This window comes from Lathyrus oleraceus, chromosome 3 (genome assembly GCF_024323335.1).
Source record: "Lathyrus oleraceus cultivar Zhongwan6 chromosome 3, CAAS_Psat_ZW6_1.0, whole genome shotgun sequence".
Classification (NCBI taxonomy): Eukaryota; Viridiplantae; Streptophyta; class Magnoliopsida; order Fabales; family Fabaceae; genus Lathyrus; species Lathyrus oleraceus.
The window spans coordinates 407,502,750-407,574,838 of record NC_066581.1 but is presented as its reverse complement, the minus strand read 5'-3'; the positions used below and the strand labels follow the sequence as shown (position 1 = coordinate 407,574,838).

Genomic DNA, 72,089 nt, shown 5'->3' with positions numbered 1-72,089 from the left:
GTGTGGGGTGATATGTTTCGTATATGTTGACCATGAAACTACAATTTGTAAACTATATAAGATTCTTTTTTAGGATTGAATGTAAATTTTGACAGGTTACTGCAGGAGGGACAAAATGCAAGAAGGTTCAAAAAATTGTATGCCGACAGACCAGATATTTGTGTTCCTGATATTTTCTGGGATTATACAAGTGCTAAAGTACTGGCGATGGATTGGGTTGAAGGAGTCAAACTAAGTGAGCAAGAAGCTATTGAGAGACAAGGATTGAATGTCTTGGATCTTGTGAACACAGGCATACAATGCAGCCTCAGACAACTACTTGAGTATGGATATTTCCATGCAGATCCACATCCTGGGAACCTTTTAGCAACGCCTGATGGGAGACTTGCTTTTCTCGACTTCGGAATGATGAGTGAGACACCGGAAGACGCACGATCTGCTATAATTGGTCATGTTGTTCACTTGGTTAACCGAGATTACGAAGCTATGGCTCGTGACTACTATGCTCTTGATTTCCTTTCACCGGATGTCGATGTTTCTCCAATTGTGCCAGCACTTAGAGACTTTTTTGATGACGCACTTAATTATACCGTGAGTGAACTTAACTTCAAGACATTAGTGGATGGTCTTGGGAATGTTCTGTATCAATTTCCGTTTAATGGTGAGATTATACCATGCTATATACTTTCTAACTGTTCCTACTCTCTGCTATAGGTTGCATAGTCTGATGTTTAAATTTCTTTTTTGTCCTCTTCCGTTGGCAGTCCCAGCTTACTATGCTTTGATATTGAGGTCTCTCACTGTTTTAGAAGGTTTAGCACTTAATGCCGATCCCAACTTCAAGGTGCTTGCAGCTTCATACCCGTATTTTGCTAAGCGGCTTTTAACAGATCCAAATCCATATCTGAGAGATGCTCTTATTGAGTTGCTTTTCAAAGATGAGAAGTTTAGGTATGTATTTCACTGGTATCTTAAATCCATACTAGATAACCCTGTTTCTGTTTGGTTAAACAACTTAACTAAGTGCTTATAACATAAATGCTAATTATCTATGCGCTTATGTATACTCTATTTCTTCAACAAAAGATGAAAAAAAAATAGAACTGTTTTCATAAGCTATCTTAAGGAGTTTCTATAATCGTTCCCAAATAGTTTCACACGTGTTTATGCCAGTAGATAAGCTCAAATAATTCATTCCGAACAGTCATGTATATATTTTGAATTCGTGATACAAAATAATTTTGAGAAAGTGTACTTGAACATTCATTGATGTGTTCCAGTGCAGGTGGAGTAGACTCGAAGACTTGCTAATCCAAGGCAGAATGGACAGTGATTTCTCTGCTAAAGAGGCCCTACAACCTGTTGTAAAGGTACTATTGAGTCCCGACGGTGAAGTTATCAGGACTCTTGTTATCAAAGAGGCTGTTCGCGTATCAGAAGCTTTTACTCTCAGTTCAATTTCTGATACATACAAGTCAGTTCCCGATTTTATGAGGACTCTAGTTTTCAATGGCAATGCAAATAGTCCCCTTATGATGTCAGAATCCGAAATGCAAAGCATGATAGAACTCAGGAATCAAGTAGTCAGGATTTGGGGACTTCTTCAATCCTCTAATGATTTCGATCCAGCTCTTTTGTTGCCTATATTCCAGGTAAGATCCACTGTTTTATACATTAATGATCTCATATTTATTTCGATGCTTGATATAAGATTAATGACCTTTGCTTCAAACATTTTTCTTCTAAATTTCATACTTGTCCTCGATTGAAATACTATAAAGTGGATGTTTGTACGTGGTAACAGATCCTTCAGCAACCTGAGGTACGCAGACTCGGGGGAGGTGTTATGGATGGAATCACGCAACGTTTCCTAGCACGCTTTCTGCAGCAAGTACTTCGAGTTCCAGCAACAGCTTCTGCATAGAATTTGTGTCTTTCTCAACAGACAATAGGTGTCTAGCTAAGGTAAGCATATTATTGTTTGATTAAGTTGCTTTCTTTGGATGGTGTAATGGACTGTATATATGACATGCATCAACAGATAATAATATAATGTAAAGGCAATTCTCTTGCACACTCTGATGTTTCTTCTTTCTTATTATGCATTCTGTTTCTGTTATTTGGGATATAACTTCAGATATTGGATGTTTTTGTTAGGAGGGAAGGGTAACAAGTAACCAATTATAGCTTAAATTACATAAATACTACACAACCCATATGGTATTATTTTTCTCTGTTTTTATATGATTAGAGTTGCGTAAATGGACCGGATATCGGCCCAGCTCGTTTAACTCGTAGTCCGAATGGGTTTTGGATATTTTTCTATTTAAATTTGATCATTGCTAGTAAACATTTATTCGGATTTTAAAATCTTGACACACTTTAAGACAATTGAAAATCAGGTAGACTCTTCAGAATTCAAACAGTAATGATTTATGCATAACCTGTGTTAAATCCATACACTCATATTTATTGATGATTTTTATTTATATTAAAAAAAAGTTTTGTTGCTTATATAAACTGGAGAGAGTATATATATCTAAAACCTTACTACCGTTATATATAGAGCAGTCAATTTAGGGGGCTGGGGTCTAACTTTTAAGGCCCCTAAAATATAGGGGGTCCAAAATTCTAAAAATAAATGAACCCCAAAATATATAGGCCCCCTAAACTAAAGGTCCATAAAATTCAATTAAAGCCTTAAGGCCCCATCACTTTTTAAAGTTGACTTTTTAAAGAAAAAAAATTGATTTTTTTTTAAAGAAAAAATTATTTTATTATTTTATTTTCATAAAAATTATTCTTTTCAAAAAATATCAACTTTTTTATTTTAGGAAAAATTTGATTTTGTTTCAAATAAAATTAAATTTTTTTATTTAAAAAAATCGATTTAGTTTTTTTGGAAAAAATCAATTTTTTTATTTTAGAAAAAACTTTGACTTTTTTTTTCTATTTCCAAAAAAAGTCAGTTTTTTTATTTTCGAAAAAATTCGGTTTTTTTTCAAAAAAAAATCGACTTCTTTTATATATAAAAAAAATTAAAATTTTTTTTCAAAAAAAATCAAATATTTTACTTTCAGGAAAAATCGACTTTTTTCTCGAAAAAAATCGATTGTTTATTCTCAAAATAAAATTGATATTCTTTTGCGAAAAAAATAATTTTTTCTTTTAAAAAAGAATTGACTTTTTTTTTAAAAAAAATTAATTTTTTATTTTTAAAGAAAAACTGCCTTTCTCATTTTAAAAAATTAATCAGTTTTTTTTACGAAAAAAATCTATTTATTTTTTTTCAAAAATATCAAATTTTTTTAAAAAAACTAAAGATTTTAATACTTTAAAAAAATCGATTATGTTTATTTTTTTTTAAAAAATGATTTCTTTTTATTTAAAAAAAATGATTTTTTTTTATTTTAAAAAAATAAGGTTTTTTTAAAAAAAAAATAGTTTTCAAAAATATTTATTATTTAAAAATATTTCTTTAAAAAAATAAAATATGTTGTTTCAAATAAATTATATTTTGAGCCCTTCATTTAGACCCTTTAAAAAACAAAAATATGAGGTGACTTAAAAATAAGGGGCCAAAGAGTTATTGATTTAGTAGGGGGCCTAAAAAAATGGGGCCAAATAGGGGCCTAATTGTTAGGACTTTATCATTTAGGGCTTTTTTGACCCCTCTAGTTATATATACTCTTAATATTTATCCTTCCTTACTAAAAAAAAACTTACTCTTCAAAAAAATATTTAAACATTTAAATTTTACATTCTTTCTAATTTTATTCATACTTCTTACTTTGAAAATAGTTAAAAACATAGAAATGTGAATAATGACATTAAATATTGAAGGTATGAAAAATATAAGAAATCGGGGTTTGAATTGGGTTTTACAAAATAATTTTTTTTTACCAACTCAAGAACACCACTTACAATTTAATAACAAAGAAATAAAAACATAAGTATTTTTATTCTGGTTCGCTTGAAACTCAAAGCTACCCTAATTCACCCGCCAAAGTGATTTTGCTTTATACACAAGGTCTCAATCCACTATTATCAACAAATTACAATAATCACAAAGAATCACAAAGAATAACCTTCTTTGTCTTCTCAAGAATTCGACTATGCATTAGTCTCCTTAAGGACCCACAAAGAATAATCTTCTTTGTCTTCTCAAGGATCCGACTATACCCTAGTCTCTTTAAGGACTCACAAAGAATAATCTTTTTTGTCTTCTCAAGGATCCGACTATACCATAGTTTCCTTAAGGACTCACAAAGAATAACCTTCTTTATCTTATAACCCCCTTAAGGAATCAAACAAACAGTTTGAATAATATTTTTGTGTGTTACAAGTTGCTTATTTACAAATAGATTTTACACAAATGAATTACAAACACTTAAAGAAAAACCGTGTACAAAAGAATGATAACTTTTCACAAAGAAACAAACTTGTCAAAAATGTCGTATCACCGCCGTTTTCTTCAAGTCTCACAATTATAGCATAAGAAGAAGGCCGTTGGAGGATAAAATGGGGAAAGCTCATAGAGCGACTGTCCATTGTTGGATGGTGAAAGGAGTGATACTGCATACTGTCCTTCGCTCATAAAATCAGTGACAAGTGTGGTGTATAGTATTGTTCTTTGCCCACGAAATCAGGTAGTGGAAATGATATTCGATTTGTACTATGTACTATTTGATCACATTTTCATTTGATCTTATCCTCAAGTTCATTGACTTCTGATGAAAGTTGATGAAGCATGAAATGAAGACACATAAAGCTGGATTCAGAAACTTCAGAATCTTTGGTCAAAATCTTGACAACGTCAATAGTCTGGCTTGAGATCTTCAGTATCTTCAGAATCTACAGTCAGAACCTTGATAACCTCAATCGTCTGACTTGAGATCTTTAGAATCTTCAGCTAGGTAACACAACTTCAGAAGCTTGCCATTCTTCAAAAGCTTTGGTGATCGTAGTGACGTCTAGAAGCACTAACTGAGAGAACGTTGTAACAACAACATAGCGTTTCCTCATAAGCTTCTCTGGGGTGAATCAACACAGAAGCAGAAAGATCATTGCAACAACAACATTGAATATCTTTCAGAACTTCTAATAACTGACACATAAGCGAAATCAGAACTCATTATTCAGAAACTGATGACGTTACACGTCACATACTTAGAATCAGAACTGTCTATTAAAGCTACACAATAACAAACCATTAGGATACCAAAATTGTTCTCACACAAATACAACATTGTTATCATCAAAACTAAAGGTATAAATGTAGAATCAAATCTTGTTCTAACAATCTCCCCCTTTTTTATGATGATAAAACATGTATTTTGATGAACAATTTTGTACAGGGTAATCACAGAAGAATACATCTTACAGAAGGACGAAGCTCCCCCTGAGATGTATAATCCTTAAAAAGATAAAAGCAGAATGAAAGAACACTTTCCTGATTAACCTTTTTAAAGTACCAGAGTGATTTTCAATTAAAATCTGGTTTATCTTCAGAAGTTGCTTGATGTTGTCAAGAACACTGGTTTGTTAACATCAACTTTCTGATGAGCTTCACTTCAGAAGCTTTATTGAGTTCTTTCGAAGACGCTTTAAAGATGATTGTCTTCAGTTAGAACTTGAATTATGGTTCTCTTTGAAATTCTCTTTTAGAGCTAGATTGCCTTTGAAGATCTCTTTAAAAAGAACTTTCAGAACCTGGTTGAGAATTATTCTTAAAGAAACTTGATTTCCAAATCTGATTACTATAGAGGAAACTCTTCCTCATAGCTAGATGCAAATGCCAAAATTTTCTAATTCTTCAAAACTTGATGCCAAGTACACAATGTTCTAAGTTCAGAACACGTGTCAATTAAGTCGTTGGAATGACACGCCTCAGATCAGAATTATGCGCATTGATAGATCTGCTCATATGTTTGTAGCAGAAGAGGTCACAAATGATAAGCCTTGGTATCATGATATCAAGTGTTTCCTCCAAAGTTAGGAGTACCCGCTTGGGACATCCAACAAAGATAAGAGGTCTGACTGGGAATTTCTTTTTAAATGAAGATGTGTTGTACAAGAGAAACTTTGACATGGTCTTTCTCAGATGCGTGGATAGACACAAAGCAAACATGTTAATGCAAGAAGTTCATGAAGGATCCTTTGATACTCATGCCAATGTACATGCAATGATAAAAAGATGTTAAAGGCATATTACTATTGGCTGACAATGGAATCTGATTGCTGTAAATATGTGAAGAAGTGCCATAAATGTAAAATTTATGCTGATAAGATTCATTTGCCTCCGACTCTTCTCAATATTATTTCATCCTCATGTACTTTCTCTATGTGGGGAATTGACATGATTTGTATGATTGAACCCAAAGCTTCGAACGAACATCGTTGCGTTCTGGTGGCTATTGATTACTTCACCAAATGGGTTGAAGCAACATCTTATGCTAATGCGACCAAGCAAGTTGTGGTCAGATTTATCAAGAATCAGATTATTTATCGATATGGCATTCCAAGTAAGATTATCACTGATAATGGGTCAAACTTGAATAATAAGATGATGAAAGAGCTTTGTGACGACTTCAATATTGAACATCATAACTCTTCTCCTTACAGGCCTAAGATGAATGAGGCTGTTGAAGTTGCAAATAAGAACATTAAGAAGATTATCCAGAAGATGCTTGTGACGTCTAAGGATTGACATAAGATGCTCCCTTTTGCTTTGTACGGGTATCGTACATCCGTCCGCACTTGAATAGGGGCAAACCCTTTCTCTCTTGTGTATGGAATGGAAGCAATGCTCCCCGTAGAGGTTGAGATCCCATCAATGCGAGTCTTGATGGAAGCCAAATGGTCTGATGCTGAATGGTGTCAAAGCAGACGTGATCAATTGAATTTGATTGAAGAGAAAAGGATGATAACTTTGTGTCATGGCCAATTATATCAAAAGAGAATGAAGAAAGCATTCGACAAGAAGGTTCGACCTCGCGTGTTCAGAGAAGGAGACCTCATGCTCAATAAGATCTTGTCTTTCAACATTGATTTTAAGGGCATCTGGACTACTAATTATGAAGGCCTATATGTTGTTAAGAGAGCCTTCTTTGGCGGTGCAATGACTCTTATGACTATGGATGGTGAGGAGCTCCCTCGTCATGTGAATGTCGATGCAGTCAAGAAATACTTTGCCTAGAAGAAGAAAAAAAGAACAACTTGCTAAGTTGAAAATCCGAAAGGGAGGCTTAGGCAAAAATGAGTGTCTCGGTGGATTGAAAACCTGAAATGGCGGTCCAGGAAAAAATTAGAGACATAAACAGAAAATAATATTCCCGGTAGATTGAACTCGAGAGGGCAATTTAGGCATATAGGGATTATGGCAAGTAACTGCATCGGGTCAGACTTGATCATTTAAAGCAACGATACCTATCAAAGATTCTCATTCAGTCATCCTCGACCGAACTTTGAGCATAACGGAATTCAATGTTTTTAGGGAGAATATCGACTATTGTATTTCAATGTATCCCTTTCCATGTATTTACCATTTTTCAACTTTGTAATGATCCATGAAGTCACGTCATTTGCAGACTACCATTATATCAATAAAATTTGAGCCTTTTGCCCATTTGTTTGTTGTTCTTATCTTGTTTCAGTTTATGAAATTTCATTTTATTTTTTGATAATAACTTTTGAAAGAAAAGATATAAACAATCATGTCTTTTGAAATTTATTGGCTTAGGTGTAAGGTAACTCACAACTGTGGGTTAATGTAGAGTGTGAATCATTGTGATTTTGTAGGCATGGCAAGAATTTGCATTCTGCAGTATTTCAGCAGCAACGAAAAGGTTGAGTCGACTCAAAAAGGGGATGAGTCGACTCAAACAGAGCATTCTTCTAGGGTGAGTCGACCTCCAGGTCGACCTGTTCGGACCCGCGACGAATTGGTTCACAGAAAAGCGAGGAATGAGTCGATGCAAAGACTGGATGAGTCGACGCAATCAGATTTCCCCAGCAATGAGTCGACCGACGAGTCGACCTGTTCGGACCCGCGGTGACTTGGTTTACAGAAAAATAAGGAATGAGTCGACGCAAAGACTGGATAAGTCGACGCAAACAGAATTCCCCAGAAATGAGTCGACCGACGAGTCAACCTGTTCGGACCCGCGGGCGTTGTGTCGAGTGGATGAGTCGACTCACAGAGCAAAAAATTCCAAAAAATGGGTTTTACAATGTGTTATACATCTTTTTGCACCTTTTTTTAATGTAATGACTATTTTTATGGATGGACATGAATCAAAAAGATATTCAAAATGTTTATTTTCCAATCACCACCATAATCACTTCTGACTTTGACTACTTTGCAGTTAATTTTTGTTTGCTCTAGTGAGTAGAAAGTAGAAAACACGGAATGTGACTCATCCTTGTGTTTCAAGAACTTTACCCATGTCCAACGACTATAGTTATCAACGATGACTAATCCATACTTCTTTCCATTTATAGAGGTAGTTTTTACTGGCCCAAACAAATCAACATGCAAAAAAAGTTCTAACGGTTTAAAGGTAGAAACAACAATTTTCTCTTTGAAAGATTTTTTAGAAAACTTGCCTTGCTGACATGCTTCACAAAAAGCATCTGAAGCAAACTTTAGGTTGGGTAAGCCTCTGACTAATCCAAGCTTATTTAGTTGAGAAATCCTTCTCATGCTAACATGACCCAAATGTTTGTGCCATACCCATATCTCCTCATTAACAGACATTAAACATTTTACATTTTGATCCTCAAGATCAGAAAGTCTAGTTTTATTAATGTTGTTCTTTCTCTTTCCGTTAAAAAAGATTGTACCATCTTTCTGACTAACAACCTTACAAGACTTTTGATAAAAAATGATATCATAACCATTGTCACTAAGTTGACTAATAAACAATAGGTTATGCATCATACAATCAACTAAAAGAACATTAGTAATAGACGAAAGTTTACCGTTACCAATAGTTCCAAAGCCAATGATCTTTCCTCTGTGGTTTCCTACGAAACCAACGGAGCCTCCAGGCTCAAGTTCCAAATCTTGGAACATAGACCATCTTCTCGTCATATGTCGCGACCATCCACTGTCCAGGTACCATGACTGGTGTTTCAGCTGAGCTGATAAGGATGTCTGCAACATAGATTATTTTATCCTTAGGTATGCACATTCTGGTTCCTCTCTTGTTAGTTTTCCCATAGTTTCTTACAAATTTGGGTATTTTAGCAGAAGGATAATCATGGGGAATTTGTGCATGATACTTAAGTTTCAGAACTAAGTTCTTACCCTTTGTATGTTTCTGTGTCTGTGCAGAAGTATCATTCTCAGTGCCAGTAGACACAAAATGCACATAAAGAGGTTTTGGTTTTACCTTCCGACTTTCTTCAGGTTTTCTAGTTTTTGTACAACCTAAACCTTTCTTTCCATTTTTGCCAACTCCATAGATCAGAGAAGCCATTTTGCTTCTATCTATGCTTTTAGCTAAAAGGTACCGGAATTCTCTGTCATATCTAATGACACAATCAAGACCAGAAGCTTCAAAGACTATTTTCTCCTCTAGTTTTGAAATTTTGCTTTTCAAAGCAGAGTTGTTACTTTCTAAAGAAAATATGTTTTCATTTAGAGAGGAAATATCTTTCTTAAGCTCACTGTGAGTTTCAGAAGTAACTACTTAGACTATGAAAAGGATATGAAGGATGATTGTTATAAATTATAACAATCATCCTTCATATCCTTTTCATAGCATTGAAAAGATGAAAAGAAAAGATAAATACAAGTTTGAGAGAATATAAAATTTTGGAAGAAGACAAAATTTATTGTAATGTGCAATTTCACTTAATTATATTACAAAAGTGATTATATATATATATATATATATATATATATATATATATATATATATATATATATATATATATATATATATATATATATATATATATATATATATATATATATATATATATATATATATATATATATATATATATATATATATATATATATATATATATATTTATATATAGTCTCCTTCTATTTATAGTGAGACTACCTGCTCTTCAAGTAATCTCAAAATAATTATCTTAATTATTATATGAAAGTACTAAGTTCAACTCTGTCGAATTCTAGCCGATTCGACTCTGTTGAATATACGTTTTCTTAGACTATGTTGAAGTAAACTTCTTCGACAACTTTATACGGACTTTCACATCCTCGAATACAATCTTAATGCAAATAATTATATATTTAATACGTCACCTAATTTATTGTGTCTAAGCTATCCAAGTCATCATTGTTCTCAATCTCTTGAACAATTCAAACTGCACAACCCTTGTCATTATATTTGCAATTCGGTTATCTGATATGTCGTGTTCTGGACTTAACCTTCCATTCGATACTTGTTCTCTTAGATAATGTAATCTCATTTCGATGTGCTTCCTTCTTCCATGTGCTATTGGATTTTGAGTCAGACTGATAGCAGACATGTTGTCGATCTTCATGGTCATTTCTCAATGATCCTTCCCGATAATTTCTTCGTTAAATTCATCATACATATTACTTGACATGCACATAGAGAGACATCTATGTATTCAACCTTACATAATGATAATGCTACGACATGTTCTTTATTGAACTTCAAACAACTGATGTACCACCTAATATAAACATGTAGTTACATGTATTTAGCTGTAGATTTTCTATCCTCATTTATGATTCTTATGAATGAACTTAAGATTCATTTAAAACTAATTGTTTCAACCTTAAAAATATATTTCACTTATATCTATTCAATTTAGTTTTGGATTAGAAATCTCGCTCCATGTTATTTTTATAGTATTAAAGAGTTTTTTTTTTAAATATTAGTAAAGAGACAATAATTTTAAAATATAATATATTACAAATTATAATAAATGTTTAAAAGATTGCCAAAGACACCGATAAAAAAACAATGAAAAAAATAACATTCAACAAATCAATAGCTTGTTGGTAATTGTGTGCGTTAAATTGGACCGACAAAATATTAAGTTGGTCGTAAAGAATTTTAAATTTTAATTATTTGAAAAATTTATTTTTCAATCCAATTTCTGAATTATATCTTTACTTTAAAGATTCTTAAGAATGAACTTAAGTTTTATTTAAAATGAATTGTTTCTATCTTAAAAATATATTTCACTTATATTTATTCAATTTAGTTTTGGATTACAAATCTCGCTTTATGTTGTTTTTAGAGTAGTAAAGAATTTTTTTTAAAAAAATTAATATATTAATAAAAAAATGATAACTTTATAATCTAATATATTATAAAATATAAAAAGTGTTTAAAAGATGGTTAAAGACACAAATGAAAAAAAACGAGAAAAATAACATTCAACAAACAATAGTTTTGTCAATAATTGTGTGCGTTTTGTTGCAAATCCTTTAAAAAATTTAAAGTTTTTTATTTGTATAACATTCAAAGTTCATTTTATAACTGTTGGATAAAACCTTATCAATTAGGCCTCTATTTGATCCCATTTTTTTAGGTCCCTTACTAAATCAATAATTCTTTAGCCCCTTATTTTTAAGCCCCTCATATTTTTGTTTTTTAAAGGGGCCTAAATGAGGGGTTTAAAATATAATTTATTTGAAACAATATATTTTATTTTTTTAAATAAATATTTTTAAATAATAAATATTTTTGAAAACTATTTTTTTCAAAAAAAACCTTATTTTTTTAAAATAAAAAAATCATTTTTTTAAAAAAATAAACATAATCGATTTTTTTAAAGTATTAAAATTTTAGTTTTTTTAAAAAAAATTTGATATTTTTGAAAAATAAATAAATAGATTTTTTTCGTAAATAAAACTGATTAATTTTTTAAAATGAGAAAGACGTTTTTTCTTTAAAAATAAAAAATCAATTTTTTTCAAAAACAAAGTCAATTCTTTTTTAAAAGAAAAAATTATTTTTTTCGAAAAAGAATATCAATTTTATTTTGAAAATAAACAATCGATTTTTCTCGAGAAAAAAGTCTATTTCTCTTGAAAGTAAAAAATTTGATTTTTTTTGAAAAAGAATTTCAATTTTTTTTATGTCGATTTTTTTGAAAAAAAAAAGGTGATTTGTTTTTGAAAAAAAACCCGAATTTTTTCGAAAATAAAAAAAAACTGACTTTTTCAAAAATAGAAAAAAAAAGTCAAAGTTTTTTCTAAAATAAAAAAAATCGATTTTTTTAAATAAAAAAGTTTAATTTTATTTGAAACAAAATCGAATTTTTTCTAAAATAAAAAAATTGATATTTTTTGATAGTGATATTCATGTTGTTACCATCTCCATAAATATGATTTATATTGCAATCTAAGCTTGAGGAGAATTTCAATAGATCATTACTATTTTTTTTTTCTCTAAACTTTTTTTCTTTCTTATCATTTCATAACAATTTATATTTTTAGGGTCTTAGAAATAGAAAAAACATACTGACGAAAAAAACTAAGATTATTAAAGTAAAAAAACAAAATAGCAGGATATGCGCCACGTGGAAGATGCAAATAAAATAAACGGCTGGGATTTATTCTTGGCTTTCGTTGTACAATCAAGCATAATAACCAGCATTTCCGATTTCAAAAACCTACCTGTATGTTTTGAGCCGCTGTGCACTGATCTCAACCAACCGAAAAACTCAAAGACAGCCGGAAAACGCAGGCGAGGTTGTTCGTTGTGGGGAATCAGACTGCCACAAACAGTGAGAAACAAACTCCAGGTTTTCCTTTTTTTTTCTTTCTTTCTTTTAATTCAGCATAGAAATGAATTCATAGTCTAGAAATCTAGTTTAATACATTAATCTGAATTATCAATTAGTAAAATCCGGAGAGTTTTTATTTTTATTGATACAAAATTGGAGAATAATTTTGGGCAACAATTTAGACTGTTAAGGCTGTTAAAATGTATGGTAAAAGAGAGTTATCAATCCCAGGGAACAGCGGCGCTATCCCAAGAGAGCGGACCGGTGCGGCGGCCGGCCGATACAGAGTCGCCTATAGCGGCACATTTTTCAATTGCGAGCGGAGCGGCCTAGCGGTCTAATCCGTTTAATTTGAAATCTCCAAAATACCCGTACAAATTATCTAAATTTGTTATCCAAATCAATATATTCCTCGGTTTTATCGGCACCGTCTTTTTCGTTAAATTAAATTTATGCAAGGTTGCTCTGTTTGAAGAAGAATAGGTTGTATCTTAAATCTTAACATAGCATCAAATGAATGATAGTTCTCATGCGTGCTTCTCTGTTCATGCTGCATTATAATTATATTTCACTATGTGTATTAATATGGCCGTGCTTTTTGTTTTTCATGAAGTCCTTAGGATTTAGAATGAATGTCCACTATTCTTATTAGATGTATCAGTTGTCATTTTTCAATATGCAGGGAAATTCGTGCTTGGAAAGAATAGTTGCTAACTTTTAAATAATTGATCCGGTGATTTATGGAAAGTATAACCGTGATGCTCGGTGTCATTGCATGGCAAATATTTGCTAGCATGTATGTTTAACAGTTAGGGGGATTTGGTGTAAACAGTTTAGACTAAATACTGGCTTAAACCAGTTTCAGAATCAAAACCAGTTTGGTTCTAAATCAGTTCACAAAACTTAAAACTAGTGAAAAGAAGAAAGTAGTTCAGATTGTGAAAACAGGACGGTTGATATGTAAGGCTAGAAATGGACATTGCTTTAATAATAGCGTGGAGTCAGCCAAAACAGTGGTCTACAGAATTAAGGTGTTGGGGTGGCGTTGGTATATCCGGAGGCTAGCTACGTCTGCATGCCTTTCTATGAGTGGTCCTGGGAGAATGATGATGAGAGGGGTGTATCTACTGATAGGAGCCACTTTGCCAGGCTGATAGTTATCACACTATTAGATTTCTCATTTGCCTCACTGTACTTACTATTCCATTCATCAAAATTCATCCAGAATTCCATTTACAATTCTTGGTCTCTTAATCGTTCTATTATGAGCTGTCCACATGGCTACTGTTTCTTTGGAGCTTAAGTTTAAGTTTTTGGTTTTGTTTTATTATGAAGGACTGTTTTGCTTTTGCTGTTTTAGAATTTGGTCTCGTGGGTTGGAAAGTTTTGGACATTCTGATTGCCTTCTCTACAGGGGGCTGCTGCCATGTTTCAGCTGTAGCCAGTTTTGGGTGACCTTTGGTTATTTAGGTAGCCTCTTTTTTTTCCTTTTGTTTGACATTGTCTTGCCGGGGTTGTGGCTAGAGGTTCTGGTTCTTAATTTTTTTGGCAGTGTTACCTGCTAGTGCAGTGCTTTTTATTTTCCTCCTTTTATCCAAGTTTGCCTTGTGCTCGGGTCTAAGTGTATCGATAAACTTTGCAGTTTAAGAATAAAAATAAAAATAAAAATATAGTTGCTTATTTTGGGTTCATTTAATTGAATTTTGCTTAAGACCGTACCTCAGAAAACCATTCGACGGACCAGTCTAGAAAACTCGAAATCCGATCTCCATCGTTCAGAATGTACCTCTATTAATACTGAACTCTGTGACCAAAAATCAAGACGATCAGACTGTTGGATTGTGAGAAAACTCTGATCTTGTAGGCCCGATCTGTGCTGAAATAGAGCTGCAGGAATAATATTCTCTCTCTAGCTTTTTGTCTCTCACACAATGAATAATGACTTAATTCTCTTTGTTGAATAAATAACAAAGACTTACATACAAATTAGTTGCTATGTAGAATAAATAACAAAGACTTACATACAAATTAGTTGCTATGTAGAATAAATAACAAAGACTTACACACAAATTAGTTCCTAACCCACATTCATTTAAGTCAGTTCAAATAAGAGGATAGTCCAACACATCTTAAAACCACTCCCTAAGACTTCTACGTGCATGTATTTATCTAGAGTCAGTGATAAATTCAGTGTATTTGGATGAATGAAGGACAAAACTCTAGGAAGTAGAAAAGACTAAAAAAAAATACCAGCTAAAGAATTTAGTAAATCATCAAAATATAATGAATTTAGCTTACATATTAGTCATGTTCTTCGTATCACCGCAAATACGTCACCTCACCCATACGGCAAGCAAAACAACTTTGCACTTCACTTATGAACCTCATTTGCACATGTGAATCTCTGTTGTCCCACATGTCACACCACTCATTCTTGAATTCCCACATTCTGATATTTTTCGCATAAGCATGTTATCCTACTTAAATATGATCATTAACATGTAAAAAATAATTAGGAGTTTACATTTATTCTATCGTTAAGAAATTTCGTCCTCAAATTTTATCTAATGTGAACATATTACTCATGCATATTACCGTTTGTAATCTTCATCAATGAAATTTTCTTTCCTTGTATAGTTTGTTGAGCTTTCAATACTTAATTTGTATAGGCAACATTTCAAACTTAATCATCAAAGTAAATCATATGTGAAGTTCATTAACATACTATCAAAGTTGAAACACATAAAAGACATTGTGACAATTAAAAAGTTGAGTATACAACACTACTTGGTACTCCTTATTACTCTACTATTCTTATTTGATCACTTTGCAAAGTTTAAGTTCTTATTTTTCTTTTAACCTAAGCAAAATATGCCGCAGCCTCTGTAACTCGACAAAGCCACAGGTCCGTTTTTTTTTTAAATTTTAATTCCATCTACTGTGATTCTTCATGCTTCTCTATCCATATCTTTTTCCCAATGAACTTCACTGCACCCGGCGCAAAACTCCGCAACAGCGATGCACGCCGCACCTAACATCACTGTAGCGGCATCCTGTTCCCCTCTTTCCGCCACAACCGCGCCGCAATTGGCTGCGGTTAACTTTTTTTATAAATCTTGGTATCAGACCTTGCTCACGTGCACGAACACAAACATATTACTGTTGAGAATTTAGTAATTTTTTGAGTGTTTATTTGTTTAATGATAATACTGTAATGTTATTTCAGTTTCAGGTTCAGACTAGCTATGTTATGCAGTGCAGACTAAAAAATGGAGGCATTAGTAGCTTGTTATGGTGATGGATCTTCTGATTCTGATTCAGACTCTGAATCTTCACCTTCAAATCCATCTTTAGCTTACTCAGAAGGACAAGCGCTGTTGCCAACCCGATCAACAGACGTTCGGGAACCGTTTTCTGAAGTATGTGTCCAGCCCTTGCCACCACCTCCAATTGCACTCCTTCATCCTCCAAATTTTCTCGGTATGGTTGGTTTTAAGTTGATTTTCTTACATATTACAGTAAGTAGAAAAGAGAATTAAAATATGTTTCTTGTTGATAGGTTTATAGATTATTAATTAGAAAATAATAGTGTACTTGACAATCCATAGTTGTGTAGGGCTGTATGAGGTTTAGGGTTTGTGGTGCGTTGAGAGCTCACCCACGTAAAGGTAGTGGAGAGCTACTATGTGTGTTTTATGTGTGTTTCTGAGAGAATTTTGTTTTCCTCCTTCCCCTTTTGGAAGCGGGGTATATATAGGAGACTCCTTGGGCTTGAGCGGTTTCCCCCTCTTTCGGTCAAAAATGTCGGAGTGGGAAGACTGGATTCTTCATGTAGTTGTGGAGGTGTTTTTTCCCCTTCACTTGACTGATTTTGCGTATGCCACGTACCCCATCATCAGTTGAATCAGGAGAGAAATGTGGTTCGGTTTGGAGGGCCAGGCCCAGGCCCATGCCCTATAGGGGAACTTGTCATGCTGTTTGGGCAACTTGTGACCCAATGCTGGGTGCTCGCCTAGTATTGATGTAACTGATTTGGCTTGTATCCTTTTGGGCTATTCCTTCTAGGTCCAGTAAAATCATCACAGTCCAAATAGTATTTCTCATTTTGGACTCACCTCGTGATTTTCAGAATTTATAAACTCTTAATTCTTATATTTGATGTTTTTTGCATTAGCTCTTATTTATGTGGTAGTTGCATATGATTAGTGCCTCTTGATGATGAATATTCGTTTTTGTGATGGTGAAGGGCCTCAAGATATGCAGATACATCAGACAAATAAAGTTAGGAGCTTCCCTCATGTTGATGGTAACTATGCCTTACATGTATATATACCAAGTAAGTTAACATTGTCTTAGTCTTTGAAAACACTTTTCTTTTCTTTCATACAGTGGTTGATTTAATTTATCATGCATTTTTGTCTATGCATTGCATATAATCATGACATGCATTAAGATTTACCCGAGTATTGGAAGACCTGTATGTATGCATTTAACTTAGTCACAAAATTACCCATCAGGTTTGTCTTAAACATATGGTCCGACATGATTTAATTATCAACCGCTGTTTCTTTCTTGGTGACATGAATGTTTATTTTCATTTATAAGTAGGTTCGGGTGATCTCAAGTTGGCCTGCAATTGTTCTTTGGAATTATAAATTCCTGTTAAGATATTTATTGCATGTTTTAGTACACATTTGTGAGGTAAATGTGGGTTTTTAATCACAAACTTGATTTTAATCCTTTTTGGTTATGTTTGGATGTTCCCAAGTCAAATTAATTTTACCTTTAGACCTTGGTGTTACTAGAATTGATAAAAAGTAACTTTTGTGTTAGGTTGAAACGTCAAGTAGTTTTGCATCAAATCTGTTTTTAGAGTACAAACATTCAAGCACAAATCACTTCACATCAACCTCAACTTTAACAAAATCAATTTGCATAGTTAAGTTCATTCAAACATATATTTGAAAAACAGACGCCCAAACACAGACATATTTGAGAAACTGGAGTTAGTTAGTTGGTGTTAGTGAGACAAATTGCTAGAGATGGCTGGGGCATCAAATCATTTCAAGTAATAATATGGTGGTAAGGGTTTTGTCCCCAAGTATTCTATTTCAATTCAAGCACCGCTTCTCAATGTCAATAACATTTGAATGTCCCTTGTATTAAATGAAAGTTCTTGAATTTAGGCAAAAGAACAAACAAAATGTACTTGCATGACTTATCTTAGAATTTGAGTTTCGGCCTAACTCATTCCTAAAAGCATGCTCAAGGGATCATGAATGCCCAAACCTCATGAGGACTACTTAGGATATACTTATAGTCCGTGTGGGATGTCAACACACCCATTCATCCATAGGATTGAATATTTCGAAGAAGGATAAATCAGGGGTGGCCCAATAACAACACGTCTAGAGCATGGACGAATACCAATGCCCCAATGATAGATCTAGAATAAGCTATTATACTATCTTAGATTTGAGTTTGGACTTAAGTGCAACGCTAGCTCAGTGGTTGGACTTAACTGCAAAGTTCTGAATTAATAATTGGAGTCAAATTCCAAAGGTGGTTGGGATTTTATTTATTTTTCAATTGTTTCTTTGTGCAATCCAAATTTATCTCAGTTAATTCCTTACGTTCGAATTAGAGATCAATTCTCTTGACTAGTCAAGTACAATATCTTTATACAACACCCCCTTTCTCTCAAATCCAATATATAACCCCTGAATTGGAACAATAACTAATGTAAAAGAATTTGTAAGATTCACATATCTGCTAATATCAATCCCTTGATCATTAGAAAATATAGTGAGCGATGTCCTAAGTCTAATTCCATGTTGCATAAATGAATGTATGCTCAATCCTTTTCATGATCAATTGGAACAAGCATTGTATGAGAATTCATATGAACCACATACATGCTAATGTCATGGAAGCATTAATGTTCACTTACCTAAACGGTATAACCTTGAATTAAGAACAAAACGCAAAAAGTTTAGATTCAGATTCATCCCTAACACCAAGTTTAGCTACTCATGAAGTAAGAGAAACGAGAATTGAATGAGATCAAAGACAGGTTTGTGTAAATTCAAGTCTTGACTATAAAGACATCCAAATTTGTGTTCTGACCTTCACTTCTTTACAAAAATTTCATTATTTCCTAAAAGCTATTTGTAACAGTAAAACTTGACTGGCAGTACCACAACACTCTGAATGCCCCAATTTCGTGCTCAAGCACCCAAAAATGGCTTAGATGAATCGGTCAGCACTTGTTGTATCTATAATCTTTGACACTCTAAACTTAAGCAATTCCCCTTTCTTCATCTCATTATTTCCACCCCTATAACATTTTATATCACCTTTATCAAAGTGCTTCAGCTTAAGAACAAAGGAATTGAGTACCTAATTACTTGTTGTTGTCAATACTTATAATGATCGAGAAATACATAATTTCCACCCCTATAGCATTTTATATCACCTTCATCAAAGTGCTTCAGCTTAAGAACAAAGGAGTTGAGTACCTAATTACTTGTTGCTGTCAATACTTATAATGATCGAGAAATACATAATTTGATACTCTTAAATTTAAAGATACACCTTGTTGAGATTTTCATGCAATGAATTTGTTGATGTTCAATGGGATATTCTCGAAGTTAATTGATTCGAAAGGTTTTGTCTCTCCAAAAGTTTAGGTCATGTTTAGCCACATCTTGCAAGACTATTTAACTTTTGATGTCATACTTGTACATCCATGTTTCTTCATATCACTTGACTCGAATAATTCTATAAAATATGTTCAAAAGTGTTCAAGCTTTAAGGTGCAGTGACTTTAAGACTCAAACTGCAATTGTTTTGTTTCAGTTAATATTTCATCTCCATCGAAAAAAGAACTAGCTGCTTTCTTGAAGAAAATCTCATCTCAGGAACCAAGTCTTCATGTTGTTGATGTTGATGTCCCACTTAACATCCTCTGCAAAAATGATGAGAAACTCGAACAAGTTGCATTAGGACGAGAGTTTCACATAAGTTTGGGAAGAACTGTTCCATTACGAGTACATCAAATTGACTCAGTGGTCTCAATGCTAAGAAACAAACTTCAAACTCAACAACAGTCAGTTTTTATTCTTATTTTGTTCAGTTGTGAAAAATGGAACAAAATATTTTTATCAACCTCTTACCTGATTGTTGCCTTTAACTTGTCATTTTGAAGCAGTTATTGGATTGACTTTAACAACTGGGAGGTTTTTGTTAACGATGATCGAACACGTACCTTCCTTTCAGTAGAAGTTGTTCATGGTGGACTTGTAGAGGTATGCATCATAGTATTTTCTCTTCCAATTTTTATCCCTCTATTTACTACATATGATGTCTGTTTTTCTTTTCAATTGAGATCAGATCCGGAAGCAAATTGAAGCAGTCAATGCAATTTACAGGCTTCATAATCTACCTGAATTTTACGAGGTCAGTTTTTGTAAACCACAACTATGCTTCGAATATCATTGAATGACTAAACTATTTTTGAAAAGAAAATCTGTAGTAGGTTATGTTTTCTTTTATCATCGTCATTCTATCGAATTTGTTTTTTTACTAGTACTTAAAACTTGAAGTTTCTGTACAGGATCCGCGTCCTCACATTTCCTTAGCATGGTCACTGGGCAACACCAGCGATTCCCTAAAAAAAGTTGTGGGTGAGGAAATGAAGAAATCTGTCACTGGAAAATCTTTGAAGAAGTGTGTTTTTACATGTAAGTTCAGAGGTATCGAGTGTAAGATTGGTAATAAAACATACACAATATGTAAAGTTTCAGATAGATGATAATGTGAATGGTTTATGTAAGAATATCAAACTCAAGTTTGAGTTAGATGAATTTGACATGTAAACTCTATGAAATTTCATCGAATTTACATCATATGAAAATTTATATATTATTTGAAATATATACTTAGATAATATTATAGATGTATAAATAATTTAAACTTCCAACTTAATTATAAAGTTATAATATATCAAATTTGAAGGGAGATTGTGATAAACGCTGCAGATAAACTAATAAAAAAAATATTTTTAAATATAGACCTTTACAAATGATCATGAGTTATGAGTTAGAGATCATATGATTACTTGGAATTGGAATGTAAAATATCTTATTATCGAAACATATTGATTGATCAAGAGTGCGCAATAAACTACACTCCTCTACTTAAACCAACAAACAAAATTTGCAACTAGATTCTGCTACCTTTAGTGCTAGTGGTGTACGAACAAAAGTTTTAGATATAACACAAATTTTGAATTTTAAAATCTTAGTACGGCTGGGTTTTGAGAATAAGGAAATAAGTGACTATCATTTTAATATGAAGACTTATATGCATAGTAGCTTTATGTTTTTCTAATTATAAGAGTATAAAGAATAATTTCTTGCAATGAAACACATCACTGCTATTCAATTGACGAGAATTACATGTGAAATGATATAATTTTTTTTGTGCTAATGATTACATATATAAACTTTTGCCCTTATATTTTTATTCAACACAAAACATATTTTGTGTCACCCATGTATAGTTCGATTATACTATTTGACACCATAATATACTTATAAAAACAAACAAACTGAATATTTCATATTGACTCATTGCAACATGATCATGCATTTACAATCATAGTCGATCAACGGTCTTGTAGATATCGGTCTTGTAGATATCACTCTTGCATATGTAGAAGACAAATCTATTCTAGGTCACTCATGTCCCGTCCCATGACTCTTGAGTATCCAATTTATCGACTTTATAATTGTCTTATTTCAGATAATGTTTGACGACACTAAAGTGTTCAACACCGACCATGGTGGTTTGGGGTCAAAGAGTGACATACACAACTATCAATATGACAATAACGTATTACACTTACATTACATGCTTCAGGGAAACACAATGCATGTTTCAGACACCTATAAAATGCATTTTCTTCTCCTTTTTAAGTATGAACTTGAATGTGGTGAAATTTCAATGAGAGAAACTTAGAGAGACAGAATGAATTCTTAGGATTCATTATCCTAAAAATTGAAGACCTTTGGGATATCTAAAGGAATTGAGAAATAATTTACCTTGGGGTTTATGTGGTTCATATAATGAGAGTTGGAGAGATTGAAAAATACTTGGGTAGAAAATATGATTGAAGACTATTTTCTTTTAACTCATCTTGTAATCTCTTGTATTAACTTTTTAAGTATAGAGGATAAGAGAGTTATGCCCTCCCCCTGAGTAGATCGATTTGATCAAATTGAATAAATAAATTATGTCTGTTTTCATCTTTTATTCTTCATCTTGTGTTTTTTCCCCACTGTTTCGTGTATCAGTAGGTCCTTGTGTGAAAGAACTCATTATATCAATTTATTCACAACAAGTGACGCCCACAGTGGGACAAATGAATTTAGTTTACAAGTGAAACACCATGAGTTCTAAATGAGATTTCAAGAAGTTTTACGGAAATAACACTTTTGGGTTATGAATATTGAATATACAAGCAATCTTAATTCAAAAAAATGTGCAAAACATTGAAGTGAGATACAACCATGCTTACAATCCTAACACATGAAGAGAAGACCAAAATGGTAAATAATGCCAGAAGTGTCATTATCTCGTGTCTTAAGGATAAAGTTCCTAAGGAAGTCGCGAGAGATAAGACCACAACTAAAATGTGGGTCAAGCTTGAATAATTTTATATGATAAAGTCACTGACTCACATATTGTGTTTGAAGTAACAACTGTATTATTTATGTATGGTGGAGAATAATTCCATTGTGGAGCAATTCGCAGAATTTTCCTAAATCGTTGATGACTTGCAAAATATTATGGCGAAGATTGATGATATGTACACGTATCTACTATTGTTAAGCTCATTAAACAAGATCCTTTGAGCATTTCAAGGATACCCCTTTTCATAGTAAGGAAGTTACTATCACATTGGATGAAGTCCAAACGTCTCTGGGTCCAAGGAGCTTTCAATGATAAAATATTTAAAGGTTAGCTCAAAGGCTTGAGTGTGTCAAGAGAAATGAGTGATAGTAGAGGAAACCAAAATGGTAAAATCCAATTCAGAGTAAAAAACCTATATTTTTGATAACTCGAAGTTTAAATGCTTCACTTGTCACAAAACCAACCACTTCAAGAAGGATTGTCTCGAGAGGAGGAGCAGTGATGATTCTATTTAAATTATAGGTTCCTCAAATGAGGATGGTTATTAGTGTGATGAAGTGTTAATGGTGACATGATTGGAGATAGAAAGTAGTTGGGTCATAGACTCAAGATGCTCTTATCACATGTGTCAAATGAGAGAATACTTTGAAACTTTAGAGGCAAAAGAAAATGGAGTTGATTAACTCGGTAATACTAAAGCCTAAAAATTTCGGGGTATTAGTACGATTAAACTTAAAATATTCGATAACTGTCAGTTCCTTCTACGTAATGTGAGGTATGTTCTCAAACTCTTGTAAAATTTATTATCCATAAGCATGTTCGACGATTTATGCTATTGTATTGAATGTGGGGTAAAACTTTTCATGGTTCATTAATCATGACTAAAAAGGGTCTAAAATGTGTGGGTAATATATTTTAGATGGTTTCACTATTATTAGTCAAACATCATTAGCTAGTTATGAATTTCATGAAAAAGCCAAGTTATAACATTTGAAATTAAGGCTCGTCAGTGATAAAAGTTTGGTTGAGCTAGTTAAACAAGATTTGCTAGAAATTGAGAAATTGAATATACTATAATTTTGTGATCATTGTATACTAGGAAAATAACACAAGGTGAAGTTTGAGAATGGTTTTCATAATTTTAGTAGATTATTTGAGTATGTTCAATATGATTTATGATGTCTGACAATGGTGGCAACTCACTGGGTGACTTATATTTCCACACTATTATTGATGCTTTCTCTAGAAAAATATGAGTTTACATATTGAATAAAAGTGACCCTTTTGAAAAATTCAAAGAATATCGTACTCTTATATGAAATCACTTAGGATCTAAGTTGAAAGTATTGATATTGACAATGACCTAGAGTTTGTTTTAGGGAAATTTAATGGGTTTTGCAAGAAACAATCTATCAAGAGGCATAAAATTGTTTTTGCCACACCCCAACAAAACAATCTAGTTAAACATATGGATATGACCATTTTGAAGAAGGCAAGGTGCATATTGTTGCGAGTTGAGTTACTAAAAATTTACTAGGGTGAAGTTGTTGCTACATCAACTTACTTGATCAACATATGTCCATCCATGAGAATAAACTTCAAGACACGTTTAAAGTGAGAAACTGATATATTACTCTAATTTAAAGGTCTTCAAAGCTTTGAAGTATGTGCATATTAAGTAGGACAAGCTTAATGCTAGGGTCATGGTGTGTCTCTTCATTTGTTATATAAAAGTTGTGAATGGTTACAAGTTGTGGAAAGTGGAACTTGGAGGATCAAAATTTATCTTAAGTAAAGATATTACTATTAATGAGACCCGTATGAGGATGAAGTGCAAATACCTTTAAGTGAAATAATAAAAAACTATGATGGATAAGATCTAGTTTGAGGTTAAGGTTCCTACTAGTGAGATTGAAAATGAGACTCGAGTATATTAAGTAAATCTTTGTACGAGTTAAATTAAATCTCAAGGAAGTGATATCGTTGGTTTAATGAATTTCTTCTTCAACATGATTATATGAGAATTTTTTTTAGAAATTTTGTATACATATTGAAAAGGAATGAAAAAGTCACTCTCTACCTTATTTTGTAGGTTGATAATATATTGATGAAAAACTCTAGCAAGGAAGAGAATACTAAGTTTAAGATTTTTAATGAATAATTTGAAATGAAAGATCTTAGTGAAGTTAAGATGGTTGTATGAATGAGTATCATGAGAAACTGCAAGATGAGTGAATTATTCTTATCTCGATCTGGTTAATTGAAGAAACTAGTGTAGCAATTTAGAATGTAAGATGTTAAAACCTTTAAGAGTCCTTTAGGTTATCATATGAAGCTTTTGATGATGTAATATCCTCAAAACGACAAAAAAATATGATTTTGAGTAATATGTATATAAGTATAGTTGAAAGCATAATGTATGGTATGGTTTGTAGTAGACCAAAATTAGTCTACCATTTAGCATAGTAAAGTTGGTTTATGACGATTAACAGTTAATTTCATCGAGAAGCTTTTAAATGGATGTTAAGTATTAAATAATTTGTTAAAGTGTTCTTTAAAGTACACAAAGACAACTCAAGAGGAAGATATTTTCGAGGGTTTTATAGATGTATACTATCTAAGTAACATTGACGCTAGAAAATTTCTATCGTGTTTTGTGTTTATGTTGTTTGGAAAAACTATAAACTAGAAGGAAAATTAATAATCAATGGCCACACTATCTACTACTCAAAATTAAATATTTTCCCTTGTTGAAGGGGTCAATAAAGTCATATGGTTAAGAGGCATGATTACGGAGTTATGGATCACTCAAGAATGTGTAAATATACACTATGAAGGTCAAATTTCTATTCACTTGGAAAATTATCAAATGTATCACGTATGGACAAAACACATTGACATTCACGTGCACTTCATAAGAGACATGATCGAGTAGAAGGAAATCGTAGTTTCAAAAGTAGATTCAGAAGAGAATCCAATGAATGTATTCACCAAGTCATTTCGTATATCAAGGTTTAAATATTGCTTTTACTTGATCAATTTCGTTGAGGGATTATTCAAGCTTTAGAGAGAGACAAGATTACATATCACTACATGCACTTCCATCTATGTCGTCCTTATTACATTAACTTGTACCAATATTTGGAGTTATATTGGAAGCATTCCTCAAGGGATCACTAACCCTTGGATGATCATTAGAGACTTCAACGAGACCCTTCTTTCTAGCGACCAAAAATGGGGATATCTTCAACTCTTATAGAGCTACAATCTTTGATATTTTTTTCGACACTTGAAACTTGGTGGATCTTTCTATAACACCCTAATACCGACTCAATATTTAGTAAAATAATCTAAATAAAAATTCATAATTAGAGTGTTATGTCTGCTTCCCCATAGCATAAAAACATCAAATACGAAATAGTCATATGAAAGTAAGCAGAGGAAATAAACAAGTTCGGCATAAAAGTCTTAACAACCAAAAACTCCAACTTAAATAAAGCATAACACAATAACAAATGACATCCCATCCCCAATGCTACACATCTGAGTGAATCCTCTAAGATCCAATGATAAAAGCTTAAAGAGGTATCGACACCATCCTCTAACACAAATGACTACTCCTGTACTTGATTGTTCGTACTCTCAAAGGGCACATATGCCACAATAACAAACAGGGGGTGATAACACATCTAATAAATATTAAAGATGAAATTTAGCAAAACAAGATAGTAATAATGAATTGTACAATATCTCAATAACACTCAAAACCAAATCAAGTAAATGACAATGTAATATAATGTTAATGCCACAAACTCCTTCTCAAATGCATGTGGTACCAAAATCACTAGGATCAGAGGTGTGTTACTGATTTTCCCATGCCCTCGATTCCTCTCTGAGCCTTGTTCCTCTCTGGACGTGAGACCATAATAGTTCCTCTCTGAACTAGGCCATCACTGGACCGAAGTCCTACCTATCTTCGAAATAAATGAATGCATGGCTATGAACAATACAAACATGCAACAACATCAACATTACATAATCGCAAAAACACAAATCTCAAAACATCCTAAAAAATATTCCTCTATTGAACCTATAATTCGCCAATTGATCGCTCGACTGGGTGAGTCGAGAATGGGATACAAACTGCAAGTGCACAGTTCTATCGCGTAGTTTTAAAAGATATCGATCCCACAGGGACTTATGAATCGATATACCGTTATCTAAGGTTACTACGTAAATCTAAGGTGAAAATGTTTGATTGTTTGGGGAAAAACTAAGAGCTAAACTAATATCTAGATTAAATATTAATGAAACGGATATCGGTATGTAGTTCGTCAAAACTAGGGAATCAAGTCTTTGTCGGTTTCTTGGTTTTAAAATGAATCGTTTCGGTTAACTTTATTGGTTAAAGGTTTTATCTCAAACTCTCACTCTGTTGAATAAACCATGATTTTATATTAATGTAGCTGTCACTTATAATTAAGTCAAAAACCATATTTTGAAAACAATAAAGTTGCAGAAACTCCTTTTAAGAAAATACTGACCGTTTTAAACACCCTTATCTCAAACTCTCGCTCTGTTGACTTAGGTTATATAATCAAATCCAAATGCTTAACTCTCGTCCTCACATTCAATCTTTAAAAATACTTTTTGGAAAATGTCAGAATTTAATTAACTCTAAAACTTGCTCTCGCCCTGATCTAGAATTAATGCCTAACTTACACTGTCTAGTTAAAATCTCAAACTCTCGCTCTATTGATTTTAACTTCTTTATGTCTTTTACTTTTGTAAAAAATCTTGTTATTAAACCTGTAAGTTGAGACCGTAAAAAGATTGATTTTGATTTTAAGTTTAGATAGACCGACTCAGTCTTGATCCCTTATTCTGCTTACTTTACATACCGATACCTAGGCAAATTAGCCAGACATGCTAAATAAATAAGAATTTATATCATGCATAAACAGACTCATTCCAGGCAGATAATATAGATAAATAATAAAACAAAATATTAAATAATGATTAAAGAACCTGAATGCGTAATACAATAGTCTTGAACACTCCACCACAAGCCGGTAGGATTTGTTCTTGGATTCTTCAATTAAACAGTAAATTAAATCAAGGAAATAAAACTGGAATATAACGTAAGGTTAAATCCGGTATAAAGTTGCACAATAGTTTCCGGTGTAGAAACTATTATGCGAAAAATATCTAAAAGCTAAAACGGGAAAGGTAAATTTGCAAGGGAAAAAGAATGTAAAGCTTGCAAAAGAAATAAATAAAATAAACAATGCTGGAAAAGAAAAATAAGCAAAAGCTAAAACAGAAGGTTTGAAAAGCTTCGGCAGAGTAGACGGCAAAAGAGGGGAGAGGAAGCGGAACCCTTTTAGGTTTCTAATGTAGCTATTTATAGTAGTGCTTCTAACTGCTTTTTGTTTCCCACGAGTCTTCAGCATGGCTAAATACACGGCGTGGGCATATGACACGAACTCTCTCAACGTCTCTTCAATTCTTCTGAGGGCGTGACTTGCGCCAAAAAGCTAGTGGAATGGTGTGACGCTCGTCACACCATGTGTGACGCTCGTCACAGGGGTGCTTTTAGTGTGACGCTCGTCACAACCCTTGTGACGCCCGTCACAGGCACAACGTGCGCTTTCTTTGGGCTGGGCTTGGTCTTTGATATTTGTTTCCTTTTTACTCCTTTCTACACCTCCTTTTCTTCCCTTTTTCACTTTTGCTTCAAAATGGATACCTGACATAAATAGCAAGGAAATACTGCATAATATCTGATAAAATGAGATAAACTAAAGTGAATGATAATATAATCTAATTGAATTAAGTCTTAAAATGTGATATAATTTCGTGTTATCAAACTCCCCCATACTTAAATCTTTGCTTGTCCTCAAGCAAAATTCAGTATAAAACTTGTTAAAAGTTTTAGCCAGATGAAATTTCAAAGCACACATCAATTCGTACTAGGTTGCAAATGGATTTTTGTTTAGGAGGACTTGAGTTTAATCTTGACATCAACAACTACCGTTACAACTTAGATAACCCTACCTTATGCAAATCAGTTCAAGTACCCTATGATAGCTATCCTGGTTCCTTTAGTCTTATTTTACCCGTTTTCATTCTAGCGAAATCACATTAAGCCCTTTATCTTTTCGCGCACATAGTGGAGTAACCGGTTAGTGATTATGATCCGCTTTTAGCTAGAAGTTCTGGTACATAAGTCGGATAACTTCATTATTCAGTCCATTGCAAATTGCGGGGGATCGAACCGTAGTCCGCCCTACCAAGTTCAGTACCAGATTCCTACTGAACCAACTCATAATGGATCTTTCGTATTGTGCTTTTGCATGATCTGCAACCTTTAGATTAAATGATCTGGTAAGGATCACCTAATTTAATTAGTGCATTTCTTGATATATTTATATATCTTAGGTTACTTTGGGGATCATTCACTTATATTCATCGGCTCTCCACGTAGTTTGCTATTAAGATGGTGCTGACTTCTGTATAAACTACTTGGGGTTGCCATAGAACTAAAAGTTCAAGGAATCGGTATAATAGGTACTTATCCTGATCTAACATATTGAGGTTCTCAGAGCGTTGTTATGGTAATGATTTTGTTTTGATTTCACTCAAATTTTATAAAGTAAGCGACCTTTATACTTATTGGGTGTGTTAAATTTTTTTTTTTTTTTTTTTTTTTTTTTTTTTTTTTTGTTATGGCTCAAGAAAATTGAGGGAATAGATAATAGAAATATTTCACACTAGGGACTTAACTTAAAATAATTTTTTTTTTTTTTTTTTTTTTTTTTTTTTTTTTCATAATAAGAAAGGGAAATAACAATGAAAGGGAAGGTAACATACTTGAAAAATGGAAATAGGAAGAATATTGTTTGCCCCCCCCATACTTAAACTAAACATTGTCCTCAATGTTTTAAGGGAAAGAAATACAAAATGGAAATGCAAAGAAAATAACAACTAAGGCTGCCTTCCGCCTCTGGTTCTTGGACCTGGTGATCTTTGACGTATGTCTAAGTTGTCGAACCTGCTGAACAACTCAGTAAACCGCTGGTCAGTTATGGCATTCCTAGCATCCTGTTGTTGTTGCATTTGATGCATCATCTGCAGCATCTCGACATTCTGTGCCTGCATACCATCGATAGCATCCATAATGTCGTCGTTGGTTGCAGGCCTTCTTCGTCGACGACGTTGGGAGGATGGGCCAGTTGTATTGCCGGAAGGGTTGAGCGGGACTGACTGTTGTGTAGGCGGATGATCACCTTGTTCCATTTCTTCAAACTCATCTGTTTGTGGGTTTGTTTGTAAAGGCTCGGTGGTTTCAGGAGCGTTTAGATCATAGAGGTGGCGGTCGGGGTTTGTGGCATCAGTGAGGCCAGTATTTGGTAGAACAACGCTTGGGACTGCCTGGTTGTTCACCATAAGATAATATCCTCCGCCTACTCTGTTTTTAATCAGGCGGCTGGAGCGGCAATAGCTGATATCCATAGACAGGGGAGGTAGGGATTCTAAAGTTTGGAGTTTATCCCCTAGGTTCAGGCCAAGTGCTATGGATGTTATTAATCCACCAATTATAAAGGGTTGCCGGCCTCTAGCACATAAGGTGCGGATATGATGAAAGAGAAAAGAGGCGGCGTTTACCTGAGTATCCGGTTCGAAAACGCACTGGAGGAAAAATAACTCCTTTGAGTTGACCTTACTGTTGTTTGGTCTTCCAAAAAGTGTGTTTTGCAGGATACGGAGAAAATAACGGATGGTGGGGTTATGTATATGGGAGAGAAGGAGTTCTTCCCAGTTGTAGGTCTCGATACCGGAAATTTTCTTAAAAAGGCCAAAAACGCTAACTGTGTTCCAGTTTGAGGTTGGAGGGATTCTGGCATGAAGCAGACCTTCTGTGGGAAAATGTAGCATGGTACTCAATTGGCGTTGGGTTAAGGAGTACTCGGTGTTCAACATACGGAAGGTTGCGGTACCGGTCAGAAATTCATCCTCACCGGCGGGAGTGGTGTAGTCGTAAGAACTTAGGAATTCTAAGGTTAGGGAAGGGTAGGTGGGTTGGTTATGAGTGCAAAGGAAGGTTAAATCGGCTTTACGGAGCATCCACTCGATACCTTGGAGTAAGCCTAATTGTTGCAAGCAAGGTAAATCGGGGTACCTGGTGGAAACGACGCCTCGCTGCTGGAAGCGCTCGAATTGCTCTTGCTGATAGTTGTCATCTCCGGATCGGAAGATGATATTTCCGAAATTTTGATTTCCCGCCATTGTGATGAATTTTGAAGGAGTGATTTGGAGTGGAAAAGAATTGTATATTTGATATGAGAGAATTGTTTGTGGTGAATGAAGGAGGTTTTGGTAGGTATTTATAGGAGAAGGATTGGAAGATAGAAAGAAAAAGTGGTTGAAGAGTAATTAAGTGTGGTAAATGAAAAATGAATGGGGAATGTAAAAAGGTAAGGGGTGTAACGTTCGTCTCCAACGGCTCCCTAACGTTCACATGTCTGAGGGGCGTTACGCTCGTCACAAGGGTGTGACGTTCGTAACAGGAGTTATGCGTGCCGTTCGTCATGGAGTGTGTGACGCTCGTCACACAGTTCTTTTTGGCAGGGCATTCAGCAGCGCTTCACATAATTAATCTGGAGATGAATTTATTTTGATTATTTTGTTTTATTTGGTTTTTAGATTGTTCTATTTAATTTAGCTAATTAATTTGTGTTGCATGCTATTCTATTTCACATAATAATAATTCATTCTGAGTAACAGTAGAACAGTAGAGAACATAGCCATTGCATAAATTAAATAAAAGCTTTAATAAAATTAACATAATGTAATACAGGAAGGGAAAATAATGAAATGAAAGGAAAATAAATGCGAACATGAATTCAAATAACATTAATGAAAAATCTAGCCTAAAACTAAATAACTTAGAAAGAAATAACTAAATTCCATCTATCTTCGGATCTCTGGCCGGAGGAGCAAAAGAGTTAACACGATGCCACAACGTACGTAACTGACTTGCCGTGCTGCTCATGTATTCTAGGACTTCATGCCTCAAGTTGTGGAAATCTTCCCTGAGGGCGTGATGCTCTGACATCAAGGCTTCAATGACGGTTTTAATATCTGTTCCTGGCATATGATGTCGGAGATCAGGCATGGCTGATTCTTCGGTCAGGACAGGCTGAGGAGGAGGATCAATATCATAGTAGCCGGATGGTGTCTGAGGGTCAGATTCAGCATGAGAGATATGGTCAACATAGTGCTCATAGTCATCACAAATCTCATAGTCCTGGATGGATTCAGTGGATCTAGCAGGAGTTGGGGTTTCATTCAGGTTATAGAGCCAGTTCCTTTGGTTATGAACACTAGTCCTAGGATCGGGCATGGTGAATAAGCAAAGAACCTGGTTATCAATCATAAGCTCAAACTCATCAGACCCTAAGTTCGCTATGAACATAGTGTTGAAGAGGAAGGGTATACTCATAGTAGTAATGCCACAAAAAGGGTTCAGGTCAAGCATAGGCTGACGCAATCCAATAGCATTACCTATCATGGTTATCAAACCGCCTATTCTAATGGGTGCTCGCTCATCCTGGATAAGGTGGTCCAAATTAGCTAACATAAAAGTAGCGCCGTTTACTGGACGGTTCTGGGAAGCACAAAATATGATGAAGAGTTCATCACGTGAAACTGAAGTACTATTTGGTTTCTTCCCAAATAAAGTGTGTGTCAGGATCTTATGGAAATAGCGGAAGGCTGGGTTGTGTATGCTTCCAGAGAGAAACTCATGTTCTTCGGGCTCATCATTTCCAGTCAGCTTACCCTAAAAGTGTTCAAGCTCTCTATATTCAAAAAGTTCTTCCTGGCTTACAGTGAATGTATCAAGGGAGGTAGGAAAACCCAAAAGGTTGGTAAAGTCTCTAATATTAAATTGGTACTCCATATTGAACATTCTGAATTGGATAAAACCTCTGTTAATTCCTTTTCCACGGCTAGGTAGATAGATTAATGAACTAAGGAATTCTAGTGTGAGCCTCCGGTAGGTGGTGAAATGTCTTAGGATAGGGGATGTCTCCCATCCTATCTGATTCAGCAGATACAGGACACTCTGTCTCAATCCAAGGGCAGTCATCGCCCAATCATCAGCATAAAGACTAGGTAGCATCTCCCTAGTGGCTAGTTCTTCAAACTTTTGTTTCTGAGCCATTCCTCTGAACTTGATACCCATACGATCAATATGTCCCATCTGGTTAGTGCTAGCTAGAGAAAAAGAAGACATGAGTTTAAGTCAGGATTTGGCCAAATGCCGAAAGAAAGAAAAATTATTATTATTATATTTTTTTTATATTTTTGAATAAATAAAGAATGAATACTAAACAAAAAATTAAAAGAATAATTAAGAAAGAAAATAGTGAAATGATAATAATAGAATAAGAAAATAGCAAACTAATTAGTGGGTTGTCTCCCACCAAGCGCTTTGTTTACACGTCGCAAGCTCGACAAAGAAACTGTTAAATATAATTGATGGGTCCTGGGGGCGTTTCGTCTAAGTGTAGAATTTGCGAATCCTCGTTGGTTTCCGCATAGTGATAATGTTTCAGACGTTGCCCGTTTACGGTGAACGGTTCTGTAGATTGTCCTTTTATTTCTACCGCTCCACTGGGAAAGATTTTAGTGATATGAAAAGGTCCTGACCATCTGGATCGTAGTTTTCCCGGGAATAACTTTAGTCTAGAGTTAAATAAAAGTACTGCGTCGCCTTGCTTGAAGATTTTCCTTGATATACGCTTGTCATGCCATTGTTTTGTTCTTTCTTTATAGATTTTGGCATTTTCATAGGCGTCTCTTCTGAGTTCCTCTAATTCGTTTATGTCAAGGATTCTCTTTTCACCGGCGGCTTTATAATTCAAATTTAAATTTCTAATAGCCCAATAGGCTTTATGTTCTAATTCTACCGGGAGGTGACAGGATTTTCCATAAATGAGCTTAAATGGGGTCGTCCCTATGGGGGTTTTATAAGCAGTTCGGTATGCCCACAAAGCTTCTGGTAATTTCAATGACCAATCTTTCCTTGAAGTGGCGACCGTTTTTTCTAGAATTTGCTTGATTTCTCTGTTAGACACTTCCACTTGTCCACTGGTTTGAGGGTGGTAAGGTGTTGCTATCCTATGTCTCACTCCATATTTAAGTAGTAGTTTTTCGAGTACCTTGGATATAAAGTGCGATCCACCATCACTGACTACTATTCTTGGGATGCCAAATCTCGGAAATATTATATTTTTAAAGAGTCTAGTTACTACTCGGGTGTCATTTGTTGGAGAAGCTATAGCTTCGATCCACTTTGATACGTAGTCAACTGCCACGAGTATGTATTTGTTACCGAAAGAGGATGGGAAAGGTCCCATGAAGTCTATCCCCCACACGTCAAAAATCTCTACTTCCAAAATACCTTTTTGTGGCATCTCGTCACGTCTAGATATGTTTCCCGTGCGTTGACATCTGTCACACTCCTTAATAGCCGTATGCACGTCCTTCCAAATAGTTGGCCAATAAAAGCCAGCTTGTAGGATTTTAGAGCAGGTCTTGGATGTACTTGTGTGTCCACCATAAGGAGCGGAGTGACAGTGTTGGATTATATTTTCTACCTCTTCTTCGGGTATACATCGACGGAAAATACCATCGGGGCCTTTTTTGAAAAGTAAGGGATCATCCCAGTAATAGTGTTTTATGTCGTGGAAGAATCGTTTCTTCTGCTGGTAAGATAAAGTAGGTGGAACTATTCCGGCAGCTAAATAATTGACTAGATCAGCGTACCATGGTGTGACAGATATAGCTAAGGTGGTTTCTACTTGCATGTCGGAGTTGTTCTCTTCCAAAGTAGCTATGAGTTTGTCATACGAGAAATCATCATTAATGGATGTTCTTTCCGGTTCAAGGTTCTCAAGTCTAGAGAGGTGGTCTGCTACTACGTTGTCAGTTCCTTTCTTGTCCTTGATTTCTAAGTCGAATTCTTGTAGTAACAAGATCCATCTTAGGAGTCTAGGTTTAGCATCCTTTTTTGTTAAAAGGTACCTGATAGCAGCGTGATCAGTGTAGACTATCATTTTGGCTCCTACCAAGTAAGAACGAAATTTATCTAGCGCAAATACCACTGCTAGGAGTTCTTTCTCGGTTGTGGCATAATTCATTTGCGCTTCATCCAGGGTTCTGCTAGCGTAATATATAACGTGAAGCTTTTTATCCTTTCTTTGTCCTAGAACAGCACCTACAGCATAATCACTGGCATCGTACATTATTTCGAATGGTTCATTCCAGTCTGGTGTCTGCATAATGGGTGCGGAGATCAATGCTTGTTTAAGAGTTTGAAATGCTTTTAAACAGTTATCGTCGAATATGAATTCAGCATCTTTCATCAACAGTCCGGTTAAGGGTTTAGTTATCTTAGAGAAGTCTTTGATGAATCGTCGGTAAAAACCGGTGTGTCCTAAAAAGCTTCGTACTTCTCTCACGGTTCTTGGGGGTTGAAGATTTTCGATTACCTCTATTTTGGCTTTGTCTACTTCAATTCCTCTGTTCGAGATGATGTGTCCTAAAACAATTCCTTCTTGTACCATAAAGTGGCACTTTCCCAATTAAGTACTAAGTTTACTTTTACACATCGCTCAAGAACTCTTTCCAGGTTTTCAAGGCATTCTTCGAAACTTTGTCCGTATACAGAAAAGTCATCCATAAATACTTCCATGATGTTTTCGAGAAAGTCGGCGAAAATCGCCATCATGCATCTTTGAAAAGTTGCAGGGGCATTACACAGACCAAACGGCATTCGTCTATAAGCGAAGGTACCAAAAGGGCATGTGAATGTTGTCTTTTCTTGGTCATCAGGGTGAATTGGTATTTGAAAGAAGCCTGAATAACCGTCTAAATAACAGAAATGTGAATGTTTAGCTAATCGTTCTAACATTTGGTCAATGAATGGTAAAGGGAAATGATCTTTTCGGGTTGCTTTGTTTAGTTTCCTATAATCAATGCACATTCTCCATCCCGATTCGATTCGTTTAGTTATAGTTTCTCCTTTTTCGTTTTCAATAACGGTTATGCCTCCTTTCTTTGGTACAACGTGTACAGGACTAACCCATTTGCTATCAGATATAGGATATATAATACCTGCTTCCAATAACTTGGTTATTTCTTTCTTTACTACCTCACTTAGGATCGGATTTAGTCTTCTCTGGTGTTCCCTAGAGGTTTTACAGTCTTCTTCTAACATGATGCGGTGCATACAAATAGAAGGGCTTATTCCTTTAAGATCGGTTATGTGGTATCCTAGTGCGGTTGGGTATTTTCTTAAGATATGTAGGAGTTTTTCTGTTTCGAGTCTTCCTAGATCGGCATTAACTATCACAGGTCGTTCAAGTTCTAAGTCTAGGAATTCATATCTCAGATTTTTGGGAAGTGTTTTCAAATCAGGGGTTGGTTTGTTAAGACACTGCGTAGGGTCCGGTGTTATTGCTAAACATTGGTTAGATTTGTCCTCTAAAAGATAGTCTGATGATTTGTCTTCTCCTGACTTTGCTTCTTTTATGCATTCATCGATGATATCCATGAAGTAACATGTATCTTCTATTGCAGGTGCTTTCAAGAATTGGGAAAGAATGAATTCAATTTTCTCTTCACCTACTTCGAAGGTGAGTCGTCCTCGTTTTACGTCTATGATTGCACCGGCAGTTGCTAAGAATGGTCTTCCTAGTATAATAGGTGTAGTATCATCTTCTCTAATGTCCATAATTGTGAAGTCAGTGGGAATGTAAAACTGACCTATGCGTACGGGAACGTTTTCAAGGATTCCTACAGGATATTTGATGGAACGATCTGCTAATTGCACAGACATTTTGGTCGGTCTTAATTCTCCCATTTCCACTTTCTTACATATGGATAAAGGCATAACGCTAATTCCGGCTCCTAAATCGCATAAGGCTTTGTCGATGACAAATTTTCCTATGTGACAGGGTATAGAGAAACTACCCGGATCCTTGAGTTTAGGGGGCATGTTTTGGATTATAGCGCTACATTCGGCAGGGAGTGTAACGGTTTCGCTATCCTCAAGTTTCCTCTTATTAGAAAGGATTTCTTTTAAGAATTTAGCATATGAGGGCATCTGCGTAATAGCTTCGGTAAACGGAATTGTAACGTTTAATTGCTTAAGGAGATCAACAAATTTTCTAAATTGGCCTACATCTTTGGTTTTAACAAGCCTTTGAGGGTAGGGTATGGGTGGTTTGTAAGGTGGTGGAGGTACATAAGGTTCCTTCTTTTCTAGGGTTTCCTTATTACTCTCTTCCTTTTCCTTAGGTTCACTTTCCTCAGTATATTTCTTAGGGTCTTGGTTTTCTATCCTTGGGTCAGACGGTCCTTCCACTTCCGTTCCACTTCTTAATATAATTGCATGAGCTTGGCTTCTCGGATTAGGTTGGGGCTGTCCAGGGAATGTACCAGTTGGGGCAGCAGTAGGTGCTTGTTGTTGAGCTACTTGAGATATTTGTGTTTCTAGCATTTTGTTATGGGTAGCCAAGGCATCTACTTTGCTTGCTAGTTGTTTAAGTTGTTCGCCAGTGTGTATGTTCTGGTTTAAGAAATCTTTATTGGTTTGTTGTTGGGAAGCTATAAAGTTTTCCATCATGATTTCCAAGTTGGATTTTCTAGGGGTATTATTGTTAGGATTCTGTTTCTGATATCCCGGAGGTATAGATGGGGCTTGATTTGGAGACTGTCCAGGTGCGTATAAAGCATTATTACTCTTATATGAAAAGTTTGGATGGTTCTTCCAATTTGGGTTATAGGTATTCGAATAGGGGCTTCCTTGAGCATAGTTTACTTGCTCTGCTTGGATTCCAGTCAAGAGTTGACATTCCGCAGGAGTGTGGCCTTGGATTCCACAGACCTCGCAATTCTGAGTTATAGCAACCACGGCGGCTGGAGGTGATACGTTTAAACTTTCAATTTTCTGGACCAAAGCATCCACTTTTGCGTTAACGTGATCAAGGTTACTTATCTCGTACATGCCAGTTTTCGGTTGAGGTTTTTCCACCGTTGTTCGTTCGGTTCCCCACTGATAGTGGTTTTGGGCCATGCTCTCGATAAGCTGGTAAGCATCAGCATAAGGTTTGTTCATTAGTGCACCACCTGCAGCGGCGTCTATTGTTAACCTTGTATTGTATAAGAGACCATTATAAAATGTGTGAATTACTAACCAGTCTTCCAAACCATGGTGTGGGCAAAGTCTCATCATGTCCTTGTATCTTTCCCATGCTTCGAAAAGAGACTCGTTGTCTTTCTGTTTAAATCCGTTTATCTGGGCTCTTAACATAGCTGTTTTGCTTGGCGGAAAATATCGGGCAAGAAAAACTTTCTTCAACTCGTTCCATGTGGTGACTGAGTTGGAAGGAAGTGATTGAAGCCATCTTCTAGCGCTATCTCTTAATGAGAAAGGAAAAAGACGAAGTCGAATTGCCTCTGAAGTGACACCATTAGCTTTAACAGTATCAGCGTATTGGACAAATACGGATAAATGAAGGTTTGGATCTTCGGTAAGATTTCCAGAGAATTGGTTCTGTTGCACAGCCTGCAACAGCGAAGGTTTGAGTTCGAAGTTGTTTGCTTCGATTGCGGGCGGAGCAATACTTGAATGCGGTTCATCTTGCGATGGAGCGGCGTAATCTCTAAGAGCACGAGCTGGTTCTGCCATCTCGGGTATCGAAGGAAAAATGTTTTTGAAATCAGGAAGGTCTACAGGAGGGAGATTGTTCGCAGCACGATATTCCCGAATTCGTCGTAAGACTCGGAGATATAGTTCGATATCGCAGCACGATACCGTTATCTAAGGTTACTACGTAAATCTAAGGTGAAAATGTTTGATTGTTTGGGGAAAAACTAAGAGCTAAACTAATATCTAGATTAAATATTAATGAAACGGATATCGGTATGTAGTTCGTCAAAACTAGGGAATCAAGTCTTTGTCGGTTTCTTGGTTTTAAAATGAATCGTTTCGGTTAACTTTATTGGTTAAAGGTTTTATCTCAAACTCTCGCTCTGTTGAATAAACCATGATTTTATATTAATGTAGCTGTCACTTATAATTAAGTCAAAAACCATATTTTGAAAACAATAAAGTTGCAGAAACTCCTTTTAAGAAAATACTGACCGTTTTAAACACCCTTATCTCAAACTCTCGCTCTGTTGACTTAGGTTATATAATCAAATCCAAATGCTTAACTCTCGTCCTCACATTCAATCTTTAAAAATACTTTTTGGAAAAGGTCAGAATTTAATTAACTCTAAAACTTGCTCTCGCCCTGATCTAGAATTAATGCCTAACTTACACTGTCCAGTTAAAATCTCAAACTCTCGCTCTATTGATTTTAACTTCTTTATGTCTTTTACTTTTGTAAAAAATCTTGTTATTAAACCTGTAAGTTGAGACCGTAAAAAGATTGATTTTGATTTTAAGTTTAGATAGACCGACTCAGTCTTGATCCCTTATTCTGCTTACTTTACATACCGATACCTAGGCAAATTAGCCAGACATGCTAAATAAATAAGAATTTATATCATGCATAAACAGACTCATTCCAGGCAGATAATATAGATAAATAATAAAACAAAATATTAAATAATGATTAAAGAACCTGAATGCGTAATACAATAGTCTTGAACACTCCACCACAAGCCGGTAGGATTTGTTCTTGGATTCTTCAATTAAACAGTAAATTAAATCAAGGAAATAAAACTGGAATATAACGTAAGGTTAAATCCGGTATAAAGTTGCACAATAGTTTCCGGTGTAGAAACTATTATGCGAAAAATATCTAAAAGCTAAAACGGGAAAGGTAAATTTGCAAGGGAAAAAGAATGTAAAGCTTGCAAAAGAAATAAATAAAATAAACAATGCTGGAAAAGAAAAATAAGCAAAAGCTAAAACAGAAGGTTTGAAAAGCTTCGGCAGAGTAGACGGCAAAAGAGGGGAGAGGAAGCGGAACCCTTTTAGGTTTCTAATGTAGCTATTTATAGTAGTGCTTCTAACTGCTTTTTGTTTCCCACGAGTCTTCAGCATGGCTAAATACACGGCGTGGGCATAGGACACGAACTCTCTCAACGTCTCTTCAATTCTTCTGAGGGCGTGACTTGCGCCAAAAAGCTAGTGGAATGGTGTGACGCTCGTCACACCATGTGTGACGCTCGTCACAGGGGTGCTTTTAGTGTGACGCTCGTCACAACCCTTGTGACGCCCGTCACAGGCACAACGTGCGCTTTCTTTGGGCTGGGCTTGGTCTTTGATATTTGTTTCCTTTTTACTCCTTTCTACACCTCCTTTTCTTCCCTTTTTCACTTTTGCTTCAAAATGGATACCTGACATAAATAGCAAGGAAATACTGCATAATATCTGATAAAATGAGATAAACTAAAGTGAATGATAATATAATCTAATTGAATTAAGTCTTAAAATGTGATATAATTTCGTGTTATCACCAATCACAGGTCATAATTGTAATCTGTATGGGTTTCAATGCATAAATCGCCACTCAAGGAGATCACTGTAATCCTATATGGATTACTATACTCAAATCGCCAATAAAGGCCTCAATGTAATCCCTCTCTGTATTACTATGCTAAAAAATATGTTTTTAAAACAATTTCAATTATTTCTCCTCAAAAAGGTCAAGTTGTGTTATTACCTAAAATTAACAATTTCTCAAATTACTTTGGGAGCTCAAAATGTCTCAAAAATTCATAATTCTCAAAATTCTCAAAAACGCATAATTCTCAAAATGTCTCAAAATCTCATTAAAAGAGTAACTCACTATTATTATTACTTGTGTCAGACTATCAACATGGTAATAACCCTTACTAAAATAACACTCTAAAACATATCAAAGTTACTAAAATAGTAACTCTAACAACTATAAGGTAACAATTTCCTCTCTTAAACTTATCAACATAACTTTAAAGCTTATCGGAGTTGCTCAAAGGCAACCTTAAAACATATCAAACTACTAATTACATCCTCAGATCTCTAAACATCTCAAGACTACTCAATAGCAACTCTAAACTCATCAAACAACCCCAAAGTCATGATTTCTACTAGTCACGCATCATATTCTAATAATGCTTTAAAATATAAAAAAGACTCAAAATCAAGTAATAAATATGTTATTGAAATCTTAGAGAGTCTATTTTAAGAATACGATTTTTATTACAGAACTTAATACACCAATCAATTTAGTTTAATCAAACAACCATAACAGGTACTCGCATTGGACAAAATGTTTCACCTAACTTCTAAATGGGGCCAAAAGTTGTATACTAATGAGAAAATTATGAAAGTTTCCAGTTGAAAAGATCATTTAACTCTCATTCTAATTCAACCGATGACATCCCCAAAGGACTTAGGAAGCTCAAGTTATGTCTGAACCATGATGACCAACGCAGGACTGAAATTGACTATACCTATGGTATAAAACCAGCAAACTGCTACTGTTGTAGCGCCCCTAGACCTAATTTATTTTCTATAAAAGAAAGATCATGGCGTTATCTTTCCAACACTTCGAACTACACCTCAATCCGAGTCTCAAAATCCAAGATATGCCTCAAATAAGGTGGTCAATCCCCTTCTAAGTCTACCTACAATTTTTCTGCGTTTTCCCCCTATTGAACAATTTTTTTTTAAATTACGATTTTTAAAAAGTTCTGAATGTTAAATTTCTGTCAAAAACCTATTTTTTAATGAAATAATCAAAAATTAAAGTTTCTCTATAATTGGGGAAAATTCCAAATTAATCAAATTAGAAAAAGTTTACGAAAATAGAAAAAAGGTCTCAATATCACGCACACATTTGGGAACTCAAACGATCCAAACAGAGTTGTTCAAAATCCCTGGAGCAAGAAACCTTCACTATCCACATGCATAAAATCACCCATGAGTAAACAATCCCTCATTACCTTAGATTTGCAACAAGGTTGATGATTCCAACAAAGATGATTGTTCCTCTCCTCAATCCCAACCCTTCTTCCCCAAATTTTTTCTCTGTTCCTCTGTCTCTTTTTCACGTACTGCTAGAATTCTTCTAACTTAACTTCTACTCACACTTTAAAATTTATATTGGTCTTATTTCTCAAAATTACTCTTTTTGCCAAATTACTCTCCTCTTCCCACCTTACACAAAATGCCCATTCTCCTATTTATTCAATTAAATTATTATTTAAATTAAATAAATATTCAAATTAAATAAATATTTAACTCCAATAATAATTTAATCAGAATTATATATTTTTTATTATTCTATCTTATTACAAAAAATTAATATGCTAATCATCTGCAATAATCTAAATAAAATTATTTTAATTATCTGCTCTCAGATTTCATAACCCTGGTAATTAATAAGTTACTAATTTACCCATACGCTCTGAAAACAATAAAATTCAATATAATAAATAAATCACATGAATAAATAAATAAAATATTATAATTATAAGTTGGGGTGTTACACTTTCCACTACACGAGGTTCATTGCATTGCATAAGCTTCAATAACGTTTAAAAAAACTCGTCTGGGATCATATGAACTATATCCTCAAATTTTAGATTCGCCATGCTTTGATCAAAAACCAAGCTCTGATATCAATTGTTGGGTGGAAATATGGATACAACAATGTCTAGAGGGGGGGGGGGGGGGGGTGTTAAATAGATCCAAAAATATTTTAGACAATATGAAAAACCTCTCATGTCCCATAATATGAATTCAGAGATTTTAGCTAGGAAGCATCTCAATGAATCAAGCTACATGAATTAATACATAAGAGAACTATGAGATATATCATTCTTAGTACAAATCATTTACATGACATACAAAGCCGCTTGCAAGAGAAGTGATTTAAAAACACATTATTGGATGATCTTAACAATTCATAATTGACTTCATGATGATTCTTTAGAATTGATACACCACATGCCTAAGTTTATAAATTAAAACACTATAAGCAAGGTCTAACCTATATGGTAAATAATCTATACAATTGCAAATATGAAATAAATAAATGCTTTTAAAGTAAAAGGATATAGAAAGAGAAAGATACACAGAGATATATAGTGCTTCAATATTCGTCCTTGCTTTGCCTACCTGCACTCTTTAATGGATGATGCCATCAGAACATAATCACGATCTTCCACTATGATAATAAAATGATTACAACATTTTGATTACAAGGAACTATCACACAATAATTCCAACTGGTGAAGCAGACACTACACTGCTAACATGATTCAAGATCCCAAAAGATCTTGATCCAATAAACTCATTATTCATAAAAATCTTCTCCAAGTATTCGTATGTGGCAACCCGCCGAATCTTACTAATTTCTTATCTAAGCGATTTCCATTAACTGAGCGTATATTGGACAACTCCAAACTTTGTCTGCTAGTAACCTTTCTCCAACGCCATAAAAGAAGCACAACTTCCAACTCCGCCTTACACACAGTTGATACATGATTTCCTCAAAGTCTTCCTTGGAGTATAACGGAAACTCTCATCTTGTTAGATAACTTCTCAATCCCAAACTTCACTCAAGAAATGATATTTGCACCTGTTACAAATAAAAAACTAGCTATACACAAACACATTAGATACCCTAATGTACCACTAGTCTCCTTTTCACTCAATCTTTAGAGGAGGATCCTTTAATAAGGAAAAACACTAAGGATGAAGATGGTGAACAATGCCAAATAATCTCAAAAATAGTTGACATTATAAGCGATTAATCAAGTAATTCAGTTTGATGAAAAATGAACACACATATAAGGTTCAAACAAGTTTCTAGATAAGTGGGTATTGGTCTTTTAAAGTTATCAAGAGCTTGATCAAATCCTCAACAAGATCTGAACAACTCATTCTCAAAAACTCACAAAACAATAACCCGATTTCACAAATCAAGTTGTAAAAAATAAAATAAAATTTGTGAGTGCAGTTTTCCGTTTAGATGTGTTTTGAATGATGTCAAAACTATGTCAAAACTAGGAGAAACTTTTGCATTTTTGTACATTGGATGGTATCAACTGATTCTAGGTGTGTATTATGCAATTTAGCATTAGGAAGAATGTCAACATGATTGGAAATGATTTATAAAGGATTCATATATCAAGAAAATATTTTTATGCATCAAAATTGAGTTTTTGTGTGAAAACATTGCATAGGTCGACACATACGACTTTAGGTCGACATATAAAAGATATTCTTCAGTATTGGTCGACAAATACGACTTTAAGTCGACCTATATAAAAGTTTCTTCAGCATAGGTTGACACATAAAGTGTACATGTTGACACCCATACTGCATTATTAAATCATGTAAGCTCTGTTCCATGTGCCGTCTTGTCAGGTCGACCTAAAGGGAGCACGTGACCTTTACAGGTCGACCTATGCTTCAAACAGGTCGACACATGACTTGTATAGGTCAACATATGGCTCGTATAAGTCGACCTATAGACCTCAAATCTTGAAAATTTGCATTCTTTTCAATTTCCTTTGCATTCCTTTATGCCTTTAATCACTCGTGCATATAAATACTAAATACATGCATATTTCTCTGGTGAGGTTTCTAGAGTGAGTAAAACCAACATGAATCCAGGATTTCAAAGCACTCTCATCATCTTCAACTTCATCTATGCATACACACAATCAAAATACACATAATAATATTTTGAATGGGTACCATCTAGATTAGGGTTGATAATGTCAAATTAGGTTTGGTGTATCGAGAATATTGGGTTGAGAAATTTGAGGGATTCAAATCAGAAAACCAAGTTGGGGTTTCCTTCAAGATCTCTTAAGGTTTGAAGGTTTTGGATAAGATTGTGCAATTCAGATTCAATCGAGTGAAAGCCTTGGGACAAGGGGTGCCTTGCACCGGAGTAGCGTGAGACGGTGGATCGTGTTGGTAAATCTTGGGTTCCAACAAGTGTGCGCTTGGGTTAATTCAACGGAGTGAAATCCTTGGGACAAGGAGTGCCTTGCAATTAAGTAGGAAGAATAGGTGAATTGAAGTAGCATTGTTGGTTACTTGATTAATCTTTGATCAAGGGTTTTGGAGGTGGTAGAGTCAACATCAAACTTACGGGTTGTAGATCTAGATTTATTCATCTCTTGTATACACAGATTTTGCAAAGTAAGATTTGTTTTAATATCTCAATTAAAATTGAACCATGATGAAGGAAATGAATGGATGAATGTATCAATAAATCATGCACTAGAAACATGTAACAAAGGATCAATGACAGGTCTTGAATGAGCATGGATCTAAGAGTGAAGCAAGGTATGAAACCAAATGGGCACCTGGTCAACAAGACATGTGCTAAACCTAAAAGACCAGGGCATGATCATGCTTGATCAAATGCATTAAGATGAGTGATTCAGAATGCAAGTGAAATGGTCCACCAATGTTATAAACCAAGAGGTTAGGGTTTTATTGCTTGATCCACCTCAAATTGATGATGAACCCTAGTTTCTACTAGGTGTAAGCACAGAGCCATGAATTCAAGCCACCTGCCCCCTTGTGTTGAACCATGCTTATGCAGATGAAATGGATGATTATGATGATATGCAACTGATTAAGTTAGTGACCTAGATGAACATTGTGAAGGGTAAGGTGAATTTTGTGGTATGACAACAAGTGAATGATTCGAATCAGATATTACACATGATCCAAATCAATTACCAAAAACATCAAAATTCAAATGTTCTAACTTGTGATTCAAGCTACTTATGTGGAAATGACAAAGCAATAACTTTCATAGGCTCAAAAAGGAAATAGCTAATGAGGATTAATTGAGTACAATATGAAATGCAAAAGGTTCTTAGTGGTACAATTACATAACCAAACGATTACAACAATAAAAAATAAAGTATACAATCACACATATGAATTGAAAGAGTATACAAATTAAAAATACACAATGAAATAATAATTGAATTGTAAAACATCAAAACTCAATAGATACTTAAAGCACGTAAATAATACCAAATGATACTATGTGATTTCAGTCTCCCCCTTTTTGATGTTTGGAAAAATTGAGAGGTTATTATTGATGAAATAATCCAGTGCAAAATTTGGAATTTGATGAAACATTATTCATACTGATGACTATCACACAATACTACCTTTAAGTCATAAGAACTGTAAAGCTCCCCCTGCATTAAATACGTAATGCACATAAATATCGACAATGTCTCAACTACCTCTCCCCTTTTATCAAATATAAAAAAGGAGAGAACCAGACAAAAGCAAAGAAAAATGCAAAAGGAATCTAAGCTAACATAAAATCCAAAGCTAAGTGACACACTTAGTGTATCAAGAGCACAACCATACACATCACATATAAGAATTGACACAAATACGCAACATGATAAAGGTAATAAGATAAAATATCAATAGAGTCAATATCAAAAATACTAAAACAATGTGAATTAAAATTATACTATTCACATGGTACACAAAAGATGTTCTAATAAACGAAAGATCAAAATATCACATCAATATAGTTCAAACCAAAACAAACATAATATATTAAAAGTAATAATGCTAAATGTCATGACATGAAATGATATAAGACATCACACAAAATCACTAGAAACAAACTTAGAGGATAGTGAAGGAGGTGTAGTAGCAACAACAGGGTCTTCTAGAACAGGAATACCCACTACAACAGTGTCGTGATGAAAAATGTAGTTGTTACCACCTAGATAATCAACTGATTTTTTCACCGCTTCAATCTGACTAGCTAGGCGTCCTTCCGATGCAAGAATCTCTTCCTTTATCTTCACCCGGTTCTCCTCTCCAACATTGGCAATCACATCAATGTGTACCATGATACAATCCTCTATGATATGGTTATATGCAAGTAGCTTTTGGAGCATATCATCCAACAATGCCTTCACATCAACAGATGTAGAAGTAGCAGTACTTCCACCAGCAGTGGATGAACCATTAGTCTCAGGAGGTTCCTTCTCAACAATCTTATCATCATAGATTCTTCTGCCAGAAGTATCTAAGTAGTAACAATCACCATTATAATCCAAGTAATAACTTTTCTTTGACACATTCACCATAATGCAGGATCTTCAAAGATTCAATGAGCTCTTCCTTCTTGCACTCAATGCCATTAAGCTGCAAGATCATCATAACAAATGAAGAGAAAAAGATAGGCTTCTTAGGATTTTCCCTGTAGTAGATCATTATATCAAATATGAACTTAACCCAATCATTCCTATAAATCTTGATGATGTAGATGAGACACCACATCAAGTACAAGTCAATATCACCAACCCTACTAAAGTTACCTGGTCTCCTAGCCAAAATCTTCACAATAACCAAGTGAATCAACCTCATTCCAAACTTGATTTGACTTATCCTCAAGTTTGACATTTCCATATGTTCATAGACAAATTTAGAAATATCCAAAACAAAAGCAAAATCTTCATAATCTTGTTCTTCTTTTGGATTAGATAAGTTTGTTCCTTTACTTTTCATACCAAAATATTGATGAAGTCAGAGTAGCCAAACTTCACAATTCTATCCTTAAATATACTCTGTAAACCTGCAGCGGTGAGCTCAACATTATAGTAAAAATCCTTGACATAATCAGGGTTGTACTCCCGATTCAAGCCAATGAGCGTCAATAGGTTGTTGTCAACAAACAATTTCAGAAACTTGGTTTTCAACTCACTCTCAACATAATTATTCACATAATACTCAGGGTCTATCGGTTTGTAAATTTTTTTATCAATGTACTTTTGAAAACTATCCTCATGTAAGAGATGTGCAACATTACCACACAATTTATTTAGAGAAGATGAACCTGTATTAGATGACCGCTTTGCTTTCTCACTGAAAACACCATCTGTATAGGCCTTTCTTGCTTGAACTATGGTTCTAGACCTTTTCAGAATGGGTGGAGGTGAATCAGATTCAACAACTTGTTGCTTGCTCCTTTGCTTGTCAGTGCTCACATGGTTACCATGGTCACGGGTCATGATGATGATGGATGATAATGAGTGATGAGTGATGTATTGAGATGATATATGATGAGTGATGGAGAAATTTTTTATTGTTGGCTAGTTAAAAAAATATGAAAAGAGAAGAAAAGAAAGTAAAATGCATGACTCTTCAAATTTGTTTCGGATCAAGTCTGCAATTTGATTCGAATCAAATTGATCAGATTTGAAACCCACCAAAAGTGATTCGAATCATGGGGTAAGTGTAAATATTTTGATTCAAATCAAAATCAAACGTCTATAGTCCCAGGAAATTGATTCGGATCACGAGCTTAGTTCAAAACCATTGGATTCAAATCAGAAGACTAAAAATTTGAATTTTTTTTAAGGAAAGTGAGACTTTTACACAACACAAAATCACTAAGAAACTTTTTATGTAGATAAGGGAAAATAAAATGTTATGTTATGAATGAAAAAAAATTGAGCCATTTTATAGTGCAAATACCAAAATGGATTTTTTTAATGTAAATGCACAAATTTCTTTTGATGTAGGTAATAATGAAGATGCATGAATGTATGAGTGATGCAAATGAATGGAATAAACGGAAGATATAAATGATAAACCAATGCATTTTAATGATTTATCAATTAATGGATGAATGCACAAGCATAACACAAACACATAAAAATAAAACAACACACATAGGCAACACATTAAATACTCCAGTGCATACACAAAAGAATTAAAGGAGGGTTGGAACGATCATACTAATTTTGACGATCTAAGCTTAACTTGTTGATTGTGATACCAAATGGTAATCAACAAAAAAAATAATGATAAGCTCTAAGCACAAACAATCAAATAGAAATTGAATAGAAATCCTCTTGAATGTATGAAGGACATTATCAAACTCTCCTTCATAAGGCTTTAAATGAACTTGAAACGAAAATACTATGATCATTAATGATTAACACAACTTGTTAATCCCGAATCACTAATTCAACTCTTGTACAATTGATAAGCACTTCAAGTAAATTCCTTGAATCTTTTGTAGTTAGTTGAAACTTCGGAGAATAATTGCCAATAGCCACAAAACTGCCTTCATCTTCTTTTACACAATGACCTTGGAAGATTAGGTCTCAAGAAAATGCTATTTTTTCTAATTCCTTATCTCATAATAATTTTCAGCATATTATAGTGAATGTATAACACAAAAATTAGGATCATTCTTGAACAACCTTTAAGAAACAATGTCACAAACAAGATGCACATATCTTAGAAAACTTATTAGTTAAATCCTGGATGAATCAAAACTTAAAGAACATCTTAAGTATAATTAATGCCTTGAAGAAAATTCTAGTAAGGTTTTACTTTGAATTAATATATGTAATGTATTGCAAAAGGATAATCAACCATAAGTAATTTAATGGAGATTCATTTAATTACATAAGCTTCAATAACATTTAAGAAAACTCATATGGGATCGTAGAAACTATAGCCTCAACTTTTGGAGTCGCTAGACTTTGATCAAAAGCCGAGCTCTGATACCCATTTATGGGTGAGAGTATGGAAATAACAATGTCTAGAATTAGGGGGGGGGGGTGAATAGACCCAAACATATTTTAGACAATTTGAAAAACTTCTCAGGTCCCATAATATGAAATCAGAGATTTTAGCTTGGAAGCATCTCAATGAATCAAGCTACATGAATTAATACATAAAAGAACTATGAGATAGATCACTCCTAGTACAAGTCATTCACATGACATACAAATCGACTTGCAAGAGAAGCAATTTAAAAATACATTACTTGGATGATCTTAACAATGCATATTTGACTTCATGATGATTCCTTAGAATTGATACACCATTGACCTAAGCTTATACATTAAAACACTATAAGCAAGGTCTAACCTATATGGTAAACAATCTATGCAATTGCAAACATGGAGTAGCAAATATGAATTGATGAATGCTTATAAAGTAAAAGGATAGAGAAATAGAAAGAGACACATAGATATATAGTGCTTCGACATTCATACTCGCTTTACCTAAATGCACTCTTCAATGACTGATGCCATCGGAACATAATCACGATTTTCCACTGTGATGAGAAAATGATTACATCATTTTGATTACAAGGAACTACCCCACAATAATTCCATCTGATAAAGCAGACACTAAACTACTAACACAGTACAAGATCCCAAAGGATATTTATCTAATAACCTTGCTATTAACAATAACCTACTTCAAGTATTCGTATGTGGCAATCCACATGATCCCACTGATTTCTTATCTGAGCGATTGCCATTAGCTTAACGTATATTAGACAACTCAAAATTTTATCTGCTAGTAATCTTTCTCCAACGCCACCAAAGAAGCACAACTTCTAACTCCTCCTTACGGACCATTGATACTTGATTCTGCCAAAGTCTTGCTTGGAGTATAATGGAAACTCCCATCTTATTAGATAACTTCTCAATCCCAAACTGCACTCAAGAAATGATACATGCACATGTTACAAATAAAAAACCAACTACTCATAAGCACATTAGATACCTAAATGTACCACTAGTCTCCCTTTTGCATAATCTTTGGAGGAGGGTCCTTTAACAAGGAAAAAGACTAAGGATGAAGATGGTAAACAATGCCAGATAATCTAAAAAATAAATGACATTATAAGCGATTAGTCAAGTAATTCAGTTTGATGAAATATGAACACACAACAAGGTTCAAACAAGTTTCTAGATAAGTCGGTCTTGGTTCTTGAAAGTTATCAAGAGCTTGATAAAATCCTCAACAAGATCTGAACAACTCATTCTTAAAAACACATACAACAACAACCTAATTTCATAGATCAAGATGCAATAAAAATAAATAAATAATTGACATGGATTCAATATCAAAGATTGGTGTTTGGTGAAGAAGAGAGAGGAACCGTGTGAAGATGAACACATTAAGAAGAGAGGAAAAAAATAACTCTTTTTTGTCTTTGCTAATCATCATATATTTCCCATACTTGATACCGTAATCAAAAGAAACAAGCATTTAAATGAATGATGGAAAAATGGATTTTTATGGTTTGATTTGAATCACGAAGGAAAATTGTTCGAAACTATCTGGACAGAACCAAAACGAGATTCTTTTTAAGGAAAATGACTCAAATCATTATTTTTACTTGATCCGAATTAAATGGCATTCTGATTCGAATCATGTTCAAGTTTTGATCCAAATAAAATGATCCAGAATGTAACCCCTATTTTCAACAGGTGAATGATTCGAATCAGATATTACACAGGGTCCAAATCAATTAACAAAAACATCAAAATTGAAATTTTATAACTTGTGATCAAAGCTACTTGTATGGAAATGAAAAGGCAGTAACTATCATAGGCCCAAAAAGAAAATAGCTAACGAGGATCAACTGAGTACAATATGAAATGCAAAGGGTTCTTAGTGGTACAGTCACATAAACAAACGATTTCAACAATCGGAAGAAATAATACAATCACACAGATGAATTGAAAGAGTATACAAATACACAATGAAACAATAACCGAATTGTAAAACATCAAAACACAATAGATACTCAAAGCATGTAAACGATACCAAATAATACTATGTGCTTTCAAACCACTCTGATTATAACCCAATCAACCTCTGCTTTAGTGGCCTTCCTTTATAAAAAGGTTTGATGATTTTAAACTTTGAGGAATATTAGATTGATCATGAAGATTATCAGAATGTAGTTAACCATGCTTGGCCTTTCTCTACATCAATGTTGCTTCCCTCTAAAGAAAGTGCGGGAATACTTCATCACCTTCAATAAACGTTTCAGCGAAAACATTTTTCGTTGAAAAAAAAAACAGATTGAAGTAGGACTAAATGTGATCCATAGCTAAATAGACATAGTTTAATCTCCTTTTCATGTTTACCTCAAACAAAAACTACAAAGAGATTACAACCACACCTTCTTCCAACGGAAAATTCACAAGTTCCAAAAGTCCCATGACAAATGGATTAAATTTGATGACACAAATATTTCTTTCTTCCATGCTAAAACTACCATAAGAAGCAAAAGGAAAAATATATATTGAATCAAGATCTATAACAATATTTATACTATTGATAACACCATCATCCTGCAAGAAGCTCCTATTTTTTTTGAAGTTCTCTTCTGTTGCAATAACAATAGCCAACCAGCTTCTCAAACAACACACTACCATCCGGTAATGGACGACATCACCATAGCTTCACTCATCAACCCCACCACTAAAGATGAAGTTACTTATTCCTTAATATTAATGAAGCCTTTCAAATCCCCATGATCCCAATGAGTTTCAATGTATTTTCTTTAAGCATTACTAGCATATTATGGGTGACAATGTCTAAAATTTAGTCAAAAATGGTTTTCTCCATTGGGTATTTTGATTCTCCTATCTATGAAACTTTAATATCCTTTATTCCTAAAGTTGACACTGAATTCCATATGTATTTGGGCTTTTGATAAGAGCCAGTTGAGAGCTTTGACAAGCAAGCATTGCTTCAAGTGATCCAATCTGATCTGATGCAGTTACTTTCCATAATCCTTTGTTTTTCCTAGATTTCCTTTTCAGGTTTTCAATCTACCAGGATAATCATTTTCTGTTCATGTCTCTAATTTTTTCCTGGACCGCCCATTTGCGTTTTCAGTCCACCGAGACGCTCGTTTTTGCCTAAACCGCCTTTTTAGATTTTCGACTTAGCGAGCTTTTATTTTATTTTTCTAGGCGAAGTACTTCTTGACTGCATCAGTATTCACAGGACGTGGGAGCTCCTCAGCATCCATATTTGTAAGAATCAAGCCCCCCCGGAGAAGGCTTTCTTGACAACATATGGGCCATCATAATTAGGAGTCCACTTGCCCCTAAAATCATATATGAAAGATTGAATCTTTTTAAGCACAAGGTCACCTTATCTAAATATGCGAGGTCGAACCTTCTTGTCGAATGCTTTCTTCATTCTCTACTGATATAACTGACCATGGCATAAAGCCGTCATCCTCTTTTCTTCAATCAAATTCAGTTGGTCACACCTGCTTTGACACCATTCAACTTTGGATAACTTAGCTTCCATCAAGACACACATTGACGGGATCTCTACTTCTATTGGGAGTACTGCTTCCATGCCATAGACAAGAGAAAAGGGGGTTGCCCCTGTTGAAGTACGGACGAACGTACGATATCCATGCAGAGCAAAAGGGAGCATCTCATGCGAGTCCTTATAAGTCACTACCATCTTCTGAATGATCTTCTTGATGTTCTTGTTAGCAGCTTCAACAACACCATTCATCTTAAGTATGTAGGGAGAGGAATTATGATGTTCAATCTTGAACTCTTCACATATTTCCTTCATCATTTTATTATTCATATTTGAACCATTATCAGTGATGATTCTGCTTGGCACACCATAGCGACAAATAAGTTGATTCTTGATAAATCTAACTACCACCTACTTGGTCACATTTACGGATGAGGCCGCTTCAACCCACTTTGTGAAATAATCAATAGCAACCATAATGAAACGATGTCCGTTGGAAGCTTTAGGCTCAATCATACCAATCATGTTGATACCCCACATAGAGAAAGTCCATGGAGAAGAGAGAATGTTGAGGAGAGTCGGAGGTACATGTATCTTATCAGCATAAATCTAGCATTTATGACACTTCTTCACATACTTGCAACAGTCAGCTTCCATTGTCATCCAATAGTAACCCGCTCTTAACATTTTTTTAGCCATTGCATTTCCGTTGGAATGAGTACCAAAGGAATCTTCATGAACTTTGATGGTATGCTTTTCCCAAGTGTACGAACGTGTCAGAGTAATATAAAAGATTGTCGAATCCACAGAGACCAAGTGTCAATCTATCGTTATCTGTTGTTATGGTGTTTATCCAAGGCGATTAAAATAGGTGTTTTTAGAGTGTGCAATGAAAAGTAAAGTGTTGAATAAAGTTTAATTAATAAAGACAGGGTCGAATGTAATTCACATAATCAACACATAATCAATTAATAATCCAAGTACTTGCTAATATAACTACTTATGGACAATGTTTCCTACTTTGAAAAGAACTAATTTAACAGGAACTGTCTCTTTCGTGTATTCAGAACCGAGTTGTACTCCCTAATCAAACCCTCTTATTGTCACTTATAAAAAGGCACGCATTGTGTTAGAGTAGTAAACCTATTTTTAAGAAATATACTATCTTGACTAAGTTGAAAAGTATTATAACCTGGATTTCTTAACCAAAAGAGGTTCTCACGAACCAGACTCTAAACTTATAAACGCGTCCGAAAATAGTTTTAAAATCTCTTTTCTTCTTAAGTTAAAAACTCCTAATGAACTAAACAAAGCGCTTTCGCTGTTTTTGAAATAGTTAAAAACAATTAAGTTTAACAACACGTTGGACGGCTTTCGATCTTACCAAACGGAATTGAAGTGCGGGAAAACTTAAGTTGAAAGTCAAAATAGCCCTTAAGTGTTTCTACGAACAATTGTACGGATTATCGGTTCAATTACGATCCTTACATTCTAACCTTATAGATTTAGTTAGACATGGTAAAATAAAGGTGCATTAATTTAAATAAAAGTAGTGCGAGTGCGAAAAGTAAATAAAAGTAAAGCGAGTGCGAGAAATAAATAAAGTAAAGCGAGTGCGGGAAATAAACAAAAGTAAAGCGAGTGCGAGAAATAAATAAAAGTAAAGCGAGTGCGGGAAAATAAAATAGATAAAGACAAGTAATAAAAACCTGCTCCAATCGGAGGGTTGAATAAATTGCAAAGCGGAAATGAAAATGGCGGCAGGATTAACTTCCTTCCAAAGTGCTCCAAACTCGATTACAGACTCGATCACAGACTCGATTACACAATTGTGGTAACACCCCAATGCGAAGTGATTACCACTTTAAAATATTGAATATATGCCTAAGTGAAACAAAGTTTGCTCTAAGTTTACCTCTGCTCTAAGTTTGATGCCTAAACAAGTGATTTCGAGTTTCTATTTATTGTAACACCTCAAAATTTGCCCTCCTCTCTTGGGACTAGCATTAACATATTACATATCATTTTTAGGTCATTAGGCATGGCATATTGCATATCATGTGGTTACATTGTGCAAGTCATTCTCCCAAAGTCTTGATCAGAAGATGAAGAGGTTATGTGCAAGCTAGGGTTTCATTGACTGATTATTGATCATCTGAGGATGTGCAAGTTCAAATTAGGGTTTTGTGATTCTCAAGGATATTGGTCTTCATCTTGATTGCAATGATACATCATCATCATCATGGTTGGATTTCATCAAGTGTTGAAGCTGATTCCTTGAGATTAGGGTTTTGACCACTGGTCAACCCTAATCAGTTGCATGGGCCAGTCAGGGCATGATCAGGAGATGAGGTCTATGATGGCTATGGGGTTCATTCTTTGATTATATTGTGCTTATTGAGGCTAGGGTTTCACCCTTGAGCCATTTCAGTTGAAGATTGGAGATTAATTGGATCTATGCATTGCCAATTTCATCTATCAGTTGAAAAGTCAACTGTGGTCAACTGTACATGATCTGATGGATTTGGAGGTGGAAATGAGTTGGATACACTTCATTCATGTTGGAACAAGTGTTATTTGACATCTCAAAGCTCAAGAATGGAGAAAATCAAGTCAGGACAAAAATTGCCAAAAATAGAAAGTGACTTGTAATAGAAGTTTCCAAAAATGGAAAGTTTTGACCTCAAGACCACGTGTCCAAGGAAGCTTCTAATGAAAATTTGTTCAACATGAAAGTTGTAGATCTTGTTCTCACCTTTCCAAAAAGTCCAAGAACTTGAAAATCCCATGTATGGTTGTCAAGTTATGGCTCAGTGAATTTCAAAAATGACTCATAATCAGGAGGCCATAACTTCCTCATGGATTGTCCAAATTGGAAGTTATTTATATGCACAAACTCCATTTGACATGTACTTTCATGGTGCATAATTGGATTTTCTCAAAAATGGTCAATGCAAAAAGTCAAATTTCAACTGGACAGTTAAATGAACCAGGGGCAAAATTGTCCAACTTGTGAAATAATTGGAATTTTTGAGTGGGGATTTTTGCAACACCTCATAAATGGTATTTGAAAGTTGTTGGAATCATCATAACATGGCTAGGCCTTGTGGTTTGGAATTTGACTTGTAAAATGAAATTGCAAAAATGGACAAAGTGCCACCACATAGTGAATTTCCAAAATACTCATCCAATGAAGGTGAAACAAGTTGCAACAGCTCACACATGTCATTTTGAGAGTGTGTGAGCTGTCAATGAGCTGGCATTGGCTTATATGTGAAAGTACCATTTTGTCCCTAACTTAAAAAATTAGCCATTTCACTAATCATTTCCAATTGGCTAATTAGATGGTTTAAGCTTGGATTAAGCAAGGGTATATAATCCTAATCACATCTAAATCATAACAGAAAAACACATTTCCCAAAATCAGATCTCAAATTCTTGGAATTCTCTCAAATTCTTCAAGAACACTTCACACAAAAATCCATCAAACTTCTTGAATTCTTGATCAATTCTCGAATTTCTTGTTGTGTTGATCTTGCATCATCATCTTCTACATCTGTTTTTGCATCTCATCATCAATTGCACCACCAATCGTGACTGTTCAAGTTTGCAACATCAATGGCATTTGGAGAATTCGAGCACTAGGAGCAACATCAATTGGATTCGAGCACTCTACTCACCTTCCACAAGCTACTACTCCACCTGTTTGAGGCTAACACGCGCAAAGCTCGTCAAGAACAGCACTGCCATTGCCAGGTATTCATCTTTTCGAATGTCACGGTTTGTTCAATTGTTATGTGCATTGTATAGTGCGTTGAATGTAGAGCGTCGTGATGCTTTTAGTCTTGATTATGGATAACTGTAGAGGATGAAATCTTGATTTGAAAGTATGAATGTAAACCCTAACCTCATCGATTCGAAGAATATAGGAACAATTAGGTCAAATTATTGTCATATTTGAGATCTACGTGTTAAGACGATTCCAACGGATATTCGTTTGCTCATTTTGGTGTTGGTTCGTTGTTCTTCATGATTCATGCGTTTCTGGAAAATGCTGGGCGAAGACGATGAGAAATAAGCTGTTAGATCCGAAATTTCGTTTGAACAATTCGAATTAGCTGTTTCCCGCTCCCGCGCAAACTATTTACAATACTGCCATTACTGAAATTATTTAATTATAATAATTCTAAATAATTCATTAAAAATCATACAAATGTTAGAAAATTCATAAAAAATTCATAAAAAATCAGAAAAATATGGGAATTTTTGTGTTGACTTCCTTTTTGACTGTAGAATTTTATTGACCTATTGATTGAAGTTGTGCTTGGTAGAAATTAGGTTTGACCTAGGGATGTTTCACTTGTGTGCATTTTTGATACATTGTGCCATTTTGATTGTGAAATGCTCATGGTTGCAAATAAATGTCTGAAAATTTTTGTGATGATTGTGGACTGGTTGATGTTTATTTACATGTAAATTTCATGAATTTTTGATACCTGGCCATTGAGATATGAATTTTGGAACTTAGGTGTGACAATGTGTGTCACACCTCATTATGTCAACTTGCTGGATTTATTTGAATGACCTAGACTTATTAGAATGATGTGAAATTTTGCATGGGTGTTCATTAACATGTTAAGATGCTATGTGAATTTTTGTGGAATTTTATGTGGCATTTTCAAATTGATTGCTATTTTTCATCTCTGTTGGTCAATTGTGCAAGCTTGTGTGACATAGGTTGGTAGATCTTATGTGAAATGCTCATATGGTATTGAATGAACATGAAATTTGGCTTGCTGGTTATAGACACATGATAGAACATGATGCTTTTGGTCCCAGTCATTTCTTTATTGTTTTCATTGAATTATGAATTTTTGAAGTGAATGCATGTGTTGATGTTGTGATTTGGAGCATGTAATTGTGTCTGTTTTTGTTGATTTTCATTGACATGGTTTCCTTTGTCCAATTAAGCTAAAATTTGACATGCTGGACCTTGATTATGTCCTGTTTAGGTGTAAATTATTTGAGGATTTTTAGAATTGTTTTGATATGGATTTGAATGCAATAGTTCTGTTTTGATGTTTGGTGTTCCATTTGAACTAGTTTGGATTGTTTTGTGCATAAAATGAACATGATGAATGATATGGAAATGGGACTAATTGTGTTGGCTTTTGTTTGACATTAATTTGACTTTGGTTAGAGATCCCTTGCTGTTTAGACATTTTTGTCACCTTTGGACCCTAGGCTTGGCCTAGTGGTCTAGTTTCTAACATTTGATTGATTTTTCAGGATGAAAAGGTGCAATGTGTATGGAGAATGATCCAAGTCAATTCAATTGATGTTGTTTGATGTTTGTACACTAACATGGCTTGGTTTTGTAGGTTGTGAAGTTTGGGCTTGAGCTCATAGCTTGCCTTTGTTGTGCATTAGTTTGTATAGTCTGACTGATTAATATTTGCTGTTTATTTTTGTCTGTCTGAGTACTAACTGTGTTTGACTGTTTCCAGGTACTTTTAGTTGCTCAGTTCCTTGTGAACTTTTGCTTTGCTTTGCTTAAGCAACTTGCATTGAGGTATAACTTCCTAACTTCATGTAGTCTGGAGACCCGGTCTGTTATTTGACCGGGCAAACTGTCTGAAGTCCTCCTTAAGAGGCAATGGTTGTGATTGTTTAAAATTGTGCCTAAGCAGGTAAAGTCCTTAATCAAGGCAATTGGTGGAAGGTAGGGATATGCAATCTATCCCCCACTATTCAGTTGAGTCTTCTCCTTGCTCCCATTACATGGTTGTAGCATTGAGATCACAAGCCCAAGATCTTGTGCAGTGCACATTGTGTCAGAGTCTCTGAGTATAGAAGGGTTCCCCCATTCTGGACCCATGCTCATTTGTCAGAAGCTCTCCCTGGTCAAGGATAAGAGCTGTGAGGTCTGATCCTCACTTCACCCTTCATCTGCTTCACCTTAGCCTCGTAATGGCAAGGTTAAGAGCAAACACAGCTTGTACAGATGACTTGATGAGGCAGTCAAACCTATTGTGTGAGCCCTTTGTTTGGTTATAGTGCGTGCTATGTGGATATCCGTTTGAGATGCTTGTTCTCATTTGATGTATGCTTGAATTATTTTGTATGCTTGTATGCTTGCTTCTTTCCTGGATAGGAGTAGTTTGCTTATGCAAGTAGGATAGAAAACTGAACTTAGGGTAACGATGTATGACAACACTAGGCTCGAGTCCAGCTCCCTGGTAGTGTGTCTTCCCCTGGTTTCTGGCTAGTAATTCAGTCCCTTTCAGGGGAACTACATCGCCCTGATCCTTGTTCCAGACGAGGTATGTAGGCAGGTGGTCGTGCGAGACCACTCCGGGCACCTTTTTTCTTTTGTGTGTGTTTGTTTGTTATTTGATTGTGTGTTTGGCTCGGATGCCGACGTAAGTCCAATGATTGGCTGTCGGGCTCCACGTTTGCCGTTTTGTGCGTGTTTTGGTTTGGATGCCGACGTAATTCCATCAAGTGGTTGTCGGGCTCCATGTTTGCCATCTGTCTGTGCGTTTTGTGCTGTTTGGCGTGCGTAAGCCGAACTACAGTGGCTCTGATTCTTGTTCCAGACAAGATATGTAGGCATAGGATGCGACGTCCTACCGAGCTCCCTTCTCTTAACCCCACCTGCGTTCCCTTGTGTGTGTGGTGTTTAGCAACCTATTCTTTATTTTAGAACGTGGATCCCGTCGAGTACGACGGACGTGAGGGGTGCTAATACCTTCCCCTTGCGTAACCGACTCCCTTACCCTTTCTCTTTGGTCGCGAGACCATTTCCTTTCCAGGTTTCTCTGAGCGTTTCCTTTCCCTATCTTGGGATAAATAACGCGCAGTGGCGGCTCTGTGTTGTGTTTTTATTTGAGCTCCGCCGGTTGTTTTTTTCGCGGATGCGACAGCTGGCGACTCTGCTGGGGACTACGGATGTAGACCTGTGCTGGTCCATCTTCCCTAAGCGAGTCCTTCCTAGCGTTCTAGGATAGTTTAGGTTGCTTGTGTTGTTGTATTTATTGCATTTATTATTCTAACCTGTGTATATATTTGCATAAATATTTGCATGCATCATACTATCATTATTGCCGTCCTCTGTGCAGGTGGTTTCTCTGTTTGGGGTGGGAGTTACTCGAGGTAAAAGGCCCAATACCCAGGCTATGAGTGCAATCTAGGAAACCTAGGAATAGAGTGATTCATGGGAAGCGGGTGGTATGCGCCACTTAGCGGAACATTGACATCACGAGCAGTTCAGACCCTGGTGGGATATTATCGTTACATACTTCGGGTGTGTATATGATGGTATTCTGCGAAAGGTTATTTATGCTGCGTTTCTCTCGACCTTACCCTGGCCTAGATGACACCCGTGAGTGGGGAGGGAATGATCTTTATCACAGGTACAGATGGTGATTTTGATGGTGACTTTTGTTCCGTGGATCAGAGTCCTATTTATAAGTCGGATTTATGGCCGTTTATTGTCGTGACGCCGGAGTGCTGTCCGTGGTATTTATCAGTGGGGATCCGTTTATTTCAGGATTCCCCGGGCCGAGATATTTATCAGTGGGGATCCGTTTATTTCAGGATTCCCCGGGCCGAGTCAGATGGTTGAGAATGTCTGCTCAGAGATTGTCAGATGATGATGATGATGTATCTGTCTTCCGTTTATTTCGGAACCCGTGGGTCAGATTTGTGGTTACATGTTCCCTCAGATGGTTGTGATCGGTTCATAAATCAAGGCTGTGACTCAGAGCAACAAATGATCAGATGACTTGGAGGATGGCCCAGTGCATTGCATACATCTGCATCATTCTCATTTTGCATTCATCTGCATCAAACTCACGTCTAGCCATATGGGGAGTATTATTGATTGAGAATCTGGTTGAGAGACATCTTGAATTTCAGAATGTGGATGTCAAAATATTATCCGTCTCGATGAAACCAGAATCAAAGGACAGAATCTTCCTCATATGGACAGACGTTGCATTCATGCATACTAACCCATTTGCTATTTTGTAGGTGTCAACCGGTGCGCATAGCTTGTTTGCTCAGATATCCTGCTGGGGGCAACAAATCCAAACTGATGGATCCTCCCAACGCTGACATCCTCGAACTGAAAGAGATGGTGAGGGATTTGTTTAGTGTTGTGCAAGGGCTTGCCTTGGGGCAGAAAGCCATGGCCGAGAGATTAGAAAGGATTGAGGGCTGGATGATCAAAGAGAAAGTTCAGGGAAAGGCTCCGTCATCTGAAGTAACAAATCCCTCTGGCTCTGTGGTGAAGAAATCCCTTGACAGTGGTCAGCCCAAGAAGAAGGTTGAATCAGGTGGTGCGCAGACTAAAAGAGAATGCGGTAAGGATCGTTATCACCCTTATGCTGCCACTGCAACCATTCCTGTTGGTGGTTCATCTGTACCACCGAGACATCCGTCACCTCGCCCGGGAGCACAGAGAGCTGGGAACCAGGTAAGAGGAAAGGGGGTTGATCGTCAATTTGATAGGCCACCCATACCGTATGCTCTTCTGTTGAGGAAGTTGAAAGATCTCGGAATGGTACAATTGAGGACATTAGCTCCATTAGAACCTGATCAGAGGCCAACCAACTACGATGAGAATGCTAAGTGCGAATTCCATTCGGGGGCGTCTGGGCATAACATTGAGGGTTGTAGAGCTTTTAAGCATGCTGTCCAAGACCTGGTGGATTCCAAGGCCATTAATTTTGCACAATTTCCCAATGTTAATGCTAATCATATGCCCGCGCATGGTGAGGTGGAGATGAATGCAATTTCTGAGGATAGGAAGACGATTGGGTTGGTGAATGGGGATCGGTTAAAAATGCCGAGGCCTGTGGTCCCAAAACCTCGGAGGAAAGAGGGAACTTTCCCTAGTGTTGATACTTGTTGTATGGCCATCGCCACAGAGGGTGGTGTACCGATGGGGGATATGATCCAGAAGGTGAAGGAAATGGACGGTGGAAAATTTGAAACACCCAGTCTGGTAGCTGAAACCGTCAAGGTGGAAAATGACATTGGTGTTGGAAAAGAGAAAAAACCGTCCGTGTCTTCTTACAAGCAGGCATTGGAAGTGGTGAGAAATGGAGGGATCCCAGGCTGGGGACAGATCATAGGCATTGTGGTAAAGTCGGACATGTTTGGGATTGGTTATCAGCCAGATCAAGGGTCGTCTAGACCAAATAGAGGACGTCGTCCGTCGTTCACCTTTGTCAGTGCCGGAATGCTAGATTCAGATCACGCCTATACAGTGGGTAACGAAACTGACAGTGACTGGGAGATTGATCAATGGATAAGATCGTGCGTACCGGGAAGCTGGAAGGCCTAAAAAGATCGGCACTGTCACTCATCCCGAAGAGTAATGATTTTCTGTTTTCAGTTTTATCTGCATGAAAGCCATACGTGTTGCCCGACACGTAATGGTCCATTGTAAGGGCCACCTCATGTTTAAATTTGCATTTTCTGCATCATTAATAAATGGATGTTTTTCAGTCAAAAAGCGGTGTTCCCTGTTTTTCATTTATTTTTGCAGTTTAAAAACAAATAAAAATGGCAATGTTTATTTTTCATTTTTTTCTCTTTTTGATTTGTCTCGTTCCGAATTCAAAGATAATTCTCCGGATCTCGTTGATAACAATTTGGTTACCCCTCATATGACTTCGACTATCCGAGCGATCAGGCTGAAGAAGAAGGCGAAGAAGATTGTGATCCGCTGGAATTAGCCAGGTTGTCAAAACAAGAGGAGAAGGTGATTCAGCCGCATGAAGAGCGGATTGAGATTGTTAACCTGTATACCGCCAAGGTCAGAAGGAAAATTGGGGCCGTTTCAGAGGCGAGTCGATAGCAGGATGGTAGCCCTGTTGAAAGAGCATGTGGATACCGTCACCTGGTCATGTCAGGATATGCCAGGGTCAGATACCGATGTCGTTGTGCACAAGCTACCATGAAGAGAAGACTGTCCTCTAGAGAAGCAAAACGCCGGTGCCACGTATCATGGTGACTTTGTTTCATGATATGATTCATCATGAAATAGAATGCTATGTTGATGACATGATAGCAAAGTCCCAAACAGGAGTGGGGCATCTGGTGGAGATAATTCAGACTGAGGTTGAATTCAGATAAGTGCACTATCAGAGTGCGGGCCGGTAAGCTGCTGGGGGTTTATTGTAAATAAGAGAGGAATCGAGGTTGATCCTGCTAAAAAAAAAAAAAAAAAAAAAACGAGAAATGCCTGAACCGAAAGAAAAGGAAAAAGAGGTTCGTGGCTTCTTAGAAAGATTGAATTATCTGTCATGGTTCACATCCCATCTAACAGCCACGTGTGAACCCATGTTCAAGATGTTGAAAAAAAGATCAAACGGTCAGGTGAAATAATGATTGCCAAGGGGCATTGAAGAATAAAAAAGAATAAGTTGCAGGAACCTCTGATTCTGATACCTCCTGTGGAAGGAGCAATTGTTAATCTGTACTTGACGGCCTTCGAGGGGTCTACGAGGTGTATTGGGTCAGCATGACGCGTCTTGTCGAAAAGAGCATGCAATTTACCTTAGCAAAAAGTTTACCAACTGTGAAACAATACATTCACTGTTCGAGAAAACTTGATGTACTTTGGCATAGGCTGCTCGCCGACTGAGACAGTATATGCTGATTCATGCCACTTTGTGGATTTCCGAGATGGATCCGATCGAGTATGTGTTTGAGAAGCCAGCATCGACCGGACGGGTTGCGGGAGAGCAAAAGAATGTTGACTGATTTGTGATCCGCTCAGAAAGCAATCAAGGGGTGTATTGTCTGATTACATCTCTCTGCAACCCGTTGAGGTTATCAACCGATGAAGTTTGAGTTCCCTGATGAGGACATCTCGAGGTACTCAAATCGAAAGATTGAGAGTGACCGATCCCGGAGGAGGGGCCTGACCCCAAATCCGAACGGATTCTGATGTCTGATGGGGAGGTTAAGGAGAATAAGATTTTGTTGCCCGGATAACGTTTAAATACACCAACGACGGTGTGATTGAGTAGGAAACTGGTATCCTGGGTATTGATCTTCGGTGTGTCTACTGGGGCAACTCCTTTCTCATTGGTATATGGAATGGAGGCAGTATTACCTGTTGAGGTTCAGATTCCCTCTTTGAGAGTCCTGATGGACGTGAAGTTGCAAGAGGCTGAATGGGTAAGGACCCGGTACGAAGAGTTGAGCCTGATTGAGGAAAAGAGGCTGGCAGCCATCTGTCATGGACAGTTATATCAGCAGAGGATGAAGCGTGCTTTTGACGAGAAAGTACGATCTCGGGTGTATCACATGGGTGATATGGTGCTGAAAAGGATCCTTCCTCCTCAAAACGATAGAAGGGGCAAATGGACACCGAATTATGAATGTCCATTCGTGGTCAAGAAGGTTTTCTCTGGTGGAGCCTTGTTGTTAACGACCATGGATGGCGAGGATTTTCCATCCCCTGTGAATGCGGACGCAGTTAAAAAATACTTCGTATAAAGAGACCCGCTGGACGAGAAGAATAAAATAGTCCAGGCAAAAATGGGCATCCCGGCGAACCAAAAACAGAAGAAAGGTTCGGGCAAAAATTAGGGATAAAAAGAAAACTGTACATCCGGCAAGTCGAAAACCTGAAAAGGTGGCTTGGGCAAAAAAGGGTATCCCGGTGGACTGAAAACCCGAAAGGGCGGTCCAGGCAAAAGAGGGATTGAAACGAACAACTGCGTCTAGCATGATCGTTTGCGCTTTGGTTAAAGCATCGTGGATAATACCCGGTAGGGATCAATCAGAATCGTCTTGTTCGGAAGGCAGAAAGCACGGAGAGTCTGAGGACATATGGGGTGTAACCGAGTTGGAACTCGATGAGATTACGGGTTTCACATTGCCATTAGGGTAGATTTTTCCTTTTGTGCGCGATTACCTCTTTTCAGGAATTGCTTCCTTTGTATTGCTCATTTGAGCCACACTTTTCCAATCAATAAAATGCATATTCAGTCAAATAATTTTGTTTTTGTTTTCATTACCGCTTTGATTGCAAAAACATCCGATTATTTTGATAAAGAATTTTGCATTTTAAGACATACAGGTCCCTTCCAATGCGTGTTTATAAGATTGAAAGCTAGAAATCTTATTTGGAAGGTTGAGTGACCCAAGTGTTGAAATCTTGACACGCCTGGGGCACGGTTTTATCTGACGGTCTGTTTTGCAGGTACTGTTAGATATTCTTCACTCACTTGCAGGTTGTGGTGTGGAAGCTTTATAGCAAATCCCCAGAGAGTTCGCTCAGGAACAAATGAATATGAAAGAATGACGAAGACGTTGAGACGTACGACGATCCTTGATGGTAATCAAGAAGACTCTTCAAAGTCGGAAGACTTGAAAGTATGTAATTCCCCGCAGAGTCCGACCAGGGATGAGCAGAGGAGGACGGTAGGAAGAGACGACGCGAGGGGCGTACGACGACCTTTTGGAATTAATCAAGAAGACTCTTCAAAGTCGGAAATTGAAATTTCTGTATAATCCAGGAGTACGTTCTCGTCGAGCACGGAGCGATTTGGAATACAAGATGATGGAGCAGAAAAGGTCCAGACGAGTCTGGGAGTTCTCAAAAGTGGAAAGCTGATACGAGATTGGAGGTGGATACCGTGGTTCGACGAGTCGGCGGGTGTTCTGAACCTACTTTTCTCATTTCCCAGCGAGGTCCCCAAGCAGAATCATAGGACTAGCTCCCCTGCAGATCCGAGTTCTGTGGATCCCAGCCGAGTCAGGGTGGTTACCCGGCAGGTTTACAACGGTGTTTCCTCAGCAGCCAGGAGTTGAAGGTTGCTATTCCCCGAGTGGAGCGGGTTTCAATGATATATCTCCAGCAGTGTTCATCCTACCAGTGGATTGAACAAGTTCCCGTAGCGGACGGATATCTGCATCCCCAGCTGAGCGGATTCTACCTATGGGTTGCGTGGGTTGTCCCCAGCGGAGTAGTATTCGTTTCCCTAGCAGGGTCAGGATGGTTATCCCCAGCAGGTGATAGAGTGATGCATCCCCAGTTGAGTCTGGAGATTGCTATTTCCCCAGCGGAATTGCTGTGAGCATTTCCCCAGTGAAGTCATCAGGTATCTGTGAGGGTTTCCCGAAGCAGAATCAGGATTGATATCCCCAGCAAGGCAAAGACTGTTGTATCCCCACAGAGTGTTGGTGGTGTTTATCCCCAGCAGTTTCTCGAGCGGATTGGGTGCAAAGGAGGTTCTTCCCCAGCAAGGGTTGCCTTATTCCCAGCAGCAGTGCTATTCCCCAGCCGGGTGGAAATCGGAGCGGTGACGAGTTTCTCAGCAGAGTGTCTCGTATTCCCCAGAAGAGTCCCTTGAGGGGGATACTTTTTTATGCATTCATCATGAAAAAATAACATGGCATATTACATAGAAAAATAAATAATCGCGTAGCATTTCCATGTTTATGGAGCAATACGCAGAAAAAATCAATCATGCATCATTGCAAGCATAAGCTAGTCTCAAGCTGTGGTTACCGTTTGAGAAGTGGTTTTGGCCAGACAGTGAAAGTGTTACTCTGAGGAGTGTGGTACCATGACGTCAGATCAGCAGTGTTCCCCAGTAGTGCGATATTGGAGGAAATGTTTCCGTCGGACAGAGATGGAAATGATATCAGAAGACGTTACGCGATCAGCGTGATTCCGGGGTTCAAATGGAGAAAAGGAGATGTTGCGACATTTTCTGGAGATCGGGGTTCAATCAGAGAAGAGTATATGCTGAGGCATTTCCTGGGGTTCAAATAGAGATTGGAGTTGAAGACTGTATCCGGGATGAGGTCCTTAGGATTATCTTCTGTTCATGTGTCACCTTAGACTCTGGCTGAGGCCGATGGAGGTCGTTATAAGGTGTCTTCTGAGGAAGAGATACACATGCTACCTTCCTTTGTGAAGGTATACCCTCTGACATGTCGCCCTCAGAGTGGTGTTTGGTGTTATTTCCGACGTTGCCAGCGGAATTATCACGAGAGATTGGAGATCGGGGTTCAAATGGAGAAAAGGAAATGTTGCGGCATTTTCTGGAGAGGGGGTTCAAATGGAGAAAAGGAGATGTTGCGGCATTTTCTGGAGAACAAGGTTTACATTGGCGATCGCGAGTTATCGTCAGGCGACTGGGGTTCAAACTGGAGAATGGGGTTCATTATGTGGCAAACAGGAGAGCGGGGTTCAAATGCGGTGATCCGAGGATCATTTGCGCAAGAGAAAATTTTGGGGTTCAAGAAAATGAAAAGAAAAGGTCGAAAAATTTCGGGGTTCAAGAAAAGCATAAAAAGAAAAAATAATAATCCCCAGCGGATAGGTGGTGTTCAGGCCATGGTTATCCCTGCGTTACCATTTATTTTGGTATCCAGGTCGACGTTTCTGTTTTGGGGTTCAAGCCGAGTTTTCTCCGTTCCCGACGGATTTTCTTTCAAGATTGTTTCTTCACCGATGCTGACGGGCGTTGTTAATTATTTTCCCATCAGAGTGCAAATTGTTCGTCTGTTCTTGGTATTCAATCACTCTTCATCCTGATCATCTGAAAGCCGAGGCTGTTCATATCGACAGGTTCACAGTGGATTGAATAGGGGCAGCTGTAACACCTCAAAATTTGCCCTCCTCTCTTGGGACTAGCATTAACATATTACATATCATTTTTAGGTCATTAGGCATGGCATATTGCATATCATGTGGTTACATTGTGCAAGTCATTCTCCCAAAGTCTTGATCAGAAGATGAGGAGGTTATGTGCAAGCTAGGGTTTCATTGACTGATTATTGATCATCTGAGGATGTGCAAGTTCAAATTAGGGTTTTGTGATTCTCAAGGATATTGGTCTTCATCTTGATTGCAATGATACATCATCATCATCATGGTTGGATTTCATCAAGTGTTGAAGCTGATTCCTTGAGATTAGGGTTTTGACCACTGGTCAACCCTAATCAGTTGCATGGGCCAGTCAGGGCATGATCAGGAGATGAGGTCTATGATGGCTATGGGGTTCATTATTTGATTATATTGTGCTTATTGAGGCTAGGGTTTCACCCTTGAGCCATTTCAGTTGAAGATTGGAGATTAATTGGATCTATGCATTGCCAATTTCATCTATCAGTTGAAAAGTCAACTGTGGTCAACTGTACATGATCTGATGGATTTGGAGGTGGAAATGAGTTGGATACACTTCATTCATGTTGGAACAAGTGTTATTTGACATCTCAAAGCTCAAGAATGGAGAAAATCAAGTCAGGACAAAAATTGCCAAAAATAGAAAGTGACTTGTAATAGAAGTTTCCAAAAATGGAAAGTTTTGACCTCAAGACCACGTGTCCAAGGAAGCTTCTAATGAAAATTTATTCAACATGAAAGTTGTAGATCTTGTTCTCACCTTTCCAAAAAGTCCAAGAACTTAAAAATCCCATGTATGGTTGTCAAGTTATGGCTCAGTGAATTTCAAAAATGACTCATAATCAGGAGGCCATAACTTCCTCATGGATTGTCCAAATTGGAAGTTCTTTATATGCACAAACTCCATTTGACATGTACTTTCATGGTGCATAATTGTATTTTCTCAAAAATGGTCAATGCAAAAAGTCAAATTTCAATTGGACAGTTAAATGAACCAGGGGCAAAATTGTCCAACTTGTGAAATAATTGGAATTTTTGAGTGGGGATTTTTGCAACACCTCATAAATGGTATTTGAAAGTTGTTGGAATCATCATAACATGGCTAGGCCTTGTGGTTTGGAATTTGACTTGTAAAATGAAATTGCAAAAATGGACAAAGTGCCACCACATAGTGAATTTCCAAAATACTCATCCAATGAAGGTGAAATAAGTTGCAACAGCTCACACATGTCATTTTGAGAGTGTGTGAGCTGTCAATGAGCTGGCATTGGCTTATATGTGAAAGTACCATTTTGTCCCTAACTTAAAAAATTAGCCATTTCACTAATCATTTCCAATTGGCTAATTAGATGGTTTAAGCTTGGATTAAGCAAGGGTATATAATCCTAATCACATCTAAATCATAACAGAAAAACACATTTCCCAAAATCAGATCTCAAATTCTTGGAATTCTCTCAAATTCTTCAAGAACACTTCACACAAAAATCCATCAAACTTCTTGAATTCTTGATCAATTCTCGAATTTCTTGTTGTGTTGATCTTGCATCATCATCTTCTACATCTGTTTTTGCATCTCATGATCAATTGCACCACCAATCGTGACTGTTCAAGTTTGCAACATCAATGGCATTTGGAGAATTCGAGCACTAGGAGCAACATCAATTGGATTCGAGCACTCTACTCACCTTCCACAAGCTACTACTCCACCTGTTTGAGGCTAACACGCGCAAAGCTCGTCAAGAACAGCACTGCCATTGCCAGGTATTCATCTTTTCGAATGTCACGGTTTGTTCAATTGTTATGTGCATTGTATAGTGCGTTGAATGTAGAGCGTCGTGATGCTTTTAGTCTTGATTATGGATAACTGTAGAGGATGAAATCTTGATTTGAAAGTATGAATGTAAACCCTAACCTCATCGATTCGAAGAATATAGGAACAATTAGGTCAAATTATTGTCATATTTGAGATCTACGTGTTAAGACGATTCCAACGGATATTCGTTTGCTCATTTTGGTGTTGGTTCGTTGTTCTTCATGATTCATGCGTTTCTGGAAAATGCTGGGCGAAGACGATGAGAAATAAGCTGTTAGATCCGAAATTTCGTTTGAACAATTCGAATTAGCTGTTTCCCGCGGCCACTGTTCCGTATTTACCATTGTGCCATTAATGAAAACTTAATTAATTAAAATAATTATTAGAAAATTCATAAACACTTTAAAAAATTCATAAAAAATTAATAAAAAATCAGAAAAATATGTGGATTTTTTCCTTGACTTCCTTTTTGACTCTAGAATTTTGTTGACTTATTTTTTGAAGTTGTGCTTGGTAAAAATTAGGTTTGACCTAGGGTTGTTTCACTTGTGTGCATTTTTGATACATTCTACCATATCCATTGTGAAATCCTCATGGTTACAAAGAAATGCTTGAAATTTTTTGTGGTAATTTTAGACTGGTTGATGTTTATTTACATGTAAATTTCATGAATTTTGGATTCCTGGTGTTTGAGTTATGAATTTTGGAACCTAGGTGTGACAATTTGTGTCACACCTCATTATGTCAACTTGCTGGATTTATTTGAATGACCTAGACTTATTAGAATGATGTGAAATTTTGCATGGATGTTCATTAACATGTTAAGATGCTATGTGAATTTTTGTGGAATTTTATGTGGCATTTTCAAATTGATTGCTATTTTTCATCTCTGTTGGTCAATTGTGCAAGCTTGTGTGACATAGGTTGGTAGATCTTATGTGAAATGCTCATATGGTATTGAATGAACATGAAATTTGGCTTTCTGGTTATAGACACATTATAGAACATAATGCTTTTGGTCCCAGTCATTTCTTTATTGTTTTCATTGAATTATGAATTTTTGAAGTGAATGCATGTGTTGATGTTGTGATTTGGCTCATATAATTGTGTCTGTTTTTGTTGATTTTCATTGACATGGTTTCCTTTGTCCAATTAAGCTAAAATTTGACATGCTGGACCTTGATTATGTCCTGTTTAGGTGTAATTTATTTGAGATTTTTTGGATTTGTTTTGATATGGATTTGAATGCAATAGTTCTGTTTGGATGTTTGGTGTTCCATTTGAACTAGTTTGGATTGTTTTGTGCATAAAAGGAACATGATGAATGATATGGACATGGGACTAATTGTGTTGGATTTTGTTTGACATTAATTTGACTTTGGTTGGATATCCCTTGCTGTTTAGGAATTTTTCTTGCCTTTGGACCCTAGGCTTGGCCTAGTGGTCTAGTTTCTAACATTTGATTGAGTTTTCAGGATGAAAAGGTGCAATGCTTATGGAGAATGATCCAAGTCAATTCAATTGATGTTGTTTGATGTTTGTACACTAACATAACTTTGTTTTGTAGGTTGTGAAGTTTGGGCTTGAGCTCATAGCTTGCCTTTGTTGTGCATTAGTTTGTATAGTCTGACTGATTAATATTTGCTGTTTATTTTTGTCTGTCTGAGTACTAACTGTGTTTGACTGTTTCCAGGTACTTTTAGTTGCTCAGTTCCTTGTGAACTTTTGCTTTGCTTTGCTTAAGCAACTTGCATTGAGGTATAACTTCCTAACTTCATGTAGTCTGGAGACCCGGTCTGTTATTTGACCGGGCAAACTGTCTGAAGTCCTCCTTAAGAGGCAATGTTTGTGATTGTTTAATATTGTGCCTAAGCAGGTAAAGTCCTTAATCAAGGCAATTGGTGGAAGGTAGGGATATGCAATCTATCCCCCACTATTCAGTTGAGTCTTCTCCTTGCTCCCATTACATGGTTGTAGCATTGAGATCACAAGCCCAAGATCTTGTGCAGTGCACATTGTGTCAGAGTCTCTGAGTATAGAAGGGTTCCCCCATTCTGGACCCATGCTCATTTGTCAGAAGCTCTCCCTGGTCAGGGATAAGAGCTGTGAGGTCTGATCCTCACTTCACCTTTCATCTGCTTCACCTTAGCCTCGTAATGGCAAGGTTAAGAGCAAACACAGCCCGTACAGATGACTTGCTGAGGCAGTCAAACCTATTGTGTGAGCCCACTTGTTTGGTTATAGTGCGTGCTATGTGGATATCTGTTTGAGATGCTTGTTCTCATTTGATGTATGCTTGAATTATTTTATATGCTTGTATGCTTGCTTCTTTCCTGGATAGGAGTAGTTTGCTTATGCAAGTAGGATAGAAAACTGAACTTAGGGTAACGATGTATGACAACACTAGGCTCGAGTCCAGCTCCCTGGTAGTGTGTCTTCCCCTGGTTTCTGGCTAGTAATTCAGTCCCTTTCAGGGGAACTACATCGCCCTGATCCTTGTTCCAGACGAGGTATGTAGGCAGGTGGTCGTGCGAGACCACTCCGGGCACCTTTTTTCTTTTGTGTGTGTTTGTTTGTTATTTGATTGTGTGTTTGGCTCGGATGCCGACGTAAGTCCAATGATTGGCTGTCGGGCTCCACGTTTGCCGTTTTGTGCGTGTTTTGGTTCGGATGCCGACGTAATTCCATCAAGTGGTTGTCGGGCTCCATGTTTGCCATCTGTCTGTGCGTTTTGTGCTGTTTGGCGTGCGTAAGCCGAACTACAGTGGCTCTGATTCTTGTTCCAGACAAGATATGTAGGCATAGGATGCGACGTCCTACCGAGCTCCCTTCTCTTAACCCCACCTGCGTTCCCTTGTGTGTGTGATGTTTAGCAACCTATTCTTTATTTTAGAACGTGGATCCCGTCGAGTACGACGGACGTGAGGGGTGCTAATACCTTCCCCTTGCGTAATCGACTCCCTTACCCTTTCTCTTTGGTCGCGAGACCATTTCCTTTCCAGGTTTCTCTGAGCGTTTCCTTTCCCTATCTT

General features: G+C 36.2%; 2 protein-coding genes and 1 pseudogene across 5 annotated transcripts in view; all 3 read left to right on the top strand.

Moving 5' to 3' along the window:
- Positions 1-2,076, top strand: part of LOC127127967 (protein ACTIVITY OF BC1 COMPLEX KINASE 3, chloroplastic) — a 5,755-nt gene extending 3,679 nt beyond the window's left edge. The window contains exons 4-7 of the mRNA XM_051057226.1: positions 106-661; positions 765-951; positions 1,286-1,652; positions 1,805-2,076. Coding sequence (XP_050913183.1) covers positions 106-661; positions 765-951; positions 1,286-1,652; positions 1,805-1,924 — 1,230 coding nt within the window. The 3' untranslated portion in view covers positions 1,925-2,076. The remainder of the gene's footprint in view (positions 1-105; positions 662-764; positions 952-1,285; positions 1,653-1,804) is intronic.
- A 10,515-nt stretch (positions 2,077-12,591) lies between these two features.
- On the top strand, positions 12,592-20,682 carry LOC127127968 (uncharacterized). 4 transcript variants are annotated; one of them, XM_051057228.1, is made up of 8 exons: positions 12,592-12,765; positions 15,417-15,652; positions 15,974-16,227; positions 16,994-17,083; positions 19,606-19,855; positions 19,955-20,054; positions 20,140-20,205; positions 20,363-20,682. In XM_051057228.1, exons 3-8 carry the CDS (start codon positions 16,017-16,019, stop codon positions 20,558-20,560), a joined length of 915 nt encoding a protein of 304 aa, XP_050913185.1. In that variant the 5' UTR covers positions 12,592-12,765; positions 15,417-15,652; positions 15,974-16,016; the 3' UTR covers positions 20,561-20,682. The 4 variants fall into 4 exon arrangements, with proteins under 4 accessions (XP_050913185.1, XP_050913186.1, XP_050913187.1 ...); XM_051057229.1 differs by lacking the exon at positions 15,417-15,652 and having other exon boundaries at positions 12,594-12,747; XM_051057230.1 differs by lacking the exon at positions 15,417-15,652 and having other exon boundaries at positions 12,594-12,765; positions 19,958-20,054.
- A 17,039-nt stretch (positions 20,683-37,721) lies between these two features.
- On the top strand, positions 37,722-37,821 carry LOC127133571 (uncharacterized; annotated as a pseudogene).
- Positions 37,822-72,089: the final 34,268 nt, after the last annotated feature.

What these genes read in the sequence shown, in the direction of transcription:
- LOC127127968 (XM_051057228.1), top strand. Translation starts at nt 16,017, where the DNA reads ATGGAGGCATTAGTAGCTTGTTATGGTGATGGATCTTCTGATTCTGAT. An exon ending in AAACTTCAAACTCAACAACA is followed by an intron (nt 19,856 to 19,954) that starts GTCAGTTTTTAT and finishes GTCATTTTGAAG; the next exon opens with CAGTTATTGGATTGACTTTA. An exon ending in TTCATGGTGGACTTGTAGAG is followed by an intron (nt 20,055 to 20,139) that starts GTATGCATCATA and finishes AATTGAGATCAG; the next exon opens with ATCCGGAAGCAAATTGAAGC.